The sequence below is a fragment of the Peromyscus eremicus genome, chromosome 11 (genome assembly GCF_949786415.1).
Source record: "Peromyscus eremicus chromosome 11, PerEre_H2_v1, whole genome shotgun sequence".
Taxonomy (NCBI): Eukaryota; Metazoa; Chordata; class Mammalia; order Rodentia; family Cricetidae; genus Peromyscus; species Peromyscus eremicus.
Window position 1 is genome coordinate 67,993,640 of NC_081427.1, and position 72,089 is coordinate 68,065,728.

The window sequence follows — 72,089 nt, forward strand, 5'->3', positions numbered from 1 at the left end:
CAGCCTGGAATACATAGTAAGACACTGTCTCTGAACAAACACATAAAACCAAATATGCAAACACTTTCCTTGACTGTTTAAAATCTGAATATTTAACATACATATTCTCAGATTTACTGTGGATAGCATATAGATGTTATCTATGCTTGATGATAACAGAAGTGCCGAGAATAAGCAGAAGTATTGTAAGAGAATTGAGCCCTGATTTCTCAACCATTCATTGTACAGGTTCTAGGAAGGGTTCTTAGAACTGCAGTATTTTATTCATGTTTTAGAAAATGGCCAGTCTTCCGTCTTCTGAAAAGAATATTACACTGGACAACACAAGTCCTGGGGTAACTCATAATTCTGTCACTAACTCTGCAACTGTGGGTAAGGCATATGACTCCCTTTTTTGGATTTCATTCTTGGCTATACAATGAGTCAGATGTTCTAGATAATCTTGACGTTTCCTTTTAGTGACAAAATACTCAATTTCAGCCCTAGTTAGAACCATTTGATTGATTCATGTTAGAATCCAAGTTCATCTTGGAAGCTTCCTGATAACAAGGCAAAGTGGGTCACATGCAGCTTTTCAGTGGAACAGGTTTCTTCTCCCATCACCATTTAATCATATGTAATAATTCAAATTTCATGAAAATGGTGATTGTCATATTGTGAGTATGATCTTAAGATCTCTAAAGCACTTTAAATTACTTGGAAACTGCATATCTGTATGCCCATGTACAAACACACACTTGCTCTTATAAATAACAAATAAAATCTCTCCCTCATACAGAAATCAAATTTAGCCTAGAGAAGCATCCTACATGCTCTCAATCATAGGATCTAGTGTCCAATAGCTAGGATCATTACCACAGTACAATTTTTTTCCTGTTTATTCTCATTCATCAAAATTTAATTGTAAAGAAAACCTTGAAGATGCATGGACCAATATTAAGACTCAATCTCAAAATTGCTTTGTTGTGCTATTGTATGGCCTTATGTTTGTCAGGGGACCACATTACATATTTTATCGTTACTGAAGGGTTTCTTGTCTGAGATTCACCATTGATTAGGCAATATTCTGAAAAGAAAAAGAATACCACACATTAAAAATAGGTCTTGTTCAAAAGTTGTTGACCGACCTATAATCCATAATTGTGAACATAAGTATCTTGAATATCAAGGAAATAAGATAAATCACTCCAGTATGGAGTTGATGCTTTTAAACTATGATCTGGAAGCCCTGGATTTTTCAGGAAGCTCTTGTGGTGACACTTCCCTTTGTACTCTGGGATACTCTGAGAAGCAAATGACAAGGTTGCCTTACAGAATGCCCTCAGCTCTCATTTGCTGATTTTTTTTTTAAAATCAGTTTTTCTGATTAATTGCAGTTGAATGATCTGACCCTCTGAAAACTGATGGAGAAAATACCAAAAAATTACCCCATTTCCCAGATTACAAATCCCAGGCTCTTGGTGTACTGTGCAAACATCTACCTTCTTTCTGTGTTAGGTGTTAGGGTCCTGGAGAAGTCCCACAAAAGACCACCACCTACATATGCAACCAGCAAGTGCATTTATTATCTCAAGAAAGATTCCAGCATGCTGGGGCCGGCCATCCTACACAAGGGCGAAATGGTAATGACCCCCAGTGAAGCTCTCAGGCTTATTTTAAGCACAGATAAAGGGAGTTCTTAGAGCAGTTAGGTCTTCTCAGATATGATTGGCTTAAGAAAGTGACAGTCTTATTAGTATGTTCTAATTGGCTAAGACTAGTCAGGGCCTGACTAGGGTTATTGTTTTTCCATTTTGTGGCAGGCCTGGACAAGTCCCAAGGTTTGTCCTTATATGGTTATTACCTTGAGCTTTTGTGGCTGAGGCTGGCTGGCCTAGTACTGCACATAACAGGCCTCTTCTTCCTTCCTGCTGAGGGTGTTGGAGATTGATTGTCCTTTATTTGTGGCTCTTCCTCAGAAGCTGCCTCCTCAGTTCCAAGGAGCAAGGACCGAGGCCTAGTTCTTAACTGAGTTATTAGGACAGGCTGTCACCCACAGGACCCAAGAAACAAAGCTTCAAAAAACTACTGAGAAACAGACAAGACAAGAGGCAAAAATTAATTAGAGAAATTAAGATTCCACAAATTATCTGAAGGGAACCACTGTTGGGGACATTTAAATGCTCATATTGTAATTGTAGAGTTACACTGTACCACCTATGTTGAGCTTGAATAAAGGGATCAGTATGCCAAATTAAAGTATTCTTCTTCCACAACCACCTTACCTCAGCTTTACTCCCATGCTCTGACAATTTTGGAAGTGATAGCAAATGGGCAAAAGCAAATGAAGTTGATCTCATGTTTGGTGCTGATTGTTGGAGTTTCTACCTCTGACAGCTTTGCTTCCCATCACAGGTCAGGTTTTCTGTGGATCTAAGAGACTACTGAAAAAGTCTCCTCATTCACTTTAATTGAAAGATAAAAATGATATTCACAAGACACTCAGATAGTTGGATATGTCTGTGGCACCAACACGTAGAAAAAGGATTGGTTTCCTTGTCAAGCATTCAGGTTAAGTTACGTTTCTATATAACCTCAAAGTTGCAAGTCATATCTTCAAAAACATTTCTTCATAAGGTTTTAAAGCAGCACACTGCAGAAAATAAAGCAGGGTGAAATACTGTTGTTTGATGGAAATGATCTAGTAAATCAATGTGATACAAAAACATAAGCTAATCTACTTTGAGCTGACCAGTTACACAAATAATTTTTAAACTATGAACAAGAGACTCATCAGTGATAGCTGTGGAAATATGGAAAATGTCTTTTGAAAATAAACTTCTCATGTATCTGATTGGAGATTCATTGAAGAGGAAGAGATTGGAGAAATTTCTCCCATGCATGAAGTGAGCTGATTGTTTCAACTGCTACTCTAAAGAGAAAAGTAGTGCCATAGCTCAGTAGCTCTTTTCTAAACCATGAAATATTGTACTGTAATTTGTAAGACATAAAATAATACAACTGTCCTCTAGATTGCCAGAGCATTGCTCATCAGCAATCAAGCAGCCAATGAGACAGTAGAACTAGTTAGCTTTTATCTATTTTTAAAAAGGACCCAGGGAAATCACTGATTTTATTATTGATAGGAATGTTCACTTGATGGTAAAATTAAATTTGAATTCCTATAGATGGGTTTCTTCTCCAGACCTAAACATTTCTTATATCCTTAAGAATAGTATAAAAATGTGATAAGAAATAGCTTCCTAGGCAAGAAGGAGACAAACAGAGAGGAAACCCCAGACAACTCTTCAGAGCTTTTCTGTGCATTGTGAGAGCCAAATTTTCCTTGCGATTGCGAGGGTAAAGGCTGAAAGATTTTCCTAAATCAACAGGCTTATAGAGTGTCTTACTGAGAATAATAGCACTTTTATTGCCTTTATTTTCTTTAGTCCTTTTACATTTTGTGGGAAATTTTAACTTCTTGGTATTTTCATTGGAATAAAAAGTAGGACTCTCAGATGCCTGTCATTTTTCTAAAATGCTTTGAAGTTTGCGTTTTCTATATATATCAAGAGTTAAGACCCTCTGAATAGCATGTACTAACAATAAATTTAAGACTTCAAAAAATCAACCTACATTATTGCTACAAAAACTATACCTGTTATTGACATCACACAGTCAGCTTTTGTGCAAGTTTCATTTGTGACAAGTATTTATTATACTTACCAAGTGGCAGGAAAAAGGCCCCAACACTGACACTTTAAAAACACTGGCAGGCACTGCATGTAGATAGCATTGAACCAATCAGATCATGTATAAGACAGCACTGAGAGGTGGACCAATCAGATCATGTATAAGATAGTGTTGAGAGGTCAAAGCATTTGTAGAAATTGAAAGGCAGTTAGGAAAGTGAATCTCAACCTCTTGTTCAGAGGAACCCAATATTCCAGTGGAAAGCCTGAGGAAAGAGGCTATGGTAGGCAGGATCCTGGGAGATCCACAAGATTCATCTCTCTTTGACTGTGCATGGGAACAGTGAGTATGATGATGTGAAACTATAGTAACCCGTATTGCACTTTGCAAGTCTCTAATTGTCTTGCACTGATGTAATGGAGAGAGAGGTAAATGTGAATGAATCTACCCCTGGTCAGGTGGGCTCCCAACAGCAAACTGTTATGTGATGAAAGTGTCTATGTCAAGGGCCACAGGGCAAGGACTCGAAGGTAGTCTCTGGAAGCTGAACACAGTTCCAAAGGTCTGCTTATAAAACTACAGTGATCAGCCGGGCAGTGGTGGAGCATGCCTTTAATCCCAGCACTCGGGAGGCAGAGCCAGGTGGATCTCTGTGAGTTCGAGGCCAGCCTGGGCTACCAAGTGAGTCCCAGGAAAGGCGCAAAGCTACACAGAGAAACCCTGTATCGAAAAACAAAAACAAAAAACAAAACAAAACAAAAAAAAAACTACAGTGATCAGATGCTACTGTCAACTAGTGAGTTAAAAGAGCACCCCAGAAAAGGACATGTAGTTTGTAATCCTTGCTAGAACTTGAGATAAGACATGGGTACCGTGGAACAGTCTTTGTACATTGCAAATATATATTACTCTCATTGGTTAGTAAAGAGCTGACTTGTCTATAGCTGGCCAGGAGTAGATTGGGCACTAAAGCCAGACTAGGAGGACACTGGGAAGAAGAAGGGTGGAGTCTTGGGAGTCACCAGTCAGATGCAGAGGAAGCAGGGCAATGCAAAATGAGGTAACAAGACATGAGCCACGTGGCAGCAAGTCATGGAATGGAAATGGATTAATTTAAAATGTAAGAGCTCATTAGTAACAAGTCTAAAACAAGCATTTATAATTAATTATAAGTCTCTGTGTGGTTATTTGGGAATTGGCTGGTGTGACAGAAGAGTCTGCCCATACCTGGGGCAGACTAACTTGGATTTGAACCCCAGAGCAAGGCAATTCTTAGTAAATTGTGTTGTTGTAAGTCACTTAGCTTTTGGCATGAAGTTCTGTGATGATGGAATACAAACATATGAGAAATTATTGCTTGTATGTGGACAGAACAGCTGTAAGGTCAAAGAAAAAACATAATCTAGAGTGTTTTCATTGGTAAAGTGATTGTGTTTTCCACGAGTGTTAAAAAAAAGGTGGGTGTGGAGAATGCTTGTGATCCCAGCACAAGGGAGGTGGAGATAGAGGAAGCCTTGTGGCTCACTGCCAGCCAGCTTCTGTGGCGAGCTCCAGGCAAGGATTCTGAGTGCCACGTACACACTACAGAAAAGCCGCAAAGTTAAAAATGACGGCTGATAGTTTGTGACAACAAGGCTGTGTGTGAAGCTTATGGTGAAAATATTAGACAAAATTTTACTTTTTCTGGTATACACACACAAACGCACACACACGCACACACATGTATGCACACACAAATATAATAGTGCTTCATCTGTTAGGGACCCAGAAGTCAAGTGACTTTCTCCTTCCCCCATACTTTCCTTTTTCTCATTCAATTTTTATGTGTCTGAAATAATATAAGCATTTCTCAATATGTACCATGGTTTTGTTAATGTGTATTATAAACTTTGTCTCTAGCTCTTTACCTACATTTGTATCCTTATCTTCATTACAGATCAAGATGGGGTAGATGTGTAGCTAGAGTTTTCCTGCCTGGCCCACAGTCAGGACAAATCTCTCTCACCTGTCAGTCCCACAGCCGCTCAGACCCAACCAAGTAAACACAGAGACTTATATTGCTTACAAACTGTATGGCTGTGGCAGGCTTCTTGCTAACTGTTCTTACAGCTTAAATTAATCCATTTCTATAAATCTATACCTTGCCATGTGGCTCATGGCTTACCGGCATCTTCACATGCTGTTTGTCATCGGGGCAGCTGGCAGTGCCTTCCACTTCCCAGGTTTATTCTCCTCCTTGTCCCGCCTATACTTCCTGCCTGGCCACTGGCCAATCAGTGATTTATTTATTGACCAATCAGCAACACACTTGTCATACAGACCATCCCACAGCAGTAGATAGTATAGGTCTTTCTTTCTATTAAATTACAATGGTCTCCAGAAGAGAAAGAATTGTATAGAACATTTCTGTGAATCAAAATTTGCATTGGATTGTATAAGAGCATGTATGTATGCTTTATCACTCATAGACCCTTTTCCTAAAAATAAAATTAGTCATGTTCATAAAAAATACTAATCAGGGATAAAAATTTAATTAATAAACAAAAATCAATTGAGTGGATATCAAGTTTTTACAATTAGCATTGAAAAGACTTGATTCTTTTCATACTGATGATGTAAAAGCTACAAACTTTATTTATTTAAAATCTGTCTTTGTTGAAAGGATACTTTAATGCCTGGAGATTGATATACTACAGTACCAATTTGTAACACTTTCTTGACAAAAAGTGACTTGGTATTTGATAGATATGTCTTGGATATGTGGGTAAACAGCACCACATTATATTTTTAAGGTCTATAGTTTAAAATTTAACATATAAAGTCTTTTATGCAAAAATGTATTTCTTGGTATTCTAAGAATATATATATATATATATATATATATATATATATATATATATATATATATATATAGCTTTAAGAATAAGTTTTAGAAAACAAAAACTATGCTCAGAAACTTTTCCCAAAGAAAATCATGTTTAAGAACTTTTGCCCTCTAAGAATAAATCCATGGTAATTTTATAACAGATCTAACAAAAGTTGTTGGATGGTTGAGACGCAGTAAAATACAACTATGTGTTTAGACTCACTACAGAGATATCAGACCAATAGTCCACAGGTCATGTACAATTGTAGCTATGTTTTGTACTGTTTTAAGAAAAATTAAAACAACCATTTAAAAACAAGAAAAATTCACACAATCAACTTTCCATCTTGTTTATTCACTTGAGATCTGCCTTATAAAGCTAATGTCTTAGATGGCAGCATGGCTGGGGTAGAAGTTTCATGTGGATGTGCAGTATTCCTTCCAATTCAACACAGACCCTTGACACTCACAGAGGATCACTGTTTGTGCTGGCCGGCTACTCTTGTACTAGGAAACCCTTTCTTTTGTTGTTATTTTCTACATCAATGCTAGAAAATAAAAGATGGAGCCCAGAGAGTTCTCTGTTCTCTGTTTCTCAAGCCCAGTGTGTTTTCTTCTTCTTCTTCTTCTTCTTCTTCTTCTTCTTCTTCTTCTTCTTCTTCTTCTTCTTCTTCTTCTTCTTCTCCTTCTTCTTCTTGTAGAAAAAAAATGATTAGAAGCACCTCTTTTAACCTGGGCTAAATGCTTAACAAATGCTAATTTCTTTCAAATACACCATTTTCCTGTAGTAAAACACTTAGGAGTGGAAAAAAAGTGATTAGAACATTCCCAGTAATTGAGTGTAACACAACAGCATATTGAAATCAAGCAGGAAAGGCCGAGTTGCGTGTTTAGTGAAAGAGAATATAAAGAGAGAAACTGATGTGCTAGCTAACTCCAGCTTTCTCCTTCTGTCTCTGTTGAAATCAGTGGGATATGTCGTCCAGACGAGAAAGGAGAAAACCCTCTCCTCCCACAGTGCTGGGTTTTGGCTGCCTTCATGTCCCTGGCCTCTGGGTGAGGTTAATTGTTTTGGAAAAACCACAGTTTCTGAACATCTCAATGCTTCCTTGCTAAATCACATTCAAGACACTAATTTCATTTCTTTTCTGGCTGTGTATAGGTGAATTAGCAAAACGCCACTCCTGTATTGTTTTCTAGTCTTCAAGTGAAGTCTAATTAAAGAAATATATAGTTTTTATTGAGCTGCAAGAAAAAGGGACATGGGGTACAATTAAGTTTGCATCAATAATTAATGACATAAAATTATTAATGTAGCAAATATTACACATTAATAAGAAATATATTTTGTCACCAACTGCTGCATAAAATCTTCCATAATCTATAATCCAAAAGGAAAAATGGAAAAGGAAAATAAAAAAGGCATATTACTGCCTGAGTTTATTGGTGCTAGAAATAAGATGTTTTCACATTTCTCCAGTAAAATTTCTAAGGGGGAATTGTTCTGAATCAGTTCTTAAAAGGTGAGTGATACAAGTATATTAATGATAAAAATTTATTTTCTGTAACATGATTTTTACTAGAGGGCTATAATACTTGTTAATCTGTCTAATAGTTTCTCTGATAGATGAGGACACATTAAAGAAAAGACAGGCCAGGGGTTCCCTTATGCCAATTTCCCATCTTCTCTGGCAGAACTTGAATTATTCTGTTCTTGCTTTTAGGAGAGGGGGGTTTGACATCAAAACCAGCTTTATGTTTCATGGATCCCTATTCAGAAAGTTTTCTTAGTCACTAAAAGTCCCTTGGGAAATTTAAAAAATGAGGCTGTGTCTCCTGGCCCTCAATCCCCAGTACTCTCTAGCCTATACTTCTTTCTTTTTTTCTATCACAACTCCACAACTGGCTAGTTCAATTGACTGTATACACTGTGTGATACATCTTAGGCACCAATAACTGAGGAATAAATCACAAAGAGGTTGTCAGCCCACTGGCACCAGTTTTGCCTTGGGAAGGATGTCAAAAGAAATTCTGAGCCAGGGTTCCATAGCCAAATGGAAAGGAACCCTATTGAGGGCTTCCATAAACCATGGACCCCAGAAGGCTTACTACCTTAAAACTATGGCCTCCATGAAGACAAAGGGTCAGTTCCCGTGGAGCTTGGGTACTAGGGGGAGAGGGACATCAAATGAGAGAACTAAGGTGCAGGCATTGTAGCACAGTTTATCAGGTGTCTGCATGTTTTCCAGAACATGTGGCTCATGTTCTTCCAGGGATTGAGATTTTTTGTGTCACAGTCCCAATGGGCTGTCAGGAGAAGTAGGCGGTGCTGTTTCTAATGACATGGACACTCCCTCCGTCTAGTTTCTGTGAGATCTGAGATGATGGCCACTTTTGCAGAAATGTGTATACTTTACACGTGGGTTTGAACTAGATGAGGGGGAATGGCCCATGCCTTCCATTTTAATGTTGTGTTGAGCTTATGTTTATTAGCTTTGTAAACCAAGCTCACTAGGAGAGGTGAGGTAAACACGAATTATATGCTTGCCGTAAATACATGTAGGTTCAGTGACCTCTGGCTCTTGATACTTCTCCTTCCCATTAAGGTGGCAAAGAGCTGTTTTGTCTGAATCAAGACAAAAGTGGACAATATGTAAACATTAGCAACCATACCTCTATTGATGAAATCAGTTTTTAAACAACAAATATCCACTTTGGGAAAATGACTGAAGACCTTATAAGTAAAAGACCCGAAACCTTCTGGTTGATAACTAGGAGAAAAACAGAATGGCTAGGTAGATTCTCTAGTTACTGGAGGAAAGAACTAATGAAATACAATGGAAACTAAATATGGACATTTCACAGTTTGACGAGTTTGAAAAGGCTTCATGGAAAATGTGACATTTAAGATTGTCATAATTGGTTGGCTGAGAGATGTAGCAGAGGGAGGAGCGAGGGAGGCTACATGCTTGGAGTGAAAAGGCGTATGAGCAGAGGAAGTCTGGCTTGTTAGGGAATAGTTTCAAAGAGCTGGAACAATTTCCCAGCAGGCCTATGGAGCAAGGACCGGAACGTTGCATAATTTTGAAGGTGCCTTAAAATGACAAGCAAGGGAAGCTCCTGAACCAGCTCTTGGAGGGACTGCTGGGCATGTCAGAGCTGAAGCACTGTCCTTGAGTGTTGTCTCCTTCGTTCATTTGCTGAGTTCCTGATGCTGAGGACTGAATGAAGAGTTTGACCTGTTCTTCCACTGAGCTGGATGCAAAGAGCCTCGTTTTGTGCCCCAGTGAAGTGTATTGCGGTCCCATTGAGCAGTAGCCCTTGAAGTTGGGTTCTCTAGTATTAGTTTGTTTTCTGTCTCTGTCTTTCATGGTTATTTGCTGATAATAAGTGTTGAGAATCAAATCAGCGCTGATCAACTTTTTGTGTGCTGTCTTTTTTAGCTTGTCACAAAGAGGAAGTATGAGGAAATACGAGACTTTTGGATCTTAGATGTTCTCCTAAAGCACAGGTGAAGGTGATGTTGTGTTTCCTGGTCTGTGGTAGAACAGTGAGGTAGCTGGAACTTAAAGAGGTTAGACCTAGTGAGACTAAGCTACGTCATCAGAGGTGGTTCCTAGGAGAAGACACTGGAATTCAAGCTCCTCCTTTGTCTCCTATCTTTAAAAAGATTTATTTTATTTTATTTATTTTTAATTTAAAATTTTACTTAAAATATTACATGACTAATGTACACATTTGTATATAATATAGTATGTAATATATATGTATATATGTGTATATGTATATATGTTTATCATGGTTGTCAATTCCACAACATCTGGAATCAACTAAATCACATGTATCTGGGCATACTTGTGAGGAATTTTTCTTGATTGAATCATTTTAGCTTAGAAGACCCATCTTAATTTGGGCAACACCTTCTGGTGGCAACCCACATAAAAGGACATGGAGGAAGGAAGCTTTTGCTTTTTACCTGCTTGCCCTCACTCTTGCGGGCAAGTTCATCTATTCTGATGCTGAAGTACTCCTTTGCTGGTGTTAGAACTTACTTCTTCAGGATTCCAGGGTAGACTGAAGACCAGCTGAGACATCCAGCCTGGTGGGATGAACAGCGTCAGATTCTTCACCTTTCTGTCAGGGGGAAGCCAATGTTAGACTAGCCGGACCACAGCCTGCAAGTCACTCTAGTACACACACACACACACACACACACACACACACACACACACACACACACTCATTTTGTCAATTCTTTTCCTCTAGAGAACCCTAATACAAACACACACATAAGCACTCAGAGTGTGTGTGTTGGCTCACCTCTGGGGAATACTGATTCTCCTTCTCCCAGCAGTTATTAATTGCCCAGAAACTGCTAGTCTACCTTCCGCTTTTATGGATTTTACTGCTTAGATTTCACATCTAAGAAAGATCATACAATGTTTACCTTCTTGTGCTCTGCTTTAGAAATCCAGTTATGGCTTCTTTTACTTGACTTATTCCTTCTGCTTCTCTCCAAGAACACTCCTATAGTGTCGGTTCTACTGTGGACTTACGAACCCATGATTTAAATAAAACTCTATTCCTGTAGCTCTCAGCATGAAGACACCTTGGAAATCAGTTCCATTTGTTGCTTATTTTCCAAGTGTGTCCATGCATCAAACCCTAGCCTAATTACTGAGACACTATTAGGGGATAACAGCAAAAGATAGGCTTTTAAATACTTTTTCTTGAGGGGCCTAAAACTTCAGTCATATGAAATATAAAGCAGTTAGAGAGGTAATATGTGTCATTGATAGCAAAATTTTATATCCTAAAAGGTTAGTAGAGTGGAAAAAGGAGAAAGAATATGACCTTGAAAATCAGGTAGAATTGAGTTTGGAAAAATAAACGGGCATTTGGTCCTGGGCGATGAAAAAGCCCCAGGAATGAAGACGGTGACTTGCAGGTGTTTTCTTTACCTGCGTGTGCCTGCCTCCTGTTGTAATTTAGTCTTGGCCCTTCCAAATAACCAGTTCCCATGAGGTTCAGAGTCTGAACATACGTTAATGTCTGATATCAAGCGAAGCACAGGTACAAGGTTAAAGACATCAGTTATGGGCAGTGCAAGGGAGAACTTGTGCAAGATGGTGATTCTAACCTCAGATACCCTTCTCCATCAGCTTTGGCTAATTTAATGTGTGGCTGGAGGTGCAAGATTGAAAATCTCTTGAAGCCAGTAGGGTAGTATTTAACTTCAAGAGGGTGCGATTGTTGTTGTATAACTTGAAAAAAAAAAGTGGTTGCACCACAAACCTTTATATCACTTACATTTGGAATCTGCTTGACGATAATAATGTTGGATTTTTAAACCAATGATATCGGGTAAATCTTCTGTGAGGTTATTGTTTGTTGTTTCTTCTCTTTCTCTTTGTTGATACAGGTCACTTTATGTAAGGCAGGGGACCATCTAGAGACAATTAATTGCTCTTTACAACTCCTGAAAGATCTCTGCCCTCTTGCTCTCTCCCTTTAGCTGCCCACAAGCTGTACCTGAAAGACTCTCCTGATAATAAGTCTTTCTCCACGTGTAGAGCAATGCCCTCAAGGTTACATTCAAATAACTTGAGGGAATGGCAGTGCCTAGTCCCTCTTCTCAGCTTCAGACTGAATTGAAACTATAGGGATATTTTCTGCAAGGAACTCTTGGTAACTCTACGATGCACGGAGAGTTGAGAGCCATTGATTTAAGTCTTCATATTTAGAAAGGTGGATGTAATGGGGTTTCGTCATGATATAAATATCATAATGGAAAAGGTTATCAAGTTGAGCCAGTATGAACCTTCTAAGGGATACTGAAAAATGTCCCAATAGGCTCCCGATTCCACGTTGAAAAGCAGAAGGCTTTCAAGTGCTTGCTTAAAGACGTAAAAAACAAAGAACCTGGGTCCTTTCTCTAAATTGGGGATATTTTCTGTTGGGTTTATTACATTTGATTTGCTAAAATAGAGCTTTAGGAAAGAGTTTCATTGGCTGTCCAACCCAAAGAGCCTGTTTCTATCACTTTATATTGTTCTATTTCATTTTTTTTCAAAATACACTCTCTAAAAATCCTCTTTCTTATTATTTATTTATTATCTTTTTCATACAAGGAATTAATTCAGCAAGAGTGGCACCTTTGCCCTCCTGTGCACTGTTGCATCCTTAGAATCTAGACTAGTGATTTGTGTGTAGTAGTTGAATACATGAATGAATCACTGAGGACTTAGCATTCTACAGATATGTCAGTTCCACCATATACTCCATGTCCAGATGACAGTGGAATGGGGACACTTTTAATAGGATAAAAGGTAGTTCAGAGCAGCAGCTGCATTTGAGACAGAAAATCAATTTACACCTTGGATGACATTTTCAAAAGAAGTGTATCTGGTAGCATGGAATCTTCTATTTGACAGGGCCTATGTCAAAATACTAGGCTGCCTGGATGAGTGGCCCACTTTCTGTAGAGAGGTCCTGCCATTCAAAAATGCCCTGAACTGTACATATAATTTAGTTCTTGTTTAAGTAGATTCCCTGCCTACACAAGTAAGAAAGAAGCAATGGCCTTGGGAGTCTACTTAGGTTCAGCAAAGAATTTGCATGTGAAAGCATGTGTGCACACAGTTCATAACTTAGTGGGAAAAGTAATGTGCAATGCAGATTCTTCAAGTTAGCTCCTATTTATAATAATATTTTGTGGTACTTGGGTGGAGGAGGCCTGTCTGGTATGTTCCCACATATTTGAAACACAACCAATTCACAATAAGATGGAGACAATATTTTTTTTAAAAAAATACACCACCAGTCACAACATCTGAAAGAGAGGTTAAGTGAATGAATGTTCTACAGATACCATTATATTACGGAATGCCTCTCCTCAGGCTATTTGTTATCTGGGAAAATCATTGTCAAAGCAGTTTAGCTAATTCATTTCCATGTTTGGAATTCAGCACTTTTAACAGTTATCTTCTTCCCCTTGTCTGTCTGAGACAACCCTTACTCTGTCAGTAAAGGGCTGGCTGCTGTCAAAATTGAGATAGGCCCGTCAGCCTCCTGCTGTTAACTGTGAAGATAAAGGAAGCCAGACCCTGCCTAGACCCAGAGGGAAGAGCCAAGGAGCCAAGGTTGGTTTTATTTTTGGGTGGAGCTAAAAACTATTTGTGTGAGTTTAATATCTTTAATTGTATACACATCTACTTCCCCTCTCCAAGTGGCCATCTGAACACACATCCACCAGCACCACACAGTTTCTTTCATGTGGAGGCCAAGGTATGCTTTATAACTGGAGAAGGTAGACTACTCTACATAGTTAAATTTTGATCAATGATTTCAGAGATTTGAAAACAACTGATAATAGATTCTTTCCTGAGATAGAAAAGTAAAGGAGCTAACAGAGTTTTGAATATGTGCCTGTTTCTGTATTATAATAAACATACTTCAACTTGTCATTTAATTTTAAACTTAGATTAGAGTTTCGTAGAAGATCTCAGATACCTGAAAGTAGATGGTAGTAGAAAACTCTGAAATGGAAGTCCAAGTTTTTTTTTTTTTTTTTTCAGGACAATTTGTCAACTTTAGAATTTTCTGTAAGGCTGGATTTTATTTATTTATTTATTTATTTTTATAAATTAACACAAGCTTTATGTATCTAGACTTTTATCCTTGAATACCCACGACTCTGAAATATAAAAATATTAATTAACTTAAATAGAAAAATCGGTACAACATAAGTTAAAGTCATATTAAAATACCGTTATTAATTATTGACTATTGCAATTATATGTTGCAATACAAGGTGGTCCCTTTTGACCTACCCCAGGCATTATGTCAATTGATTAAATGCTCCGAGACAATGAAATGCAAAAAGACAACTTTATTATAATGCTCCAGGCAGGGAATATTTTTATTTTGCTATTAGGAGCACATGCACATGTCAATGACCAATTCCATTTGGAAAAAAGACACTCCGGGGGATATGAATGATCAGGGAAAGCCTCCCAGGTGAAGCTTCGGTGTCAAGTACCCACCTCTGCTATTTTTAGCTGACATTAGGAGTCACAGGGACAGCATTCTTAGGCTTTTTTTTTTTCTGGTTCAGAGCTGAGTGTTGTTTGTCCTGTCTACTTCTAGAGGTCTGAGGCTGGTACAACCCTGCAGGGGTGGCATCTTTGGTAGACTTTGCTGGGAGTGTCTTCTGTTTGTACCTCTGCACTTTATGACATCAAGCAAAATAGGAAAAATGTCTGAGAAGTATCACATCCTCCTGTGCATTTTCCTGCTAGCCGTTCTGGGCATACTCAGGATACATTTCTTTGTAAGTGCTTTGGCAGTTAAGGGGCTGACTTCTGGTAGATCTGCTGGAGACTCCATCTTTCTGTCATGATGGGGACAGTCTGAAGGGAAAAGGGAACAATTTTCTTTCTTTCTTTTTTTTTTTTCACCAGAAAAGTATCTTCCTATAGAAAACAGTGAAATCCATCTTCATAACTTCCAGGTAAGAGATAAGAAACCTTGGGTGATAGAGAAATACATTTGATATTTGAGAACAGTTGGTGATAAAATCAGCTTGACCACATGGCTATAATTTGATCATCTCTACAAAAGCTGGTTGCCTGGAAGGCAGAACCAAATCCCTAATCACTTGAAAAATGTTCTGCTTAGTGGAACCATAGACACACAGTCTTCCTGGGCCAAACAGCTTTACATTGGCCCACAGATCTGTCTCTTCAAGGAATGAGCAGCAATTTGGGATGTCCCCAGAACTCTTGATTCACGTAATATTTTACGTATCTGCTTTGGGCTAAATAATCATATTTCTCTGAACTTTTCATCTGAATTTTTATTCCAACTCTATTTATCTTACTCCAAAATGTTCATTTTAAAATGTGAAAAACCTAAAATGAGCATAATGTTTAAAAGTATTTATAAAGTTGGCTATGAGAAAGAAATTGAACAATTCTTGACTTGTGAATAAATTTTCTATGCTTTAAAATAATACCAGTTCGCCATCGTTTTCCACAAGCAAATGTAATGGTGGGTCAAACTTCCCACGAGGATGATTTTATTATGCTTCCATTAACAGTCTTCAAAAGTGGAACACATCTATTGCTGCATACATAAGTTGGACTCTGCTGGTAACACAGAGGCCTTTTCTGTCTCGGAGTTCACAGTCAATCTGGATATGAATGGTAATCATGCAATTATAACCCAGTTGTGTGTGGATTCGAAGTAGGGAGAAGAATGTTGTTATTGAAGTCACGGGGATGAAAGTGATCAAGTCCACCTTCTTGGAGGAGGTGCTTTTGAATCTGAAGGCCTCACCAACTCCTGATGGAAAGGAATGAATGAATGAGCTACAGTGCAGTGATGGCCACAGATACCCAACTCTCGATGCTTCCCTATCCAAGGTGTGTTCTAGTTTCTCCCAGGTTTAAAACAGGGAGAGCAGTAGGACACCAACTGCTAGCACACAGTGGAATTCTTCCCTTTGAAAGATTTCTTTGGGACATTTGGTGCTTTATCTCACAATTTAGAGATGTATTTACCCTCCCCATTCATAGCTGATTATGCAGCTGCTGGCTCTTTAGGGGTAAGTCAGTTTCTTCTCAACAAATACTTAGGATGGTTAATAAACAATGTTGCTATTGTTTTTATTTTCATTTGTAGTAGGAATGAAGAGTCCTAGGAAATTTTTGAAAATTATGTTTGTCTAGAGACAATAATTTAGAAGAGCAAATTATTTGGCAAGTACTTTGAAGCAAATGGACACAGATATTAGTATTTATTGTGCTTATAAGTTTTGTTTTGACTGTAAAATATAAAGCATCACTAGTCAGTAAATCAAAGCTTGGAAACTGGCAATTGTGAATACAGTTGGCTGCAGTATTAAGAGAACAGAGATTAGAGTGTAAGTGAGATTCTTTTTATGATAAATTATCTAGCTCCTGGCTACCGTATATGAGCTCTATTAACTGCCTATAAATTGTTCATCATAAAATCTAGTTCATTCGTGTTAATTAGGCCAAGGCTTTTAGAAAGGCTTTTTTTCCTCTTCTCTGTGAAAGCCTAGGTTGACAGGAGAATAGCTGTATGAGAATATCAAGCAAAAAAGAGATCCTTTGCCAGCCTTGGTGTTGTGTTCCTTAAAAACCCATGATTAAAAAAAAAAAACTCTCAAATTAAAAATTACCTTAACTTTTTAATCAGTGAAAATGTAAATCACTCTACTGTAGTCGTCAAAGGTTCAAGAGAGCTGAAATAATTGTATCTCTTTGCTGTAAATTCTGCCAATCAATAATTTGCAATAAGGAAAAGGTGTGTATATAAAAGAAGTAGATCTGCCCACTAGAATGAGAGAGGAATATGTGAATTCCAGAAAGACAAATGGATATATCATCTTCTGCCAGAGTGGTCCTCTATGTCATTTTATCATGTATTTTGTCTGTGAAGCTGAATTTCTATGCAAAACGATCTTTGAAGAAGTCTTGCATTTGTTACTGATCACCTTTGTGTTTTTCGCCTCTGTTTTGCTTTCTGTGGTGCTCACATGAGTGATCAACCGGCAGGCAGTGAAAGTTATGTTTATATTATCTCATAGTTTGCATTGCTAACTGGCTCCCTTGATACCATTTAAGGTGCATCCCTAATCAGCTCCCACACTTCCCACTTCCCTTACAACCTCTGCATTTTATGAAGAGTAGACACGCCGTGCCCCAGTTCTGGACGCCAAAGTGGTTGTGACTTCAGCGAGTCCCAGTAGTCAGAGTCACAGGCTGAGTCAAGCTGTGTGATTGCTCCCCCGAGATGCAGTTAGCAAGCCTCCTTGACAGAGGCCAGAGGCAAGGAACAGTCAAAGGCTAGGAAACGGTGTGTTTGCACACATCCTCATGCTTAACACCCATTAAGGTGCAATTAAGAATGTCCAGAAACTTCATTGTATTTATGAACCCCAAACAATAGCACAAGTTGGGGGAAGGAAGAAAATTCAGTTCTAACCAAAGGGAAGTCCTGTGTGTTTAAAATAATGAGATTTTATTTTATGTTACTGCATATTTTCCATTGTAAGTGCTAATATTAGCAAACAGTTAAAGAAATTGTAAAACAATTAGGCAAATTGTGCTTAATTTCCACAATCATTTGGGCACATTAAGCTTGACTCCCTATTTCCAATTCATATCTTGACTCTAGACTACTCTCCAGTGCAGCTCCTGGGTGACCTTGCCACTTCAGGAGACTGCAGGACAGATGAGAGTGCACATATATTCACTCTAAATCAGACCTTCGGAAGACACTGCTGTTCACTGCACAGCAGCACGGGTACCATGGCAGGCTGACTTGGGTGGACGCTGCTTCATGCCAGTGAGTTTCAAACCAGGCTACACTAACGCCCTGGAGACCTTTACAAAGAACACCTTGGGGGCACAGATTGTAATAGGTTTTAAGAACCTTCATTTTCTGGCTGTAGAGAGATTTCCTGAATTTGGCTTAGCTCCGTATTGCTTGACTTATTCTTCCCTTTGGAAAGACTAAAACGAGAAGCTATTAAAACATGCTATTTCTTTAAAAAATTTCAAATGAAATGTTTTTTTTCTCCCTAAAAACAAACATTATCATCCTTTCCTACCAACACTACCATAATCACTGATATTAAAATCAAACCTTGGATTATTTCTCATGGTTAGTGGTCCCCGTTTTCACCAGATAATCACTTTTTTTTTTTTTTTTTTACTAGCCTTCCTGTTAAGAGTTGAATGGAGAAAAAGAAATGAACAAATGTGAGATTTGGAAAAGAAATATTGTCTTTGAGTGAAATCTCTTCCAACTTTGGTGATGGGTATGCAGCAGTGATTTAGGCATGTGAAGAGAAGCCTGGTTCACAGGAGCGGAGGCATCTTGGAGGTGAGCTTTTCTAGTCATTTCATCCCCAAATAGCCCACACTACTTAAGCTTTTTGTATGTATATACGTATATATGCATGCATGCATTTGAAATGGGATTTCACTCTACAGCCCTGGTTGGCCTTGAACTCAAAAAGACCCTCTTGTCTCTGCTGGGATAAAAGGTGGTGTGCCAATGTCAAGTTTAAACTCAGTTCTCTTTGACAAGGACTAGTCACATGGTATCATGTAAAAGCAAGGACAGGAAAGTGGAGTCTTGGGCTGACCATTCATCTTCCAGAAGCAGCCCTGCACTGTGCAGAGGAGCAACCATCTTTGTTGGAGCTGGTGGTCATCCACAAAGCTGTGTTACCTGTATTCTAGGAAATGGCTGTGGAGCTAGAACTCCTTGAATTCTGTTTACAACTGATGCTTGCTGGGAAGGGGAGAATTTAGTTTTCTCCTGTGGAGTGTCCCCGTTTTATCAGCCACACTCCAGGGCAGGCTCCATGCACAGGAGTAGTTCTCAACATAAAGAGAACTCCATTTTCTTGCATGCATTTTGTTTTGTTTTTGACATTTTTTTTTGTCTTATCGGGTTATGTTATATTGGTTTGCTTTGATTTCTTGTTTTATTTTTGGAAGAGAAACAGAGTGAGATCATTTTTAAGTTATGCACCAAGTTTCTGATTCTCAAGCATGCCCTCTGCCCAATCAAGTATTCACGTGGTTGAGGAGGAAGAGTCCATACAACAGGTTGGCGGACTGAATTAACAAGTGTTTGCTGAATGAAAATGGATGCCATGGCATAAGATATGCAATATTTCCATGTAGATAGCGCATTTCAGCTGGTACAAATTTTGTTATAGTTTATTATTTGTTTTTCTGTCATTTGTTTCCTGATTTGCTTTCTTTAATTATTTCTAGAATACTCCATTGTCCCTATTACTCAAGAAAACGCTTCATTTGGATTTTCACTGGGATTTTTTTTTTTACAGACTAGGCTTGTTTTCAGTATTTTCCAACTGGAAATTAGTGGGCATATTTTATTTTTACTGTCAGTCCTGATGGGATCAATCCTATAGATCAATTTTTTAAAACAATAACACAACTTGTATTTTAAGTTTTCATGTGTGTATGTATATATATATATATATATATATATATATATATATATATATATATATATATATGTTTGTCTGCAGGTGGGCACATATTGTGTGGGTGTGTGTTTGCATGTGTGAGCATGCATCTTGAGGGCCAGGTGGTATGTAGAACATATGTAGTATTAAAGTAGAAGGAAAGAATACCGGGGGTAGAAAGAATAGAGATAGTTGGGGGCTGGAGAGTGCCAAAACTCTATTCCAATTTGTTTGCTCACTTTTCCTGACAAAGTAGCTGAATTAGCTTCTTATCATCACCAGGAAAAATCTAGTTCCCAATGTTTAGTTAATTTCATTAGAAAATGCTAACTTATTATGAAATATGACCATTTTTCGTATTACATTTAATGTTTTAATGTAAAAACAACAAGTTATTACAACAGCAATTATGCTTCAGAAAGAGTATAAATGTACAAAGAGTAGAAAGATAGGAAAAACAGCCAAAGTTCACATTAAGTATGAGTTAACAAAATTGATCTGGGCATTGTTTAAGCCTCTGTGAGTTTCCTGAAAGCCACTGGCCAGTAGTGCAGCAATCCAACACTCTTATCTGAAAAGAGAAAGCTCTGACATTGGCGTTAAAGGACATAGCTCCTTTCTCTCAATTCCTGATCAAATTTAAGCTTGAGAGTTTGGAGCTTACTCATCACAGGAGAAATATCATGAGTTATTTGCTCGCTCTGCTGTAACAGCCCTGGCAAGCCTGGAAGTTATGTTGAGATCGTCAAATCTATGGTCCAGGATCATCTTTGTGAATCATGAAACCATATGCCACTGGTTGTCTGAGTTGAAGGAGAAGGAAAAAAAAAAAAAAAAAAAAAAAAAAGAACCCTCCCCCTTCAAAACGCCCTCAACTCTAAACCAGCAAAGCCCAAGATATGATCAGATTGTGCCAAGGGCCATTTGACCATCTTATACCTTTTCCATCTATGCATTAGAAAAAACATCTTTGCTACTGCTTGAACCATGTAAAATACCAGAACTCTTGTAGTGCTAACAAGGAATAAAGATCTTGCACCAGATGGTGCCTCTTGTCTCCATCTATCTCTAGCCCAAACAATCTGCCAGAGTTTTGAAGAAAAATGTGATGCGATCGTGTTGCAAAGTGTATGAAGAAACAGTATGAGAAGTAATCTGGCTGAAGCAATGGGACCCAGAAGGAAAGGGCTTATTATCAGCCTTTGAGCCTGTGGATGAGGGCAATGCTATCTACATTTTCTTCTATAAAACAAACGACACACTGAGGTATCGGCATCTTGCTGAGATTTCTTTTTGTGCCTTGGCAACACACTAACAACAGTAAATATGGTAAAATTTTAGGAATTCATCTGGGTATTCTGTTGATACAGCATGAAATATTCCAATGGTATGAAGAAGTATCAGCAAAGAAGGAAAGTACTCAAACTTTATACCTACATTCCTTTCGATACTAATTGGTGGTCTTAATGATAAAAACATAGGTAGAGCTATGATCCTTTTGCAGAACATTTTAAGTATTTTCTGAAACCTCCTGGATGAGGTGTGTATATGTGTATGTGCACATATGTGTGTGTATTTGTGGTATGTGTGTGTGTTACTGTGTGGAACTTCTTCTCTATAGGAGATTTTGCTACAGTGTTGTCAAATATCCTGCAGTCATGTGCTTTGATCAAGGTATCAATATTTTGCTATCGATTTTATCAAGTACTATAGGATATTGAAGTGTTTTAAGGTGAAAAAATTTAACAGTAGAGAAAACAGGTCTTTTTTTAAAAAAAATATGAGAGTGTCTCAATAGAAATTATGTCAATAGTAAGCCTGGAAAATAAGCCTGAGCAGATAGGCAGCAGCTGATTGGTGTTCCTAGGGGGTGTGGTCTGATCAGATAGACAGCAGCTGATTGGTGCTTCTAGGGGTGTGGTCTGGAGACCTGTGGTGATCAGAAAACTGGCAGAGATTGGGGATGAGACAATACCAACACTGAGCAACAGAATTTGGAAATGTTCACAGCAGCTGTGACAGACAAGCATGTGATCGTTTACCCAGCACTTCATTGTGTTTAGTTTACAAAATATCAGCCCAGAGTGAACTGTGTGAAATAAAACCCTGTTCACTTTTGCAGAGAACTAGTTGAGACACGGAGTCTACAAATTCATCATTTCATTGAAGCTGAACTAAAATAGAGACAATGAACCCACCCAGGAAGAGAAGGGTCTCGCCACCACCTACTTCTGTGTTAACCATGATCAGGAGCTTTAGTGGTGGTTGTGGGGAGGAAAGAATACATCTTGGCAACACGGTGATGCTGAAGGAACAGGGTGAAGTCACACACTGAATGGGCTGCATGACAAGAAGGCACATATTGTCCCACACCCAAGACCTGCTTGGGTGATGGAATCAGACAGAAACTTCAGTGGCAAGGAGTTTCAAAAGCACAGGGCCAGGAAAAGAATTCTGGCTTTTTAGCTTTGCGTTAGCAATGGAAAAACATCTATTTACAAATTCACAGTGAACCATGAAAGACTGTGGGCCTCAACCGAAGAGTTCAATATTAGAAATTTAGAACAGATGGGAAACTCTTCCCTATACTTTTACCAAGAAAGAGAAATTATCCTCTTCATATTTTCCAATGCTTGAGACAGCACTACTTGTAACTTTTCCTTTTTCTCTACCAGGCTGATTCTATGTGGGAATGGATGAAGGACAACTGCCTGGCTGATCCTGTTTTTGTGGGTCATGTGGTCACTTTTCAAAGCTTTGAGGAACTGTCCTAGTTAGAGTTTGCAGAAAATAAACCTAGTGAACTCGCTATGATAATCAGGATGATAAGGTATTACTAAGTGATTTTACTAAATAAAATTATAAGTAAAATTTAAATTCCTCCTCTGCTACTAACATTAGAAACTAGTGGTTAACACTCCAGATATCTCTCATAAAATCTGCTTTTCTTCATTAACCTCTTAGAAGAGTTTTAATAATATTCGTAGGGCTAACTATGTTATTATTACAGCTTATAATTACACTGTTGGTTAATTTTACATCAATCATTTGTGGACATATAGGATTTTTATGGGCTATGATGATGCCCATTATGTATAGCTGTGTGTATTGTTGCCTTGCGCACACACACACACACACACACACACACACACGCGCGCGCGCGAAACAAATGAACAAACAAACAAACAAACAAACACAAAACATGAAAAACAAAACAAAACAAAAAAATCAGACTAAACACACAACTCTTCCAGATGATCTCTTTTGGATTCTTAGTACAGGTGGCAAAAGAAATGCTTCACTCAAGTTCGAAATCCTTATTTTTAGATTCAGGAGACACCGAATCTTATATCCAAAATATGGGAGGAACTGTTTACTTTAAAAGGTATTTATCATAGGTTTTTGGATTTCACAGTTGAAAGAAGGCCTTGTCATTTAATTTTCTTTTGTCAAGTACTTAAGCCATTCCTGGCTGTCCAATGAAGAAGGCCCATTCTCTTTATTATTGGACAAAGAGCAGAGAATAACGATGTATTTCCCTGAACTACAGAAACCCTGCTGCTTACTGAATGTGAACCTGCCATTGAGTAAATAGCTGTGGCCAATAATGCCTGATAAATAAGTCCACCTTTTAGCTCATTAACATGTGCAAAAAGTATAGACCAAGTTTCAACTGCCATTGTTAGTCCCCTTCCTTTCTTGACCATTCTTCTAAAGTTCCACTTTGCCTATCTGTCTCATATCACCGAATTCTTCTCCAGGCATGGGTATCTTTTGGTGGGCAGAGTGTTTTCTTTCATGTTGCAAGCCATTTAGCCTGTCGTATGGTGTTCTGGGTGTTTCCACGGGTTGCATCCCTATTCATGTCAGAGACGGCAATGCTGCAGACAGGGGTGTTTGTTATTGAAACAAACAAAGCGTGTGGCGTTATAGATTTGTATGCAAAACCTTCACAACAGAACTAAGTAGCTATTTGCTTTAAATATGTCAATTAAGTGTTACTAATGTACGGTGCACTTGTGGGTTAAGGATGATTGATCGTTCCACGCAGTGAAGTGTTCTTACACTACAGTCAGGAAATGTAAATGTACAAAGAGGAAAGCGCCAGCCGCAGACAGCACTATTACAGGTTTCAAAACAACACTTCCAAATCGTTCCTTTATTGTTCTTTCATCCCCCTGCAGTCTGGTAGCCAACAACACACTCAAAAAGTTTGGGAAGAGAGACATTGTTTTAAGATGAAGCAAACATCATGGGCCTAATCTTATTGGCTTCACACTGGCAGAACTCTTAGGAAGCACAGTGGGGTTTTTGCCTGAGTGGAGAGAACAGGCTTGTCTCTTTTAAAGGTCTGTCATTGGATCTGTTGCAATTGAAAAACTAATTAAAGGGAGTGATGGCTTCTCCCTGAGTTTCAGTGGTCTGTCTCAGCAGACAGTTACTTTGTCATTTGCTCAGACCCACACTGTCCAGTGGAGAGACACAGAGTCAAGGGTTAGACACCCAAGGCTCTATTGATATATATTTGTGCACACACATTTACATGTAAGACAATAGTAAAATAAAAAGAGGCCATGAACTTGAGAGTGGGAGGGCATGGGAGAATAGCTGGGAAGGGCTGGATGGAGAGGGAAGGGGAAAGTGACAGAATTCTATTTTGATAAAAATGTATTAAATTTATTTTTGTTGGAAGCTAAAGTTACAGAAAGTAAGAGGAAATTAACATTTTATTTAATTGTATATATACAAATATCCATCATCTTAATAAATGATCAATATAAAAATAGGAACAAGGTGTCTTGAATTTCTGTCTTATAATTCATGCTCACAGCATATGCCGATACAGATGCACCATGCCTCAGGAGTTTGGTCACTCTCTGTGGCTAGTGTGGGACAGCAGAGATCTCCATCTGAAGCTTGGTACAGTGTCAGGCACAATACTTACTTTGGACACTCAGGGAAAGCAGGATATGCATCTTGAATCAGCACAATGGCCTGATTGCTGTTCAGTTTTGGCAATTACTGTTAAAACCTGCCATTTTGTTGAGATTAGTTAAATCCATGGACTCAGCCAGCTGACATGATTTAGCAAAGCTACCGGCTGCTAAATGTAAAAATGTTTGTGCCAGAGACACTATATAAACATTCGTTTAGTCAAATATCAAAAGGAAGAAGAACTTTCTCTAAAAATTCAAATTTAATATTAAAGTGCACATGATAGGCATCATTTAAATGTGCACTTGTACATTTTGTAATTCATTTCTTGTTCCTCTCAATCAAAATTGAGTGCATGTGGTTCAAAGACAGACAAAAAAATGAGTCAAATTAACTCCCTATAAAAGAAGCTAGATTTTTATACTCCAACTAACTGTTAGCACCAACTGTCAGCTAAAGATCATAATGGAAATATTACTAAGCAAAAACTAGACACTAAACAAAGGAGGATTAATAATTTTTTTAAAAAATGAAACAAATCATTGTAATTCAGTATCTCTTGTGTGTGACAGGTGGGTAAATTCACAACAATAATGTTAAATAGAGGTAAATAACAGCAGCAACAAAATGTGGTTCTATGTTCATTCATACTTGGAGAAGACTTAGACTCAAAGCAACTTCTGCAACAAAAACAAAAAACATAATGAGGTATCTGAAGTACTCAATGTGTTTGTAGACTTGATGACTTGTAGAAAACTGTGAAAATGCACACATAGCTCTCTCTCTCTGGTTCTATCTTGTCTCTATGGGCTTCATTTCCAGGCTTCTGAGCCATGGAGCCTACCCGTGGGGACAGCCAGTGGAAAAGCAAGATGGCTGAGCGAGAATAAAGAGCTAGAAGAAGAGGAAATGTGGTGATATTGTGTCCCCCAATGTATTGTGCACTCTAATAAACTTATCTGGGGTCAGAGAACAGAACAGACACTAGATAGACATAGAGGCCAGAAAATGGTGGCACACACACCTTTAATCCTATCATTTGGGAGGCAGAGATCTATCCGGATCTCAGTGAGTTCAAGGCCACACTGGAAACTGCCAGGCATGGTGACACACGCCTTTAATCCCAGGAAGTGATGGCAGGAAGCAGAAAGGTATATAAGGCTTGAGAACCAGGAACTAAGTTTTGTTAAGCTTTTAGGCTTTTGAGCGGCAGTTCAGCTGAGATCCATTGGATAAGGACACAGAGGCTTCCAGTCTGAAGAAATAGGATCAGCTGAGGAGTTGGCAAGGTGAGGTTGGCTGTGGTTTGTTCTGTTTCTCTGATCTTTCAGCATTCACCCTAATATCTGGCTCCCATGTTTTTTATTTAATAAGACCTTTTAAGATTTGTGTTACAAGGAAATCTCTGTTGCTCTTTAATCTCTCAATGCACAGGTGCTTTCTCGAAGTGCCTCCAGTGGTAGTCCCTCTAGCTAAGACTCTTGTTCCCTATACATGTCAAAATTTCAGACTCTTTTTGGTGACCTTGACTTTTGTCCTTTCCAGGCTCAGCAGTGCTACTGGGTTGCTACTGTTCCCTCTGGGCCCTGTTGTGTAGGTTCTGTCTCTGAGTAATTCGATCCTTGGGTTAGTGTCCCCCAAATTTTAAGTACTGAAGTGGGATGTTTCCCCCTCTGGTTTAGCTGTGACTGACACACAGAGAAAGATTGATTTTTGAAACAAAATGAGCACAGTTCCTATTGAATTATTAAACAGATTGTTATGTGCACACGGAAATAGGCAGTGAGTTCTAAGAGCCAACAAGACTTTCTTAGGAACGATCATGACCAATTCTCCTTTATTAAATTGGTAGTTGAAGAAATGTTGGCATTCATACATGAGTGAGGCCTTTGATGTGATCTCTCATGATGTCCTTGTGGTTAATAGACACATGTGGGCTGTATGATACAGATTTAGTCAGGTTTATAGGTTGTAGGAAAATACCTAGAGGGAACCGTGGCTGCTTTTCAATATTTGAAGAGGGATTAGATTAAATCTTTGAAACACTGGAGGCTGTAGCCAGGATCAATGTTTGAAGTTCAGGGAATCTGATTTTGGCTCGATAAATGGAAGTGCCTTCTAAGAATTAGATGTCCTGTGAAACAGAAGCAGCTCTCTGTGAGGAAGATGCTTTCTGCCCCTGGTTGTGTTCAGGGGCTCATTAGGAAGGAAGGATACGACTTCTTGGAGACAGGGGAAATTGAAATACATTATTTCCAAAGTTGCTCCCAATCCTAGAAGCCCATGAGCCCATGGATGTAGCCATTCATGTTTCATATCACATGGCATCAAACATAATTCTCCACATAAGGGAGTTCAGAATGAACACATGCAGTAAAATAGATCATTGTCTTCACAGGGAAAATCAAGGTTCTTCCTCCACCTGAGGACAAATGCCCCATTTACATGAGAAGGTTAATATATTCTTGTGTCTTTAGAGACATTATGAAAGGCACAAAATAAGTACAAAATAATGGTATAGAATGATAATTGATGGATATGTATTAAAAGTAAGATATGAAGACAAGAAATTTGAAGGTTTCACCAGATACACTAAACCTGTTAGAAGAGAAAGTGGTTGAATAGTCTTGAAGGCATTGATGCAGGAGACAACTTTCTGAACAGAACACCATTAACTCAAGTACTAAGATCACAATTAATAAATGGGACCTTATGAAACTGAAAAGCTTCTGTATGACAAAGGACATTGTCAATAGGACAAAACAGCAGCCTACAGAATAAGGAAAAGAATTTTACCATGACGTCATGCAATTTTCAGGTAAATGGATGGAACTAGAAAAAAAAATCATCCTGAGCAAGAGAACCCAGACCCAGAAAGATAAATATGGTATTATGCTTCTATGTGGATATTAGTCATTAGGTAAATTACACCCAATCTACAATCCATTGACCCAGAGGTTAGATATGAGGAAGGGTCTGGAGGGAGGGAAACATGCATCCTTCTGGGGGGGGGGAATAGAATAGAATTTATGAGTGGACTAGTGAGGGTGGGAATGGCAATGGGAGGATAAGGGAGGGAGGCAGAGGGGAGATGTGGTAGAAGGAGAGAATTCAGGGAGGGACAGATGCAATTGAGGGCATTTGAGTGGTGATGTGGAAACCTAGTACAGTGGAGACTTCCTAAAGTATACGAAGGTGATTCTAATCAGGTATCGTAATAATGGAAGATACAGAGTCCCAACCAGCTATCTTCTGTCACCAAAGGAGGCTTCCAGTAGTGGAACTGGATCATATTCCATTGAGTTATTGACCAAGGGAGTCCTGTAGAAATCCCCAAACAATCTAGGCTGTTGCTCTCTGCAAACTGATAGTAGGGCCCTATTGCTGAGGACAACACCCACACAACTCTCTGGACATGGAGAAGTTGAGCTGTTGCCCACATGGAGACTTTGCCTATCTTGGAGTATCTTTGGTGCAGGAACATACTCTGCAGGCTACCAAAAGAGAAATGTAAATACCAACCCAGTCACAAAACCTTTGACTTATAATCTGCCCTGCTTGCAAAATATGCTAGGGCAATGGTGGCACAGAACCTGTGGGAGTAGCCAACCAATGTCTGATTTGACTTTAGGCCCACTTCACGAGAAGGAACCCATACCTGTCACTGCCTGAGTAACAAAGAACCATAGAATAAATAGCCCAGAGACCCAGAGAAAAAACAAACACTACTTGTCTAAAAAAAAAAAAATACCAATAAAATGACTCCTAAGGACCTTCTGCTGTACTTATAGTTAGTGCCTTCTTCAGTCGTTATCAGAGAAGTTTCCTTTGGCAGCAGATGGGAACAGATCCAGAGATCCACAGACATTACATGGAGAGAGTCTAAATGGGATGTCTCCATCAATTCCCTTTCCTCAGAGCTCATGGGATCCCACAGAAGAGGGGGCAGAAAGAGTGTAAGAGCCAGAGGGGATGGAGGGCATCAGGAGAACAAGGCCCCTGAATCAGCTAAGCAAGGCACATATAGAGCTCACAGAGAATGAAGAAGCAAGCACAGGACCTGTCCAGGTCCACCTCAGGTCCTCTGTGTATATGTGATAGCTATTAGCATCACAATCTTATAAGACTTTTGAGTGTGAGAACAAGCAGGTCTCTGACTCTTATGCCCGCTTTTGGGACTCTTCCTCCTTTTGGGTTGCTACCTCCAACTTAGACATGATGGTTTTTGCTTTGTTTTCTTACATTTTATTTTGTCATCTTTGGTTGTTGTCTCTTAGAAGCCTGTTTTTTTCCAATGAGAGACAGGAAGGGAGTGGATCCAGAGGAGAGAAGAGGTGGAGAGGAACTGGGAGGAGTAGGGGGAGGGGAAACGATAACCAGGGTATATTGTAGAAGAAAACAATCTATTTTCAATAAAAGGAAAATTAAAAAAAAAGAAATTTGAAGGTTTTACAGAGGAACATTGGATTTCTGTGGGTTAGTTATGTGTTTAAGATAAAACTTTTCTTCAGAAGAAATTTATAGGAGGCCTTACCTTGTTGGAGGAGGCAATGGGGGTGGGTTGTGGGGGAAGGTTGAGGGTGGGAGGAGGGAAGAGAGGGGGATCTGTGGTTGGTGTGTAAAACGAATAAAACATTTCTCAATAAAAAAATTCAAAAGAGAAAAAAAACTTCATTTTTTTCTTTTGGTCTTTGAGTTTAATATAAGAACATCCTTTTCCCTTCTCTTCCTTCCTCCAGTGCCTCCCATATGCCTCTCTTTGCTCTTTTTCAAATTAGTGGCCTCTTTTAAATTAATTGTTGTTGTATGCCTATGTGTATATGATATACGCATATAAGCATATATGTATATAAATGTATAAATACATGTAAATATATAAGTATACATACAAATATATAAATCTATAAGTGTATGTATTTATAAATATATAAGCATAACTTGCTCAAGGCTGTATAAAGTTACCTGTATGTAAGAAATTTTTATTGAAGATTATGAAATTTTACTAGATTCTTTAATTATCTATTAATTAATTATTAATTATAATTAATAAATAATAAATAAATTAATTTCTGAGGAAAATAATTCCACCAATTTAATCAACCACATGGCATAAAAAACAGCTATAGGCAAAAATTTTAAGCAGGAGAATTTTGTTTTTTTTATTGCATAGTATCATGCATTTGAAACATTTCAAATAATTTTTAAGTTACCTTCTACCAATAAGATTAGAATATATACTACATATTACTACTTTAATTCAGATATATATGAGTGAATTAATAAGGCTTGGACAATGAATACACAGGCAAAGTTTTAGTAAGAGAATATTATTCATTTATTTCAGAAGAATTTTTTTTGTGTTCATATATAAACAAAACACTGAAGAAATGGCACATTATGGTCACTTTGAAGTTTTCCGGGGGCATGGTTATAGATCCCTGTGCCAAGACTTAATTGTCATAAGACACGACAGCATAGGTTTTCACACAGTGCTATGGAAACACAGAGGGGCACATGGTGAGTTTATTATTCTGGGCGTGGAGGCTGGGTGAATGGAAAGAGTTGATGGGGGAAAACTTCAGAGAGACATGACATTGAAACTGAGACAAAAAGAAAAAAAATTTTCCCTCAGAAAAAAATGGAAGAGGAAGAATCTGATAAGCAGAAGAAACAAAGTGTGTGGTGGCATGAGGTGCCAGGCTGTCACCACACTAACCATCAGTTAAATGGTTACAATGGAAATCCTAGAGACATGCTATATGCTCTGATAGACGTTGCATAGACAATGGCTTATTCTTACTGTCCCACAGATTCATCATGCTGTGTGTGTGTGTGTGTGTGTGTGTGTGTGTGTGTGTGTAGTTTAAGCCTTAGAAAATAATTCTACCAAGAAAATTATTCATTTCTTTTAGATTTTCCAATTTCGTGGAGTACAGATTTTTAAAGTATGACCTAATGATTCTTTGGATTTCCTCAGTGTCTTTTATTATGTCTCTCTTTTGTTCAATTAATTTGGATATTCTCTCTCCATCTTTTAGTTCGTGTGGATAAGGGTTTGTCTATCTTGTTGATTTTCTCAAAGAACTAACTCTTTGTTTCATTGATTCTTTGTATTGTTCTCTTTGTTTTTATTTTATTGATTTCAGTCTCAGGTTGATTGTTTCCTGCCCTCTATTCCTCTTGGATGTGGTTGCTTCCTTTTGTTTCAGAGCTTTCAGGTGTGTTGTTAAGTTGCTAGTGTGAGATCTCTCCAATTTCTTTACGAAGGCATTTAGTGCTGTGAACTTTCCCCATGCACAGCTTTTGTTGTGTCCCATAAGTTTGGGTGTGTTGTTCATTCATTTTCATTGAATTCTTTATTAATTTTTGCCTTGACCCAGTCATAACTCAGTAGAGAGTTGCTCAGTTTCCATGAGTTTATAAGCTTTCTGTTGTTGAAATCCAGCTTTTAATCTGTGGTGGTCTGATAGGATACAAGGGATTACTCCATTTTTTTTTTTTGTATCTGTTGAGAGTTGCTTTGTGACCAACTATGTGGTTAATTTTGGGGAAAATTCTGTGAGGTTCTGAGAAGAAGGTGTATTTTCTTGTGTTTGGGTGAAACGTTCTGTGGATATTTGTTAAGTCCATGCTCAAGGGGAGAAGCATAGGTCTTCCTGGGAGGGGGAAATAGAATAGATTTTGTAGGTGGACTGCAGGTGGGTTGGGATGGGAACAGCAGCAATCAGGCACAAGGACAGGGATGGATGGAGAGAGAGAGTACTGGGAGAAACAACTGGAATTGAAGGGCATTTTGGGAGAGGGTGACTGGCCACCTAGTCTAGTGGAAACTCCCTAGAGTCTATGAGGATGATCCTAGCGAAGACCCCTAGTAATGAGGGATATGGAGCCCGAACCAGCTCTATTCTGTAACCAGACAAGGCTTCTAGTGGTGGAACTGGGACACCAACCCAGCCATAAAACCTTCAACCTACAAGTTGTTCTCCTTGTAAGATATGCTGGGGTAATGGTGGTGCAGAACTTGTGGGAGTGGCCAACCAATGACTGGTCCAACTTGAGGCCCGTGCCTCCAGAGAAGAAACCCATACCTGATACTGCCTGGACGTCCAGGAACCAGAGGATCAATAGTCCAGAGACCTAGGATAAAACCAAACATGACTGGACAAAAAAAGTCAATGAAATGATTCCTAATGATTTTCTGCTGTGCTCATAGATCGGTGCCCCGCCCACTTGTCAGCAGAGAGGCTTCTTCCTGCAGCACATGGGAGCAGATGCAGAGACCCACAGCCAAAAATTAGGTGGATCTCAGGGAATCCTGCAGAAGAGGGGGAGGAAGGGTTGTAGGAATCAGAGGAGTCAAGGACACCACAAGAAAACAGCCCACAGGATTAACTAACCTGGACTCTTAGGGGCTCATTGAAACTGAACCAACAATCATGGAGCCTGTATGGGTCTGAGCTAGGTCCTCTGCATATGCTACAGTTGTGTGACCTGGTGTCCTTTGGGACTCCTAACAGTGGGAGTGGGGCTGTCTGTGGCTCTTTTGCCTGCTCTTGGGACCCTTTTCTTCCTACTTGGTTGCCTCTTCCAGCTTTGATCTGAGGGTTCATGCCTAGTCTTGTTGCATCTTGTTGGTTGATGTCTCTGGAAGGCCTGCTCTTTTCTGAAAGGATAGGCAGGAGCAGGATCTGAGGGAGAGAGGAGGCACAAGGGGAATGGGAGGAGTAGAAACTGCACTCTGGATGTAATGTATGGGGAAGAATAAATAAAAAATAGTAATTCTTCCTTTCCAAAGCGAACTACACTGGGACTTTTATTTTTTCCACCAAAGAGTTCCTATTGTACATGGAAAAGCACATATAGTACAGGACATGATAATACTAATATAGTGTTATCAGGATGTTTTTCTTGAGATATATGTCTCATAACTCCAACATCTGGATCTTTTAGCATGAGTCAACTTTCACGACAACCAATAGAGCAAATGGACCTTCCCCTTGTCCAGCCTTGCTGTTTCTATCTTGGACAGTTTTAGACAGAAGCATTGAAAAGAAATTCTCACTTAGAACCAAGGGGAAGGAACCAGATGTTCATATCTAGGTGGATTTGCTCTCCTAAACCTACAGGAGGATTTGCTTACCAATTTCAACAGTGATAGCTTGAAGAGTTTTTTTCATAATCTAGAAATAATTAGTTAAAAAAATACTAAGAAAAGTTTGTGGCTAGAAATATAGCCTAGTGGTATGAATTTTGTGACAGGCAAGGCCCTGGGTTTAATCCTTGGTACCACCATCAATAAAATAAAATAAAATAAAGTAAAATAAAAACACCGAGAAAAAGAGATTTTGGCTAGGAAGACATTATGTTCAGAATTTCGCAGGATTTTAATATTTGCACATAATATACACCAAATTTTAACTTTGCTTTCATTTTTACTGTTGAAACGTTCTTCTTTGGATCTACTGATTTTTCCATTACAGAGTCAATGTCCCTTTTTCAGGGTAGTTTAAAACCAATAATTTAATCCACATTCTACTAAAAAATTTAATGTAAGTGCTTTACCCAGATGTCTTTTTCCTGCTTTAAAAATCTGACTTTAATTGCTAACCTCATTTTAAAAAGAATCAATTCAATGAAAAAATGCTATGTTTTTCCTCCCCCTCCCTTTAAACTCAAGGGAAAACGTGGATGAACAACAAAAACATGCTCTGTGTAGTCTTTTTTAATGCCTCACTTTTGTGCTGTATGAAATCAAAACCAAATTGTTTGAAGCAGCTCAGAGGTCTATGTTTGAATTATGCAGAGTGCGTGTGTTTTGCAGTCATCTCTTGTGATGATTTTATTTTCTTCTTCTGGTCTGCACCATCATATTAACACATGCTAAGTAAGGGGCAGTTTTTAAATAGACATACTTTTGCTGCTAAATCTGCCTCTAGTTTTGTCTAGGCCAAACATTATTCTGGAGTTCCTAGTAAGAACAGACAGATGAAGTGGACAAAGCCCTCAGAGAGGATTTCATGAGACACACTGGATCTTATTTTATACACAAAGGTCATCTTCTGTTACTCTGCCTGTTTGAGTGGGTATGTAGTATTGTTCTCTCTTAGCTAGCTCTACAATGTAAAGCTATTTAGACAATAGTCATATTGGAGAACCTTGTTGTCAACTGGCTTGCCTTTGACTTTGATAGCCAGGTGGAATTATCTGTCACACATTTATTTTAAGTAAGTGATCACATAAAATGGAACGATGCAGGATTACTTGTTAGAAGTAGTTTTTAAATGAAATTTCTTTCCAACATTAGAACTGTATTATTTACTTAACACCTTTTGGCTGTAATAGCACAAATCTATACCAGACCAGGTAAATTAAAACATGAAAATTTATTGTGAAGATACTGTGCAATGTAAAAGAGAAGGAAGATGTGTTTCCTGGGCCTTGGCAGGGGTTATAACTAAAGCTCCAGAAAGTTTAGGAGGTCCCCCACCCCTCTCATGCATTCATGAGTACATGCATGTGCGGGCATGCCTGCCTCTGTGTGTGTTTCGGGTGGGTGAGTGGGTGGGTACTGTTCTCTGGGTTTACCTATACATCATTTCAATGTTTTCTCTCGAATGATTCTATATCACTTCTTCTCCAGAGCATAACTCACAGGTTCTCTTTTTAATAAGCTCTCAGTTCACAGTTTCAAGCAAGACAACCAGACTGATCCTTGGCTAAGGCAGGGTGTTTGCTCTTAGTTAGCCAGGATATTACTAGGTTTTCATTTCCAGAGGAAAGAGTGTTGGTTTCAGAGACAGAGAATAAATGGGATGGGGTATCAACCCATCAAAAAGTAGCTCAGTTAAACATGTTGCAGTTCAATTTATTTATATGCACACAGATACAACTAATTTTTCTACAACTGCCATATATGTACTGAAATGTTGTTATGTAGAACATTTAAAAACATTTGACAACATGCTTTAGGAAATTTTGTATATATTTTTGACCCTCACCTTTGTAAGTTTTGGGGCTATAGGTCATCACTCCTCACTTCACACCCTAAGTTCTAGGACCTGAAAACTGGGGATATTGATATCTACCTCACAGGAACTGTGCTAGTTAACAAAAGCACATGTGTAGCTATTGAATTCAGTAGTCTATCCTTCATGCTAATAGTAAAAGTAGCTATTATTAGTATCCTTATATTTAGAATGATTTAGAGTCACATAATCAGCATTTAAAAATCAAATGAAGTCATATATATTGTTAGCTCAAGTGGAGCTACTTTGAGGCATTCCCTGAAGAACTTGAATATATAGACACGAATGCTACTTTCTCAAAATTTAACTATAAAGCCACCTCATAATGAAACAAAAGGAAATGCAAAGTCAGTCTCAAGTCATCTTTCCCAAACTCCCACCACTGAGGAAATCGTTTCAGTTTTTGGTGGTGCCTGTGTAGTAACTAAATGTTATCTTTCTTTCTTTCTTTTTTCTCTTTTTGAGACACGGTTGCTCTGTGTAAATGCCCTGGCTGTCCTGGAACTAGCTCTGTAGACCAGGTTGGCTTTGAATTCCCAGAGATCCACCTGGTATTGAAGTCATGCACCACCATGCCTGGCACTAATGATATCTTAATATCTTTCATTTATTTCACTTTATATCAAATCACCATTTAAAATTATTTGACATCATGTTTAGAGTATTAGTTTTGAAAATATAGTGTGTGTGCTCCCCCTCTGTGTGTGTGTGTGTGCTGCATATGTGTGGACATATTCCTGTGTATGTATGTATGTATGTATGTATGTATGTATGTATTATGCATGCACATATGTATGTGTGCATGTGAACACCACAGGCTGGTGGTGACTATCTCCCTGAATCACTTTCTGCCTTATTTGAATCTGGTCTCTTACAAAGTGCATGTACCCAGTATCCAGCTTTTTTAATGGTGCTGGAAGTCCTTATTTAAGTCCTCATGCTTGTGTGGCAAACACTGCAAACTGAGCCATCTCTCTTTAGCTCCTGAAATTATTATTTAACATGCCCTTTACATAACTTTTCTAACAAATAGAAACCCAAGTGTGCAACATAGTGCTCATCATTTGACTGCATAAAGTGATCTGGTGGAAACACTCTCTTCCCAAGACGAAATGACTCCACAGACTCCCGATAAAAACATACAAAATCTTAATGAAGGCATACCACATTTAAGGAAGTAGATATTCCATTAGACAAAGGGAATCAGTCTGTCAAGGACCAGGGTAGAAGTGAGTCTCTGTGGTGACTCTCAGTTGCCATCCTCAGCACTCTATGGGTGCTCTGGCGCCCATGAGATCTGCTCTCTTATGGAGTGTGCTGGTTTGAATGGGACTGTTCCTCATAGGCTCATATATTCGAACACTTTGTCCTCAGTTGGTGGAATTGTTTGGGGAAGGATTAGGAGGTGTGACCTTGTTGGAGGAGGGGTATCACTGGGAGTGGGCTTTGAGATTTCTTCAGGTCTTTTCAGTATCTCTCTGTCTGTCTCCTTCTTGTTGACCAAGACGGAAATTCTTAGCTACTGTTCCAGTGCCATGTCTGCCTGCCTGCCTGCTGCCATGCTCCTCTCCGTGAAGGTCATGGATGCACTATTAGGACATGGCAAGTTCATCAAGGTAAATGCTGTTCTGGACTCCCGGTAGCTAACTGACTTTCTGTAGGTATTAAATATAAGTGCTTCTAAGTCTTGCACTATATAGAATAAAAATAATTAATTTGTAGAATTCTAGCTATAAATATGGCATTGCCTATTGGAAAACTAGTAAATTAATGTGTTTGAGAGTTTCTCATCTAACTAGTGAACTCAAAAGGCACATGCATGGTATTTGTTTTAATACTTATGAGTACTTATCTACATAGTTCTTCACAATAATCCAGTATGATGACTGAAAGGGCTGAGATGCAGAAATAAAATGACTATTTAAAAGTCTATGATGAATTAATATTCAGTGTTGGAACTAAGAACAGACTTCGACATTCTGAATTCTTTGTCCTATGAATCAGGACCACAGGACTGTCTCTTTAAGTGTGGAGATACTCAGTCTTCTCCCACAGATACAATTTCAAGAAAGGACTCAAGAGTTTGAATTTTACATTACAACTTTTAAAAATGTTGTTACTATTATTTATTATATATGTACATGTGTGTGCCTACATGAGTTTATGCACACCATGTATGTGTTCAGGGAGGCCAGACAAGTGTGTTACATTCTTTGGAACTGGAGCTACAGGAGGTTGCAATCTGCTTAATGTAATTTCTAAGACTTGAACCTAAATCCTCTCCTAGAACAGTACACATTATTAATTGCAGAGTCCTATCTCCAGCTCTAGAATCTGTATTTGAATAGAAACCCCAGGTGGGTCAGGTGCAGACTTTCTGCTTTGTTACACATTGCATTAGATTATGCTGTGTTCCAGTGGAGTAACCCCAGAATTTCAAAATAATATGCCAAGTATGTTTAAGATGATGAAGTACTGAATTGTGTTGGGAGGCAGGAGGTGAGGATGAGAGTCAGGGAAAGGGATACAGTCCTTTGGGCAGACCTGTGCCGACCAGGCTTAGAGAGGTAACATTTGCCTTATGTTCCTTTAGTAATTTAGACAATGAGCAGTCATTACTGTGTTAAGCTCACATACAAAAAATAAATCCCAGGAGGATTTTACCCTGGAATTCTTTTGAGTCTTTTTTTCAAAATAAAAACTGGACACAAAATGTCTTAAATTAGGGAAGAATTCGGCATCAAATGTTTCTCTTTGCCCTTATATGGATTTTTTAAAGGCACTGTCTAAAATACCACGTTCTTTCTATGCTGTCTTCGTTGTGAATGCAGGCAGCAGTTCCAGCCCTTGGATGCCTTTCAAGCGAAGACATAGCACATAACAACAACACACTCTATATTTCTTTTCAGTGACACAGATTTTTATCATGTGAGGGTCAGGGTTGGGATCAAAATGTTGCTCATTTAGGAGAGAAGAATTTCTGTTTCTCAGATGATAAAAAACACCACAGAGTAAATGAAGTATAGGGAAACACTGATATCTACTTTGCAATGATTGTGAACTGAAAACTGTAGAGATTACATTATATCTGACTGGACATTTAAGCATGAATGGTTATCTTTAATTCATCTCTCAACCTTCAAGTAGATGACTATGACTCTGGCAGCCAGGCATCTATTCAGAGCCTGGCTTTCAACATAGCCACTACTGTGTGTTAGGAACCAGTATGGGATTTCCCCTGAGGGGCATGGGAAGTGGCAGGAAGTGACCTCTCAATTGGACCATTGTCTAAGAAAAAATTTCAACCATCTTTCCCTTGGCCTGGTAAAAGACACAGAATCAACATATTTGTTCCATACAGAGGGAGTCCCCAAAAGCCTGAGGACTTCCCCAAGCAGCCTTCTTCATTTATTTTTCCTCTTCTTCAACCTTCATTTTGCTTTGGAAAATCGCTGCACATAATTTTTTACCTCAAATAAGTTTTTTCACCATTTTGGGAATCTTTCTTATTTGTGACTGATTGCATTCTAGAAAACAGACAAGGTGATTTCTGTTCAATGTAACTTAAGGGCATTTGCTGGGCAAAGCCTACTCCACTTCTTACACAGTTTTCATAAGCATCCATCTTTCTCCCAAGCAAAGCATAGAATGTGGACTGATGTATCTCAACTATATAATTTTGATTTTCTCTAGTTCCAGAGCTTCATAATGAATGAGCTTTGCATAAACAGATTAGTCAAGAGACACAATTATACCTCTTTCTCCCTCTGCCTTGTATTCATGAGCTCACCAATTCCACAAGTGTAGCTAGCCCAGTTGTCATAGGAACCTCTGTCTCTGCCTCCTGCACACTGGACTTGCAGTCAGATCTCCTCACTCACCTGCCTGCTGTACTTGGGCACTAAGATTTGAGTTCTGGACTTCATGATCATGTGGCAAGTTCTTAACCACAGAGCCAATGAGTTAGTTCCCTTTCTATATATTTAACCAAGATATCCAGTCGTTCAAGTTATTCCAACTGTTCCTTATCTCTCATCTGTCAGAGATCACCTATATTCTATTTCAAATCCCTCCACACTGCACTCTGTAAGGGGCATGGTTGAGATAAACTCATCATTGCTAATGCATGTGCTAGTCACTATAGTACCTTTTTAAGAGTCAAAACACCTTAGCTCATTTTAAAGACTTTCCAGAAGCTATTTATGCTAAGAACATTGATTTGTTCTTACAGTCTTTTAAGTTTATTTCTCCTTTCATGTTTGCTTTGTGAATGTACTGTTTCTGGCAAAGTCCTCCAGAGCACCTTTCTTGATTCTCTTTTAGAAACCTATCTTGTGATCTGTTACCAAATTAATCTTAGAAAAACATCCTTTTTTATCATGTCATTCTTTACTAAAATTGTCCTCCTTGACCTCCATTGTTTATATCACCTGAGTGGTGGACAGAGACATATATGCCACCCCTTCCTCCTGGAAGACACTAATAATCAATCGTGTTTGTCTTCCTAAGAGTCAAGCACCCCAGGATGCTCAGTATTATTATATTCAATGAAATGCTTTTCATTAGGCAGAGGTAGTTGTCTAGATGTCTTAGTTTGGGTTTCTATTGCTGTGAAGAGACACCATAACCACAGCAACTCTTATAAGGAAAACATTTAATTGTGGTGGCTCATTTATACTTTCAGAGGTTCAGTCCATTATCATCATGATGGGGAGTGTGGCCACATGGAGGCAGACATGATGCTGGAGACATAGCTGCGAGTCTTACATCTTGCAAGCAACAGAAAGTCAACAGAATATCCTGAGCAGAGGATACTTCAAAGCTCACTCCTCCCCCAACACACACACACACACACAAAAGTGTGGACACACTCCCTCCAACAAGGCTGTACCCACTCCAACAAAACCACACCTCCTAACAGTGCCACTCCCTGTGAGATTATGGGAGCCAATTACATTCAAACTACCACACGAGGGGAAGCTACCTTTTCACATTCAGATCACAGGGGAAATTCAAAGACCTGCAACCAGTGAACACAGCCGAAGCTGGTCCTGCTGTTTCCTTCATGGGTTTTCAGTACAAAACCTCCCTGCTCTGTTTAAGCATGTTTGAGAATCAACGCCCTGCATCTGCTCTGTGCTCTCTAGACTCTTGGCCACGGTTTCTAAACGTTTTCTTCAAGATGTCCTTACCCAGTTCTCGCTCTGTGCTAAGCCTTCCCCAGAGTGTCAAGGTCTAGATGTGGTGCTCCTGGCCCTCTGAGAGCTTCCTGTGCCATGCCAGGCAGGAGTTGTTTCAACACTCAAAAAGGTAATTGAGTCACCCATTTCCTCAATGAGCAGTAGTCTCACCAGCAGGCTGTCGTGTAGCTGTTAGTTTCTTTGGGATTGGTGTTCTTCAAGTAGATTTCAGAAAGCACAGATTTTGACCGGGCGGTGGTGGCGGCGGCGCACGTCTTTAATCCCAGCACTCGGGAGGCAGAGGCAGGCAGATCTTTGTGAGTTCAAGGCCAGACTGGGCTACAGAGTGAGATCCAGGAAAGGCGCAAAGCTACACAGAGAAACTTTGTTTCGGAAAAACCAAAAAAAAAAAAAAAAAAAAAGAGCAGAAAGCACAGATTTTATTCTTACTTATTTTTTTAATAGTGTTTACTGCTGAGACCTTATAAAATGCAGATAGTTTTGTTTAAGTTCACAAATGGAGGCAAGCGAGTAGATACACACACACACACACACACACACACACACACACACTGTGTTCCTTGGATTCTAGCATAAAATGTAGTTTTCTTTAGTTTTTTTGAGACGGGGTCTCACTATTAGCTCTGGTTGACCAGGAGCTCACATGTATCTACCTGCTTCTGCCTCCCAAGTGCTGAGATTAAAGTTATGCACTACCACATTCAGCAATATTCTTAAAATGTAGAATAGTAAAGCAGTGTGGTAATTCTTAAACTTCAGCTGAGACTAGGGAAGCAATTTTAGTTAAAATCATTAAGGTACTACTAATATTCTATGAAATGAATACAGCAATAAAATGACTCGTGATGGCACATTGCTGTACTCATGGATCAATGCATTACTCGGCCACTATCAGAGAAGCTTCTTCATGTAGTAGGTGGCAGTTAACACAGAGACCCACAACTAGACAATTTGCAGACTTCATGTAATTTTTTAGAAACCTTGCACACTCAGTCAGCTTTAAAGAGAAAATCTATCACATTCTTCCCTTAAAATTCAGGGATTTATACAGAAGGAGAGGAAGAAGGACTTTAAGGGCCCGGGGTGGTTGATGACTCTAAGCAAACACCGTTCCCAAGACACAACAGGGCTGATGCATGCACATAGGAACTCACGGAGATTGTGCCAGCATGCACAAGGCATGAACAAGTTCAAACCAGACAAAATCCCAGCCTGAGAAGGGGAAGGAGACTCAGAGTCCCTCCCCTAGCTAAGAAGCTGTTTGCAATCAATACCTGCTAAGTGAGAGAAACATTAATCTATTTTTTAGATCTAGAAATATTAAGAATCTAAGGATTTATGTGGAAGAGGCCTTTTATTTGTCACAGGTGGCCTGTAATGTTGATACTGTCTTGTCTTCAGCTTACAGATGGGAAAAAATGGAGGCACAGAGTGCTTATATAATGTGCCCAAGGCTACACATACATAGGTGACCTGTGATTTCTACCCTCTGTCAGCCTGGCCATCAGACCTTTACTTTTAAATGCAGCAGACACACTCTTTTAATGTGAGAGTCCCCTAATTTTAATTTTTATTTTTCATCTCACCCATTTCAAAGGCTGGTGTGGTGATGGCTTTTATTGGGTAACATTAAAACTTGAGGGACAGTGATACCTGTCAGGATGATGATATAGAACAACTATCATTGGCTTGTCGTAAGTGAGCAAATGGTTTTCAGAGGTTGATGTGAAATGATGGAAGCTAAGGAAGGGGAGCAATAAGGAATGGAGAGAGGACTGTAGAGATGGCAGTATAGTCTAAGAAAAATAAAAAGAAAGCTCCCAATACCTTTAGAGGAGGCTGTGACAGAGAGAGAATGGAGAAAGAATACTGAAATTTTAAATGAAAACATGCTAAATGCAGAACACTGGAAGACAATGGGTGACAGGGAATGGCTTTCTCCGTTGCATCAACTGAGAACAGTTTATACCCTCATATGTCACGCCAATGAAATTATGGTTGCTAAACTATTAATATGCTTGCTCAATGTCAATGTCTAGGACGCCAGAGTTGGGGAAAGGCTGTAAACTGTGAATATCCACTCTGGTGAGAGAGCTTCCGGTTTTAGTCATCAGTCATTTGTATTTCTGAGGTTAATGAGGCTAATGCCAGTGCTGAAGGAGTGAGTTTGGGGCAAGCCTTCCATGGTTTGTCTTCTACAAGCCCACGAGAGTACTCCTATGTAAGATTGGTCTTGGAAGCAGCCCTTACTAGGGAGGAGGGAGGAGTAAGGCCTCCTGTTCTTGTGCCTGGTAGCTTTAATTGAGTCTCAAGAGAATTCCCTGGAAGTCAATGGCTGCTGCACCTCTCAGAAGGGAGGGAAGCATTCGAAAGGAGAGGTGGGACTATTATTCCCAGCTCTCTTCTGACTCCTTTCAGAAACTAAGGATGGAGCAGTTTGTTGTAACAAAATACCCAGTACCAGGAGGTTGAAACAGAGGTTGAACTAAAACAAATCAAAAACAAAAAAGCTAAAAGAGAATTTAACCCATTCAAAATCCAAGGTTTTTGAGGAGTGGGTAGGTGGGTAGAGTTGGCTAGTCTTAACATTTTATGATTAATGGGTTGCAATTAATGAATAAATTTAACTCATTACGTAGCAGCACTATAATGTAGTTTTGAAGTTATTTAGACGTACAGAGAATTCAAAGTGTCCTTGGGAATGTTTTGCTCCTTGCATTTGGCGTAATGATTATGGACTTCTCTACTGAAAGCACTTTGTAGACAGACAAGGAGTGGGTCTAAAGTCCTGCCTAAGAGTTACCCATTTCACTTGGCATAGAGGTGCATCTTGTCAAAATATATTGAGTGCTGAAGACTATAGTTATTATAGCTTAAAAGCTTTTTCAGATATTGATCTAGACACTGGAGTGTCCTTCCTTATATAGACAGAATACTCCTGGAGTCTTGAAGGAAGTGTACCAGGAAAAGGCAGATAAACATTGAGACTGCTTTTTGTTTGTTTGTTTTTTTCTTTTCTCTTTGACTAATATGGAGGTTTTTTTTTTTCTGCCCAGGAGTAAGTTGATAGGAATGTTACAAAGTTTTGGTATGGACAAGGACTGGTTGGGATGTCTGTGTATAAAGGTCCTGCCTCCCACGGCTTCTCTGTGCAGGAGGTGGGCAGATGGCAGGCCAGCTTGGGGGGATAATTGGAGAACAGAATGAGAGGACAGAGCGTGTGTATAATGCTAAGCTGAGATAACACATGCAGAAATCTCCAGCTCAGTGTCTGGCACAAAATAAGGACTAAAATGTTCATTTGGTGTTTCTATTGTTGTCGTCATATATATTCATTTGAGTTCAGTTCGCAGAGTTCTTAGACTGCTGCACCACGGAATCTTGACTTAGCCTTCTAACTAGTAATTGATGTATCTGGAAAATGATACTGCTCACACAGATACACAACCAACACTGACCCTGACAGATTTCTCTTGATTTCAGAAGAGTGGTAGACACCTGTCTTTGCAAACTCCCTTCTGAGGCATAAATCTGAGTTTCCTTGAGGCTCATCACCATACCTTCCATCAGCACAAAGTTAGCAGCTGGTCTTCAAAGGGGCAGATGAGAGAACACATTCTCTTCACAGAATCTTTACAGATGGAATGAGCCACAGGCATCCTCTGGATTAACTGTGTGTGAAGACAGTTTTCCACAAAGCTCAAAACTAGTTAGTGTCAGAGAAGGAATTAGAGGCCCGCTCTCTGATTTTGGAGTGAACATTTGCTTCTCTCAACATAAGGTAACAGATGCTTTTCCCTTGTCTATCTTCTGGATAGCTTTCTCAGGTCATGTAAGCTCTAAGGTGATCAAAACACAGACTGCCCTCAAAGGAAATCTTCTCTTTCAGGGTGTTTGGAAGAGGTCAGTATGGTCGAATGCATCTTTTTTTTTGTTATTTTTCCAGATTTTTTTACTAGTATTCACGGTACTAGTTCAAAGGGCTTGTCTCTGGTCTCTCCTGGGAACAGAAAACATTGGTCATATGCCAACAGGTGTGGTTCTTCTTATACTGCCTATCAGCTCAGAGTGGATACAGTGTACCCCTGGGGAGGCAAGGAAGACAGGGTGGACAGGGCAGCTTAACATCCCCAGAGTTCTCTAAGAACAAGTTTGGAAATTTTCTTTCTTTCCTTATCTTCAGTCTGCTTTAGCTTCCATGTATGCCAAATTCAGGCCCCAGAAGGCACAAGATTGCCCCATTCTGTGAATGTTTGCAAGTTCATGGAGGAGAGAGAGAGAAGGTGATGAAATTCTTTTCATTAATTTTAAGCAATCATTGGAAGGTTTTACTGGGGAAAGAAATGAAGAATACATAAATTGAGAAGTAAAAAAGTAAATAAAAACTAGAGCTAAAAATAATTTCAGGTTCATAATCATCGCAAAGCTGATTAATTCTTCGAAAGAATAAAGCAGTGGGATCACGGGTAGCTACATCACCATAGCTTTTCAAGACCACAGTGTCTAGTCACTGGATTTTACCAGGAGAGTTAATTAGCCCAAACTGTAGCTGCTCGTTGTTTTAGCTGTCTTCAACTTGAGTTTTATTTTTTATTTTTTATTTTTTTTGTAAATACATTTAAAAGCTAATTATGATACACCTGGGGCTCAGGCCTAATGCCTATGTAGATTTCCCCCAGGGAATTATTTTCGCATACACCAAAAATTTTTAACAGCAAGAACGTCAGAGGAAAATATTAATCTATAGACTCAGGAATGAGGGACACATAACCATTTCAACGCAGTAGACAAGAAGGCAAAACAAGCTTTGGCTGGAATTGAATGCTTAGTGCTTCTGTTGAGAGCGTTGGGTGGCGGGCTTGCTTCCCAATGTGTTGGAGGTTGCCCTGCCCCGTGGTCCTCGGCAGCTCTAACACAGGATGTGATGCTGGCTGGTAACCCAGAGATGGCCTGTTTGCTTTTACAGATCCGCAGGAAAGGTTCAGCAGTTGCAAAAGATGGAAGAGTATAAAGCATCTCCGACTCACCACAAAGAAGTAAGGGGAAGGAAATGACCGTGGGGTCTGCTCCTTGAGTCTGCTGGGTGAGCTATTCCCTAAGTTTAAAGCAAAACCAGTTCTCTGCTCCCCGTCTTCCAGCTTATGTCCCTACAAATTCCAGAGGCTTCATGAATGTTTCAGATCCTCTCTAGTACTAGCCCTGGTTCCTTTGTGGGTTTCGTGAAGAAAAGTAGCTTCCCCTAGAGCTGGTGTTCTATGGCTACTGGCTTTTCTGGGTAACTTTTGTCAGGTTAAAACTGTCTGGTAACTGGGTTAATGTCGCTTGTCAGCCAGTTCCTTATCCTGCTAAAAAGTCGTTCTAACTTTAACGATTTTTTTTTTCCACAGAAGAGATGTGCCCAGGGTAGGTGTGAACACTCATAGAGATATGTCTGCTCTTTGGAGGAGGCCAAAGCTGATTCCCTTTGCATTCCAGTGAGGACAGAATCTTACTTGCCGCAGACTAATGTTTTGCAGCAGAATCATGGGATGAGGAGATTTGGAAGACAAACTTTGTATTTGTCCCAGCATCAGGAAATCAATAAACAAGTCCCACTGTCCAACACCCAGAAAAATACACAGTGAGGAATGATAATGGGTATGGAAGGCTAGAAATGTGAGTAAATGAATGACAGAAGTAAAGTCCTCTTCCTTTTAGTTTCGTGATCTTCCCATTACCCCGGAGAGGTCACATCGCTACACTGTAGCAAGGAAGGAAAAACCCAAGACGGTGTTAGACAACGACATCCTGTTGAAAAGCTCTGCCTTACATAAGCAGGACTACTTATACGTAGTTGACTTTCCCCCAGTGGGAGTTTGGGAAGGCCAGGGTGTATTTATCAGATCTATCTTTCTCTCCCCTGTCTGCCTTACCCCCTAAGAGGGTATGTGGTTGATCTCAGTCCGGGAGAATGCTTGGCGGTGGAGGACCACCCAGGCTGTTTAGTCTGTGACCACTGTAGAGTCACCACAGGAGCATTGGGAGAAGCAGGGAGAACGGGGCAGACTTTGAAGTGCAGGGGTGAGAAGACCAAAGCTATTTGGGGGTTGACCTGAGATAGTTTATACTTAGTACAACCTCTGCCCCAGTATGGCAATACTGGGCACATCAGACTACCTTGACTGCATCAAAAAAGAAATAAAAAATTATAAATCAAAGAAGGGCTTGTAGCATGGGTGTGCAATCATACTCATTTTTTTTTTCTTGCTGCTCTTTGATGTGGTGATGGCGGAGTGGGAGGTTTGGTCACTGGCTCCATGCTTGTGAACACTGAGCCTCTGGTCTGAAGGTGAGCAGGAAATCCCAGCTACTCTTCACATTTGCGCGGATAAGAAGCTTCCTAAAAACCCCAAACTGTCAATCCTGACTTGTCCAGTCTCAAGGAATGGCCGTGAACCCTGTAGTTCTGTAGCACTCAGAAGGTCACTGACTGACTCCGAAGCCCCTGCTTACTACTTCTGTCAACTTGGAAAATCTGTAAAATGGAACTGATGTTTCTTCCCCAAGGAGATTTAGTGACTTATTGTGCACAGAGGTCTAAACATGTGAGAAACTCCTAGGAATGCTCAGTGGACTTTGACACTTCGTCCTTGTTAGAGATGTAATTATGATGCTTAGTGTCCATTGTCAATTAGGGTAGGTTTCTAGTCATCTAGGATACATATCACTGGGTGCAGTTGTTTCCGGAGACCTCTAACTAAGGAAGGAAATCCACCCTGACATGTCCAGTCGGCTGTGTGTCCAGGTAAAACAGAAGCAGGAAACAGACAAGTCTGACGAGCCCCTGCTTCATCTCGCTCTGCTTTCTGACTGTGGACACTCTCCGACCAGCTGCTTGCATCTCTGTCCCACTGCGTTGTCCGCCATAGTGGACGGCACCCTCTCAAGCCGTTAACCCAAATCAGTCGTCCTTCCCTTCACTTGTGCTTTGTCAGATATTTGCTCAAAGCTGGAGAAAAGTGACTTCTATACCAGCTTTATTATTCTATTTGGCCCTTTTAGAGAATAACTCTTAGTATGTGGAAGTCACTGAAAGTCCAGCCAAGCTCAAGTCTAAGCAAGGGGATCTGGTTTGGCTCTGTTTTCTAAGCTCAGAGCCAGGCCATCAAAAAGGATTGAACACATATTAGGAGAAAAAAATATATTAAGTAATGAGGTGGGTGTGGCTGAGACCATGAAAAATCAATGCCACAATATTATTATTGGTTTGGCTCTTCCTCATTTATAAACATTAAGCCAGCTTGAGTAGTTCAGTTTCAGTCCCACTGACAGGTTCTTCATTTTCCTTCAAAATCTTGGGTATATGAGAAATTTTACACACTCTGGAGCAGTGTTTGCCATCATGGGTGAGTCAGGCGCACTCTGTGTTTTTGCCTTGCACTGTTGGAGTAAGTCTAGGTCTTTGATGGGAGAATGAACTAGACAATGAATACTAAAATGGCTTGACCCTATGGTATCAAAACTTAAAGAACATCAGCTTTGTCCTGCCCTTTCTTCTCTCTTTTTTTAGGCTTGTGTCCCTTGGAATTAGTGCTAGGTATCACTAGATGCCCCTGGGTTCTTCTGGGAAATCACAGTATATCAAAGAAAGAAACTAATGTACTCCTTAGATAAGAAGCACTTGGCTTGTGTTATCTTTGACTTGAACCTCTTCTAGAGACGTGATCTTCTTTAGATCAATAGCTAAAAGGATAGTTATGGAAAAGAGAAGCAACAGTGACCCTGACCTTGTAGGAAAATGAGACAACATCTCTAACCAGTGAAATAATCAAAGAGGAGAGGAAAGCGTGAGAAGGGAATCTCACACTGAGAAACTGGAACAGGTCATGTTTTTCTGTGATACTAAACTTTCTTCTATCATCAAATTTCTATAGTTTGTTTTTTCACTTTTCCTCTGTTAGCCAGAGGATTAACACCCAGAATCTGTGGCTAGATGTGTACATGTGTGTGTATGTGTGTGTGTGTGTGTGTGTGTGTGTGTGTGTGTGTGTGTGTGCATGTGTGACTAACAGCATTAGCTTGTCTTTGTTCTGCTTAGTGCCCTGTTTGGTACTTGGTATTTACTGAACTACAGTAGTGAATAAAGAAAACCTTGCTCACTGATGACAAACACACACTAGGAAATTATTATATGAGTTTATCCATTCCGACTGGTCTTCAAATTACCAAAAATTGAAGCATTTAAAGTATATGATGTTATATCTTAGTTCTGTCTATATACTGTTCACATCATGTTTTAAAATAACTCTTGACAAGGGGAAGAACCTTACCATCTTACCAAGAGTCCCTTCTGTAAGATCCACAGCTTAGCTCAAATCTTTTTTCTTATTTAGAGATATCGTTTACACATTAAGTAATTTGTTAACAACCCAAATTATTTATTTTGTTCCAGTTTCAAAACTGCCATCACCAAATTCTCTTGCTGTATGGATAGCGAGGGTGCTATACTGTTCCCTGGTCATAACTACCAAAGGGAGATCACTCACACAATTGCCAAGACTCCACTGGGCCTCCTGACAAAGGACTTTTATTATGCTCAGTTCAAAATGGTTGCAATGAAATTCTTGCCAAGATCAAAACAGTAGCCACTTATCCTTGAGAATTGCTATGTGGCCAGGGAGGGAGGGATTTCTTCTGAACATTGTCTGGGTCATACCTTCCTGTGCAACTGATGTGGGCTGATTCCATGTGTCAAGGTGAAGCCACTTGCCTTTCATGCAGGGAAATTACTGTCCCATGAAAGCAATGCAGAAAAACAAGGACTTTCCCAAATTTTAGACAACCCTTCCCCCTTTCACGTTTCAATACACTTGACTTGGAGTATTACATTCCCAGGTTGTGTACGCTAACTACCAGGTAGTCAGAAGTTGAAAGTCAAAGATTTTTTGGTGCTGCGTGAAATTACATATTATATTCAAGTTTCCTGAAGGAACTCAACCTGTTGAGATGTTACGCAGCTCTGGTATGTGTTTAAAGTTTCCAATCCAAGTTAGGAGTAAATAATTTCTTTAAATCTAGTCACCTCTTATACAAAATGTACAAAATCATTTTAGTAAGGATCCTAACTAATGCTATTAATTCAATGTATATTTAATGTTCCTGAAAATCTAGAAGCATCCTAAAGATACTGATAATGTCCTTGTAGAGATGGTAGAAACTTCATATTTGAGCTCCCTATGTGTGATGCAGAGTCACAAACTCAAAGGTCTTTGATTCCAATTTCAGTGAAGTAGCTACTGTATATATAGACTTATTGACTGAGAATAGACTAAAGGCAGAAAGCACTACACATAAGAATTATAAAAGAACATTACAGTATATAGAGTAACTGGCTAATAACTCAGAATCTTGAGTCAAACTCATCAACACCAATGTGTAAAGCATAAACATAGTACTGGCAGAACTTTTAGTTTGGTAATTTAAAACTTGTATAGTTAGATGTTAAACACCTCCTTTGTAGGGAACAAGGTATTCTCATTGTCCTTATGACCAATGCCTTCATATTTTGGTGCTTTGAATTTACAAGGACAAGAAAATCATAATTATCAGTTAGAATGAGCTACCCAGAGATTTCTTTTGCTATGAACACTATCTTGCATCTTCTCTTGATTGTGATAAAGTTTATCACTATGATTTTACATGTATTATATTTTTATGTGAATAGATGTCATGTAAAGGTCTGTTTAATTTTGCAGAGTAACAGGAACATGTGAATTGTTAATGGAAAGGAGACTTTGCAGAAGCAAATGATGGGCATAGATAACTATAGCTTACTGCATCTAAAATTTACTGAAATAGGAGCATCCTTCCCACAATGCCTTTGAGTGGACTTTTTACATACATTGCAGCCTGTGCAGTAGGTAGCTGCTGGTGTTTTAAGATATGATGTGTATTTAACTGTAGAACTCATGTTGTTTTAATAATAATATTCATTACAGGAAACTTAGCTTCTTTACAGAAAGAACCAAAGTGAGGATATGCTCATTGGTGTGGTTCTGTCTGACATATGCTAAAACCTACTTCATGAAAGCAGGTGTAACATTTGCCAAGAGATCTAGTCCTATATTTATACAAATTGAGCATTGAATGAGAAGAATCTTAAAACCAGAAATGGCGGCACTTGTAAGGCTGAGACTAATTCAGAGTTGTGAAGAGAGTTCCAATTCCCTCTATTTTATTTTAACTGCTGCTTTCAACTATATTCTTTAGGATATGTCTATTTCTGTCATAACTTCTATTATCGGTAACTTCTATGATCAGCCCCGAATGTTGTATAGTTGTTCAGTTCAGAATTAGAATCCAAGCACCATATCTACAGGATCAATTCAACCACTATCAACTAAGATTACCTTTGATTATATTGGAATATGGTGACTTAGTTGTAGCCAAACTCACTTTTTGCCCTGCCCCTTATTTTAGTGACTGTGGGTCTCAGGTTTATCCAAAATTAGAATTCTGAGCTATTATCACAACTTTAGAAAATAACTCTGAGGGATGGAAGTCCATTTGTACTTAACTATTGCCAGGAAAACAGACAACAGTGTTAAAGGGCAACTTTTTCACATTACAGGTGTTGGTCACTCAAGTTAGCCCTGCTGTACCTAAGTCTTAGTGCAATTAAGATGTTCAGTGGCTATTTGAATTAAATGCACAGAAATAGTTATATTTCCTTAAGTGATGGCTATTGAGAGACAGATGGTGGTGTTTTTAGAGGTTAGGGATCTTGCTCACATATGGGAGTTCTTTCAATGCCCTGGATGCAATTCACTGAAAATGAGGAAGGATATGCTATATGTAGGTGTGATCTGTTGAACTGGCTTTGCATATATGTATGTAAGAATCTAGGATGGATGTAAGAGAGTTTTATCTTGAGTCACACTCAGGAGGTAGGGGAGTTTATCGTGTATATCTTTTGAGAACATATCCAGGTAGTATTGGGACAAAAATGACTTCATTACATGCCATTTTTAAATTGGAAGACAATAAAACAGATTTTGAGAGTATGAGTATAGTCAATTTACTCCACTTCAGTTGTAAAATTTGTATGAAAATGTAATCAAGTATTACTTAGGTGTTCATAATAGCTGAATTAAAGGTTTTTAATACGCTCTGGATCAGATTTGAATTGGTAACTCAGTTGCAAAACCTCCTGTTCCATGCCATGGAACATACCATTGCATTTAAATTTCTACTACTTCCAAGCACAAAATAAATCACATTTCATATTTTAAGGAATTGTTTTAATCTTTTATAACAGTATGCATGTTTCAAGATCTCAAGAATAAATAGAAGAAAAAGATTTACATTTTGAATGTCAGATGTGAGCATTTTCAATCTTTTATATATTTTTCTTTCTCACCCAACTGTACTTAGAGACAAGCTGGGAAAGTGTACAAGTACCTATTTATATTGAAATTGTGCACAACTTTTTTCTATTTTATTGATTAATTTTGTTGTTTGAGAATTTCATGCATGTGAATGATGTATTTTGGTCACTGACTCCAGCCCCAACATGTACTTTCTTATCTCCTTCCCTTTCCTAGCAACATCTCATCATCACTACCAACCGTCTTCCCTCTTCATGACTTTCGGTTTTGACTTTTGACCCATTCATTCATCTCAACCAAGGCCATCAGTATGACCATGGGATTAGAACCAAGAAGTAAAATAATTGTGTCTATTAGAAAAAGAATTGAGAAATTTCTGTCTTATGTGATTTCATTACTTAGATTGGAAAAAGTGAAATCCTTGTGTTTACTTCCGCCTCATAAATGAAACATCACTACTCTTTCACAAACACCCATAAATGGAAAGATGGTGAAGGAGAAAATAACTACAAGACATAGAAAATAAAGAGAGGAGAGGATGCATTAAATGTCATTGGAATTCACATAAGGGCTTCTGGTTTTATTTTATTGCAGGTCTCTGTGCCCAGCGATGACAAGATATTCTTTCAGTCATTCCAGATTCAACATGCTGGCAATCCTGCACACTTAACTTACCTTCTGTAAGGTAGTGAGTTGATTACAAGAGTGATGAACACTTACCTTCTGTAAGGTAGTGAGCCAGGTACAAGAGTGGTTCTTCTTGGACTTTAGGGGAATACATCAAATCAAATCATATCTGTTGCTGGTGTATCACAGCAGCTCAGAAGTGAAGGTAGCATCTGGTAATGCTAAGTAGTTTCTCAAGTGTAGCAGGAAGAACACAGACAAAGTAGGGGATGCTGAACTAACAGTGAGAAATGATCAGTATCGGAACAGTCTTTTGATTTTAAATTTCTCCTAATATATTTGGTATCTTTAGCTTTTGAACTAAAGGATAAATGCAGACTTTAAAATAAGATGTGTTTTTCTCTATTAATATTCAATACTTCATTCTGAATATGGAGTTATCATTCATTAATTCTGGAGTAGGTCACATATTGTCCTATAAATTCTGAAACTGTCCAAATTACTCAAGACTATTTATTACCAGTTAGAGTGTGCACTAAATTTTTTCTGTCCTTAGCCCAGGGTGATTGGAAATAAGCTTTTCTATGAGAATTTCACACCTTAGTTTTAAATAATTTGCTTAGTTAGTTGAGAATGTTTTACCAATATCCATAACATACAATATAAACTATAAATATTCTAAAAGATTAAGAGAAAACCATCTATGTTATTAGCATTTGTATTTTCCTAGAGATTCTGATTTTTTTAACTTTAGGCTTGAGCTTTGAACTATATCTGGTGGGTTATTTTTATCTGTTTGGCCTTCAATGATCACATCCATGTTTGTGTTTTCTGAAGTCTTCAGCAAAATGATTCACAGATACTCTGTACTCAAGCCTAATATCAGGGTTGCCTTTTTTTAAACATTGCAAGTTTTGCCTCAAGTGCTACACCATAAATTTACAAGGAAAATTTTTTATTAAATTATAACTGAGAGGAGCTGATTTTTTAACATAGCAAACAAAAAAATCCTTCATGTAAGGCTATAAAACCCATATTATTTACCAAAGAGACCTTTCCTGTCTCCCAGGTAAACACTCACAGTGTGTAGACTTGTGTAAATACATATTTAGGAGTGGCTAAATATGGCAGGTATTTTTAAAGGCATATTTACAAAGCTGAATACATATACTGGCATTTTGGTCTGTGGAAGCACACTGCTTTGCTGTCTATTCAAAATCCCAGCAGGACTGTGGTAGCATACGCTGGAAACAGGAATTGGATTTAAAACATTAATTTTTAAGCAAATTGCTAAGGACAGGTCCTTAATTGTTTCAAAAGTGCGAAAAGTTTCAACTACGGAAGATCAGGGTTTTTATTTTTTTCCAGTGTGACTAGAGGAAGATTGCCCAGAAACTCAGGAGTCATCCATGGAAGTCAAGCTGCTTTTTGAGCATCTTTTGTATAAAATAACTATCATTTCAGTTCAGCTCAGATACCACATTACGGATGCTTAGAAAACACTGTTAAGACATTAGAGTAACTGCTAACATGTGAAGATATAGGTTGCTACTGCAGCCTAGACGGGATGCTGCCTAAGACAATGTAACGAAACTGTCAGGAAGATTCACTGAGTCTCTATGTATCTTCTCATCGGAAGTTTTTTCTCTAAGAGAAAAAGGTTGTGGATGTATGGAAGAGTTATACTTGTGTTCCCTGCCTTCTTCTTGTCCCTCAGAACGAATGAGGATCCAGGCACGGAGGTGCACCTTCCAGATGGGGACGATGAGTGTCTAAGCAATCTCTAGAGCTTCAGGTGCCTCAGGAGCCTGTGGATTGGGAATCGAAATGGGGCCTTTATTTCCATTCTTATGCTGTGTGCCACTATTTCTAAAGCTTCTCAATATCCTGCAATGGGATAATTTAAACATCTTTTTATGGCAAGCCATATGGGGACAAAGAATATTTATTCAGTAAAGTGGTTTCTCCATTAAAAGCTACACGGAGCTGAATCTTTTGACTTTACAAAACGTTCATCGTAGGAATCGATTTTTTTTTTCCCAATGATATGAGCACCACAAATTTTGCTTAAATATTTTAGGTTCTAAAAATAGAACTGTCTTATTAACTTAAAAATTCATTGTGTGAGAGTTGTAATGACTCTGGACTGCAGGGATGTCGAAGACCAGAGCTGACTCCATGCTCTTTAACTCTGCACGGAGCACCCTACTTGTAACAATGCTTGAGCACTGGAAAACACGCTTTCCCAGCAAAAGACAGCCGTCTTCATCCTCCCTCTCCCAAGGACTGAGCAGGTATAGCATTTATATTGGTGTCTTCCACCCTTGACGTTATTCTGTGGGCTAAGTATCTCATTTCCATGTAAACTTCCACTGGGAACACAAATCGCTGACGCCACATCTACCGACAGCAAAGCCACACCATAAATTACCCTGAGAAAATGCCACTTTGGCTGGGTGGGGGCGTGACAGAGGGAACTGAGCTAGATAAAAAGCCACTGTGCCGCTGCCCAGGCTGCAACCCTGTCCCGCTGACCACTGATAAAATTTATCACTGGGCCACATACGGCAAGGCAGCTGAAAGAGGAGTCGCCTGTGGTAAAACGTGTAACAGCAAAACAGCTAATAGAGCCCTGCCACTTCACTGGAAAGCAGCATCCGAGGCTTTGCTTTTCTGGCCCCAGTGAGAGAGCCGGCTCCTGTGCATGCAGCTGAATAGCAGCGATGGGCATCTTCAGAGCTCACCAGTGCACCTCATCTGTCCAGCGCCGCTGACCACAGGAGACGTGAATGAACTCTGTTGCACAGTAACATCCGATCCGAGTCGCCATTCCTAGAACACAAGATCTGCTGGCATATAACGCCAAAGCGAGTTTTGTAGAGAACAGTCCTGTACATTTCCAGATTATTATTATTTTTTGTCGTGATTCTGGTCTGGTTTATGGAAAAAATAAAAATACTTGAGTTGTACAAAGGAAATCTCATTCCCAAGACATTTAAAATCTTTGTTGTTGGATGAGACTTACTTATTCTTTCAGGTTTGAAAGAAGTTGGGGAAGTTTACACGGGCTTTGCTTTCAGTCACTGTTTAGAATGGCTTTTCAATAAAAGTGGTCAGCATCACAGGATTTTGCTCGTTTTATCACCTCTGCTGCCTGCAACTCATACCCCAAGATACTTACAGGTGCACATGGCTGCTCTCAAACAACATGTCCCTGTGTGACGTCCATTTCTATGTGTGCACTGAAGAGGTCACATGCTCCCAGAATGCCTTCAGCTGACGTTAGAGAAAGCGTGTTGTTGAAGGTCACTTCATGACAAACACAAAAGCATCAAACAATGCTAGGAGAGCCCAGTTTTAACTTCCTACCATCAACCTCAGTCTCTAGGACGTTCACAGAAATCTCCTATGTCCAAGTCACATTGTATCACCCTTTCTCAAGGCTACTTGTATACTTTGCCTTTTTAAAAATCACTTATTCAGTGTTTTCTATATGTAGCCCAACTTGGCATTTTGCTTTCTGAATACACCTTGTTCATAAAGAAAAATATTTGATTACCTAATTCCTCAGAGTTTGGCAAATCAGAATACCATCATTTGTTCAATGCCTAGAACATACTGGCTATTACTTATGGAGTTTATATTAGTTAACTAATGTGACCTTAAAAATTCTGTGAAATGGATTTTATTTTATTTTACAAAGTTGAAGTTTCAGATTTATATTGCCTTCATTGTAATGTAACATTATAAAGTATGTATGAAGAAGGTAGTTATTTTTCAAGATTTCAAACTTATGGGAAGCACAAAAATGCCTTCAATTTTGACCTTCACTGACAGAATGAAATAATATAGATGTGGTGTGAAGCTGTGGCAATGCATGTTTCCCTTCGTGATTAACCAAGAGGTGTTCAGAAGTCATTTAACTCCTTTGGATCCCAGTTGCTTCAAGTGTAAACATGGTGTTTTAACAGTGAGGGAAAAGTGATGGGTCAGCTTGTCTTTATGAACTCCTTAAACTTTTTTAAAATGCTTCTTATAAAAGGACAAAAAAAATCACATTTGTGTTAAGACACAGAGCCGAGTCACCAAAGTCCCCTTCAGTCTCTGGCATTGATTTTGCTACTGTAGTCAAGAGTACAATGCAATTGAAAAATAGTTTCTTTATATAAATTGACAAAGCAACCCAGGAAAGAAAAAGAAAAATAGGTAATGAATCTGCAGAGAATGCCCATTATGATCGAGTCAGCATCAGCTGACTCTGAGGCCATGATCAATGTGCTCACCGCGTGTCTTTGAGAGTCTCTGTTTTGAAAATGGAAGATGAAGCTGATGATGGAACACTTAGGGGCTGTGAGCCAAAAAGGATTATTAATCGTCTATAAGGAGTGAGTAATGTAGACTTTGGGGTACCTACTTTCTGATTGCATGGGTCATTTTTAGAAAAACAAAGTCTTTGTGCCAACTTTTATTGTAAGAAGTAAAGCCAATTTATGGTCTTGAAGGAAAGAGTCTGATGGACAAGATTGATGGTTATTGCTGAAAAGGTTGCAAGGGGGTTGCCCTTTCACTAACAGCAAAGGCAAATGAAGGCCAGGTAACGGGAGAGCTGACTACCAAGTCTCTCTCTAAAGCTAGCATCCAAACAGAAACTGCCTCCATCCCACATTCACATGTTCATGCTTTCCATTCTTCAGCAGCTTGTCAAAAATCTCAGCATTTTAATCTTTTCTGACAGAGAACAAAATAAGCATGTGTGTTCAGGGAGGATCTTCAATCAAGAATGCAGTGCTCTAGGTGATCATTTTTACAGAGCCCCTAATAAATACGGTATCAGGGATTGGTGGTACTATGCAGTAAGGTCCTGTATAGGGTAGCTGTCTACTGGGTCACTACAGTGGGGTCGAGCTGAGGGATTTAGGTAAAGATATCACTTGATCACACAAAAACACTAACAAAGTATTTGGATTTAAGGGGACGTAGTTTAAGGCAAATAGAAAGGAAGACAGAAATGATAAATAAAGAGAAAAATACTAAAAACGAAAAAAAAATCTCTGCTTGGAAACATTAGTAGAAAAATATGCACAGACACAAGTATTTCCAGGTTTGTTATTATGAGCATTGCAATAATAATCTATTGCTTTAATTCCTTCACTTAAGAATATCCTAGTAAAAACACATTCTGGAAATAAAAATAGGAAAAGTGTCCTCCTCACCTACTTCTCCTGCCCCCACGTTTTAAATAAACTATGATTTTGATCCATTACCACCTGGAGGTTTGCCTCTTACGGAGAAACTTGAAACATCTGATGTAAGCACAGAGAGTGAGCCCAGAGGAACCCTCACATGAGCTGTCTTGTTCTCCTTTAATTTGGGAAAGATAACCTTTGAAAATCAGATATCCAATACTAAAATAAGGCCTGCAGCCAAGCGTAGTTGCTGCTCATGCATCTCTTGACAGTGGTGGAGAACTACAGCCCCCTTCTGAGGTGACAAGACAGACTTCACAGTCAGAAGAGTGAGTTTTGGAGAGGTGCCCTGAAGCAACCTCAGGCCTGTCCCAGGACAATATCACCTCCTTTTGTCATAGCCCCTGTAACATATCAGAATATTGGAAACAAACTTATTTTCTTCTAAAAGTTTGGCTTCACTGACTATTATTATGACTTCTGTGGTTAAAAACAAGTCATTGTATTTCCTAATTCCTTGTCAGTTGTATACAGGCTCACTGAAATAATTCTTTGCCTAAAAAGAGAATAGCATGTCTTTGGCCCTACTATAATGTTCATGGTACCGTCACTGGGAATTTTAATTATGGAAAAAAGTGCAATTGTGGCTTAAGAAAGAATATTGAGACAACTGAAATGGAATTGGTTTTTCCTTTTGGAAGTAAACCTTTTGCAAATTTTAGTTTTTTTGCTGTGTTAGGAATCAAATCCAGGGAACTACACATATTAGTTGGCCATACCCCAACTCTGCACTTAAATGAAGAGACAGAAAGCCGACCTCCAAATTGGAATTGGAATGAAATTGGCAACTGAATAGATAGTCTTCCAAACTTTTTCCAGTTTTTAGAACTTTTATCACAATTTTGCAATTTTATTTTAGTGTTTATTTTATTTCAGAGATCATTCTGTTAATAAACTGATTTTAAAATAAGATTTCTAGCTACTACTGTTATCCCGTTATTCCTTATAGATGCTAGTGTGGTAGGGCATGCATGAACATCTACTTTCATCTAGTAGTAACTTGCTCTCAAGTACCAGTAGGTAATTCCTGTGGCTACACAGTATTACCCAAGTACTGGGAAAGGAAAAGAAAATAATGGATCATTTCCTCTTTCATATCATATCAACCAGGAATGTTTCACAGATGTTCTGAAAAACTCAACTTACTAGGCAATTTACTCTCTAACCACCTTCTCATGGTGGAACAGAGTGTCTATCTATCAAGCTTTTGTAAAGGCATTTCTGGATGGGTGTTGTCGTAAGCAGACAAAGACATGCAATTAGGACTTCTTAAAGGCAATAAAAATTGAAGATGTGTGTCCGTTACTCCAGTTACTTCAGTGGATACATTGGGAGAATCAAGTTGGAATGCTTCTTGAAATATCTATAATCAGAGTTACACTTGAGTTTTAGGCTTAATAGGCAACAATAAATACCATGTTATCTTCAGAACTCAACATGTGATCACACGAAAGAGCCTTTCCGTGTTGTAGTCATGGCCACTTGAATTCCACAATGGAGTTGATGACACTCTAAGCCACTCATCTCTCCTGAGACTTGGTGTAGTTAACACCACAGAAGTTGCACTTCATAAGCAGACAATCTTTTCAGGCAAAGCTCTCTGAGGGATCCAAGATGCACTGTTGGAAAGAGCTCCACTTACTCCATTCTTTTTTAAAAATATTTTTATTTTATAATTAATTTAATTTTACATATCAGCCACGGATTCCCCTGTCCTCCCTCCCCCTCCCAACCTCCCCCCTCAATTCACCCCCCATTCCCACCTCCTCCAAGGCAAGGTCTCCCCTGGGGAGTCAGCCCAGCCTGGTAGATTCAGTTGAGGCAAGTCCAGTCCCCTCCTCCCTACTAGTGGAAACACATGAACTGTGAATCAATAGCTGAGGAGCCCCCATGGAACTGGACCAGGCCCTCTGGATAAGTGAGACAGTCGATTAGCTTACTCCATTCTTAATTCTTATCTCCCTTCAAAGACCTCAGCCTGTCTCAATTTTAGGCTTTTGTTGTTGTTTATGACTTTTTTTTATTTGTTGAGATTGTAATGTAATTACATCATTTCCTCCTTCATAACCTCCCTTATATCCTCCCCTATATCCTTCTTCACTGTCTTTCAAATTCATGGCCTCTTTTTTTATTGATTGTTCCTACAGGCATATATGTATATGCATATACATACATATTTCTAAATACATAAATGTAACTTACTCGTCTGCTTAATGTTACTTGTATATATGCATATTTTCAGGGCTGACATTTGGCTTTAAATGTGCTCTTCCCTGGGGAAGCCTATTTCTCCTACTCTCAGCATTCTCTAGTGTCCTGTAGTTCTTTGTGTGGGGTGAGGCCTCGTGGTCTTTCTCATCCACTTTGGTATGTTTATTGATGTTGTCCTTGTTCAGCTCATGATTAGGCAGTCTTGTTGATGAAACTTTATGGATGTAGCTTCTACAACCCTAGGAGACACTATCCCATAGCAAACTCCCTGATCCTCTGGTTCTAACAATCTTTCTGTTCCCTCTTCCAGAATGTTCCCTGAGCCTTAAGTAGGGGAGTTTCATAACCTGCTGTTCAGATCCAAGAGCCTATGGAGAACATTTCTCATTCAAAGGAGCACATTCTTCTCTCCTCTGAACACAAGACTTCATCATTGTTTTTCACCTCAGTCCTAACTTTAGTTCTGTACAGAGAAGATATACAATAGTTCTTCAAAGTAACTGTAACCACATTCTTTCCCAGATTCAGAATAGACAGTTCCCTTCATAGTCTTTTATAAGGATTTGCCTGATCTGATTACTGTCTTTCTTTACAAGGTCACTCTCCATAGAAGTTATGCATTCTTGCCCTTGACATTGTGCACAAATGGTTTGCTTTGCCTCCAAACCTTCTATAATGACCCACACTTCTCTCTGGCTCAGTTGATACTCATGTGTTAGTGTTTAGCCTGAACGTCAGTGCCCATAGGAATCACAGGAATTTACTCTTTCTAGACATATCTTGACATATCTCATAACAATTTAATTTTTCCATTACTGGAGATTATATTTCTTTGTATTATATCTCTTTGAAAATATTCCTCTGTCCACATTAGACGGTAAATGCCAATAAGGTAAGGATTCTGGTTGCATTTTTCAGTTTCCTACAAAGAATTTAGCTTCATATTCACAACTTAAAGTGCATAGAATGAGCTGGGCATTGGTGGTGCACGCCTTTAGTGCCAGCACTTGGGAAACAGAAGCAGATGGATCTCTGTGAGTTAGAGGCCAGCCTGGTCTACAAAGAGAGATCCAGGACAGCCAGGACTGTTACACAGAGAAACCCTGCCTTGAAAAAAAAATAAAAAAAATAAATAAAGTGTGTAGAATGAAAGCATATTGATGCCTGTATATTAAGCTGTGAAACTTTCAATCAAAATTAACTTAAGAATGGATCTAGGCTCATTCTCTACATTTGTTTTGGCTTTTTTCTTGTTTTGTTTTGTTTTAAATAAGAAATTTGGGATTCTATTAAAATTCTAGCACAAAGGGAGATCCTAGAGTACAATATAAGGAATGAGATGCTGAGTAGTAGAGTCATGTGGTCTGGGGTGAGACCCAGTTAAGAATATCAGAGCTGTACACTGGACTTACTCCAGCCCAATGTTGAGACTTTGAGAAGCAACTCAAGCCTTCACTGCCACAGCCACATGTGTCGTGTTTTAGTTAACCAGCTCATCTTAGTGACATACATCTCAAAGGTGTCACGTCTTTATATCTGAAGGGAAAGTATTTCTCAAGCCTCTCTTCCTTATTCTTACAAATGTTTTAAGTTGTGTGGCATTGTTTTCTTTCTGTTCCTTGAGCCTCTGTTTTACACTAAAACACCATTTACTTCTATTCTTCCACAAAACTAAAACTGTTTAAATAGTGATTGACTGAAATTCCACTATGGTTAATTGTCGTTTAGAACAAGGGTCCCCACACAGCATAGATTTAAACTAGTGACACTTCTCTGTTTAGTTGGCTTACCACTTCAACTGGTTTTATTTTGACTCTTTTCATTTTTAACCACTCATATGAACCTGGTTCATTACTCTGGTTTTGTAAAAGAATATGTTCCCAAGAGATCCTCTACCTTACTACTCACTTCCTTTCCTTTTCTGTTGAACCAAGTCCCATAAGGAGACAGATTTTAAACATTAAATATTTTGAAGAGAATTATTTAAGGAAATACAAGGTATTTTTCTTACTTCTACAAGTAGTTTCACACTAAAAGCCTTCCATTAGTTTTCATTTCCAGTATCTTTGTCAAGATTTTTTTGTCATGTCCCTCTAATAGGGAGTATGAGACTTGGTTATTTTTAGATTTTCTATAATTTAAGAAAACCATATTACATTTGTAAAGATACAATGTAGATATCATCCTTCGCTGTGGTCTCTGTGTGTGTGTGTGTGTGTGCATGCACATGCATATACCTGAAAATGTACATGTATAGAAATATTGTAATTATAAATTTGTATATTTCCATATGTTAACGTATACCATATATAATAATACTGTAAATTTTGTGTTTATATATGTGCATATATATTGCAGTAATGAGAACTGAACTTAGGCCCTCACACATGCTATGGAAGTTTTCAATGTAATGCTATGTATTCCCAGATATATATATATATATATATATATATATATATATATAATATACTACACACACACATACACACACACACATATATATATATATATACATATATAGTCCCAATCATTTATAAATTCTTTTTTGTATATTAACACTCTAAATTGATATCTATATCTATATCTATATCTATATCTATATACATAGTAATCTTTGGAAATCTAGCAAGAAAATAAAGTTTGAAAAGATATCAATTATATTTCATATTGTAAGTCAACGATAACCAAGCTACAATCAGTAGAACCACAGTAGAGGTCAGGTATAGATTAAGGAACTACGAAAGCAGGGCAGATAGATCTCCCTAGGAAAGGGAAATAGAATAGATAGTTATGGATAGGTGGAGGGGCTGGAATGGGAGGAATAGTGGGGTGGGGAAGGGAAGAGGAGGACAAAAGGGGAAATATGGGCAGAGATAGCTACAATTAAAGGCTATTCAAGGGGTAATAAAGAAACCTAATGCAGTAGAAACTTTCTATTATATGTCAACGTGATCTAAATAAAATTTCCAAATAATGGGGAAGACAGAGCCCCAAACTGGCCATCTCTTATCACCAAATGAAGCTTCCTGTATTGGAACTGTGTTACATTCAATTGAGCTATTGGCCAAAGGAATCCCAATGAAATCCCCAAACAACACAGGCTATTGCCAAGACCTTAGTTTGCTCTCCACAAACTGACAGCAAGTTTGTGGTTCCAATGCCGAAGACAACACCCACACAACTCACTGAATATGGAAAAGTCAAACTAGTGCATACATAGAGCATTCACCCCATATGCTGGTATCTTTGGTACAGGAAGGTACTTGAACACTATCAAAGGAGAAGTGTAAACACTAAGGCAGTCACAAACTGATCTACGATGGTGTCCTGCCTGCAAGGTATGGTAGGACAATGTTGGCACCAAACTTGTGGGAATAACCAATCGATGTCTGACTTGACTTAAGGCCTACTCCATCACATGGTATCCATACCAGCTGCTGCTTGGTTAACCAAGAACCTGAGACTTGATAGCCCAGGGACCTAGTGCAAAACCAAATACTACTGTTCTAAAACAACAACAACAAGAACAGAATCTCCCAAAACACAGGAATAAAAATTATTCCTATTGACATTCTGCTACGCTCATACATTAGTTAGTACCATGCTCAGCCATCATCAGAGAAGCTTCCTCCTGCATTTGATGGAACACATGCAGAGACCCACAGCCAGATACTATGCAGAGAATGAGAGACCTTGGAAGACTCAGGCACAACTGGGATGTCTCCATCAAATCCTTCCCTTCAGGTCTCAGGAAACTCTGCTGAAGAGGGGATAGCAAGAGTGTAAATGCCAGAGAGTACAGAGAACCCCATGGAGTCAAGGCCTTCTAAAGCAACAAGACCAATCTCACCTCACATATGAACCTATGGGGACTGAGGCAGCATGCACAGGGACTGCACTGAATCAGGTCCTCGACCTGAAAGGAGAAGTGGACAGAAGCCCTTATCCCCAACCCAGAAGCAATCTCCAGTGGATAACAACCTGTAAGTGAAAATTCAGTTTTCTTCATGGGAGTCTAACTAGAGAAACAAGCTACTCTTAAGGGTAGGCAACATGCCAAGTAGTAGATGGCTGACAGGCAATGAACTCATCAGTGTCTTTGGAGGTTTCTTGTCTTGTAACGTCATGTCTGGGACTTTCCTTTTTTAAAATAAAATTATATTTTTATTTTGTTAATATATGTTCTCTTTATCTCTCCCTTTATCCTGCAGGTCCTTTGCATATGTATATTGTGACTTTCAATTTAGTGCTCTTCTGGGATTCCTGAGTGTGTGAACAGTTGGGTCTCTGTGTCTACGTCTGGTTCTTGGTCCCCTTTTCCTTCTGTTTCATTGCTTTGTTCTATTCTGATGTGTTTGATTTTGACTTATCTGATTTTATTTTATTATTATACCTTAAAAGCTTATTTGTTTTCTAATGAGAGACAGAGAGGGTATGCATCTGGATGGAAAGAGAGTAGCAGAGGGAAGGAAAACTGTAATCAGGTTATAGTGTGAGAGAAAAAAATATTTTCAACAGAAGGAAAGTTATTTATTATAGATATGATTTATTCTTCTCTCATATATTACATACCAACCACAGTTTCCCCTCCCTCAACTCCTCTAAGGCCCTATCCCCCCCCCACTACCTTCTTCCCCAGATCCACTCTTGCTCCATTTCTCTTCAGAAAAGAGCAAGCCTCCCAGGAATGTCAACCAAATACTGCTTAACAAGTTATAAGACTAGGCACAAACCCTCATATCAAGGCTGGACAAGGCAACCCAGTAGGAGGAAAAGAGTCCCAAAAGCAGGCAAAAGAGTCAGAGACACCCTCCATTCCCATTGTTAAAAGTCTCACAAGCACACCAAGCCTCACAATCATAACATATATGTAGATGACCTAGCTCAGACCCATACAGGCTTCCTGATTGTCACTTTAGTCTCTGTGAGCCCCTATGAGACCTGCTTAGCTGATTCTGTGGGCCATGTTCATGTGGTGTCCTCTACCTCTCTGGCTCCTACAATCCTTCCTCCCCTTCTTTTATGGGGTTTCCTGAGCTGCACCTAATGTTTGGTGGGTATCTGCATCTGCTCCCATCAGCTGCTGGATGACAAGTGGACTAAGTTCTGATTTTTCACCACCCCTGATTTCAAGCTGTACTACAGAGCTATAGTAATAAAAACAGCATGAATTTGGCATAAAAACAGACAAGTTGATCAATGGAATTGAGTCACAGACCCAGACATAAATCCTTTTAGATAAAAAAGCCAGAAATATTCAATGGAATAAAGAAAACATCTTCAACAAATGGTGCTGGTCTAACTAGATATCAGCATGTAGAAGAATGTAAATCGGTGTGTATCTATCACCCTGCACAAAACTCAATTCCAAGTGGACCCAAGATCTCAACATTAAACCAGACACTCTGAACCTGTTAGGAGGGAAAGTAGGGAACAGCCTTGAACTCGTCGGTACAAGAGACAACTTCCTGAACAGAACACTGATAACTGATAATGAAGGTACTAAGATTTAAAAAAAATTATGAACCAGACCTCATGAAACTGAAAAGCTTCTGTAAGGTAAAGGACACTGTCAATAGGACAAAGCAGCAGCCTAAAGAATGGGAAGATATTTTCACCAACTCCACATCTGATAGAGGCCTAGTATCCAAAATATATAAAGAACTCAAGAAACTAGACATCAACAAAGCAAATAATCCAGTTAAAAATGGGATATGGATTTATTATTATATTTCAAGAAAATCTAATACGTTATGTTCCAAATAACTCAGAGAGTGAATTTTCAGCACAATACATTTCAAGGGTTCTTTCAGATAAAGGAGTACACCTAAAATTGAAAGGCATTGACTTGCATGGCGTATGTCTTGTCTTTTATTATGCTGTCCAAATCAGTATTCTAAGCCACAGAATTTACTTACTCTTTCTTGGACATTCATACACTTTGATTACTCAGTGACTTGTAAACAACTGTTTTATTATGTAGAGAGGGCCTGTGTATATCCCAGGTGGGTTTTTTTATTTTTTTGGACTTCAAATTCTCGTTGTACTGACATCCTTCGACTCCCGCGGTTGCTTGAGGAGTCTCTGCATTACTCATTTACCACACAGTATCACGTTCCCACTCTATTTTTATAATTGTAGTTTATTGCTTTATAGAATGAGAATGTGTATATGGAGGGTATGGTTAGAGGACAAATTTCAAGAGTTGGTTCTCTCTTCCTCATGGGTTTCGGGATTTGAGCTCAGGTTTAGATGGCAAAACTTTTACCTCCTAAGCACCCCACCCCATGCTACTTTTTTTTTTTTTTATTTCTCACTAAAGTCTAAATGTACTGTTAAGTAGAGAACCAAATATCTGGATTGTGAAATATGTGCACATATATAAGTGCTATGAATCACAAAAACCTATATCAAAATTAATATTAACATTCCTATAACATACTTTAAGGGAACTGTTACTCAAACTGTATGCATGCATGTGAATTTTAACACTGGACAAGTGCAAGTTTATTCAAACATTATATATTCCATTATGCAGCTATGCAGAACTCTAAATGACTAGGGCCTTGATGGTCTTAACCTCCCTTTGTGATCCTACTACATTTTAGAAGTTAGAATTCTGTTTGGATCATTTTTATAATTTAAAATTTTTAATATTTCTTTTTTTTTTAATTTTTATTTTGCAATACAATTCAGTTCTACATATCAGCCACAGATTCCCTTGTTCTCCCCCCTCCCGCCCCTCTCACCTTCCCCCCAGCCCGCCCCCCATTCCAATCTCCTCCAGGGCAAAGCCTTCCCCACAGACTGAGATCAACCTGGTGGACTCAGTCCAGGTAGGTCCAGTCCCCTCCTCCCAGGCCGAGCCAAGCAATCCTGCATAGACCCCAGGTTTCAAACAGCCGACTCATGCAATGAGCACAGGACCCGGTCCCACTGCCTGGATGTCTCCCAAACAGATCAGGCCAATCAACTGTCTCACCCACTCAGAGGTCCTGATCCAGTTGGTGACCCCTCAGCCATTGGTTCATATTTCATGTGTTTCCGTTCGTTTGGCTATTTGTCTCTGTGCTTTATCCGACCTTGGTCTCAACAATTCTCGCTCATATAAACCCTCCTCATTCTCGCTAATTGGACTCCCAGAGATCCACTTGGGGCCTAGTCATGGATCTCTGCATCCAGATCCCTCAGTAGTTGGATGAGGTTTCTAGCACGACAATTAGGGTGTTTGGCCATCCCATCACCAGAGTAGGTCAGTTCGGACTGTCTCTCGACCATTGCCAGCAGTCTGTTGTGGGGGTATCTTTGTGGATTTCTGTGGGCCTCTCTAGCACTTTGTTTCTTCCTATTCTCATGTGGTCTTCATTTACCATGCTAAAATTTTTAATATTTCTATATAACAAGTATGTGAATATTGGTAACAAAATGTGTAGACATTATAAACAATCAATAAGTTGCATGGGGTTGAGAAAGAGCTTATATTAAATATGTAGCCTGGAAGGCAATTTTTTAGCTGTTTAGATTGTGGCTTTAAGGCTCCAAACCTGGTTGTGAATTGTGGTTTCCTTCTTAGAGGGGTGATTTTCAGTGAGCTGTAGATCTCTCGAAGCAGATAATACCAACCCACGGGTAACAATAGCAATGAATTTCTAGGAGGTTAAGTGGAGATACAGTACGGTGATCTTTTTGTCATGTTACGTGATGTGAAGACTGTTTCAGGAAAATATGGGCTGTGTTATTATCATTACCAAAAATTAGAAAAAGGAAACTTTAACAAAGAGAATTCCACCTAAAACATTAACTCCTTAAATAGCATTTAGTCATCCTAGCTAAATTTGAGAAGATCTGAGATAAGAGGTCATGATGTACAACTTTCTGTGAATTTTCAATTCTTACCAGCAACAGATTGTGAAAAACATGTTGAAAAAGTCAGATTTTGAGGCTGTATGTAAATTTTGGAAAAAGAGATGGTGATAAAAGCTTCCTTCTTCCTAAGATAACATGCACAAAAACATTGTGCGACTCAGGATAGCAATACAGGCGTGTCTGTTAGCTAAGCAGCTCTTTGTGACACATTGTCCTTGCTCTCCAAAGTAGGCCTCATCTCACTTCTAATGTGTGAAAGGGGAGATTATTCAACACCGTGGTAGACACAGTTTTGTTCTCAAGAACACTGCGATATCATTAATCTTCTGGCATGCCGGCACAGACGGGTTATGTGAATGCTAGTCTTTTGCAAGGCTATAAATAAAGTTTAGAGAGAGAAAGAGACAGAAAGAAAAGATGTTTTCCCGGAGCTTCTATTGCCACAGTACGGTCCACATTAAGGGTGCAATAACTTACCAGTAATAACACTTTTAAAATCCTCTTTATGGGTTTTCAACATGTGTCTAGAAAAAAACCCTGCCTAAAAATAGAATCTGATCTTAAGGCACTGTTTTCTCAAACTGTGTCATCCTTAACATGTCCTCACTGGATGGCCACACATGACTGTTCAGTTGCTTTCTACAACGGCCATGCTTTATCATCTATTTTACATGCAAGGAGTTGCCACCATAAACATTTGAATACTGGGACACGTGTGATGTGTATGCATATTTGTGTGGACTTATGGATGTGTACATGTGTAGGAAGTCATTTAGGATAGGTGGGGAAGCTTCTGAGCTGGGTATCACAATGTATTTCTCATTTTTTTAATATCAGGATTTTCTACTTGGTAGCTGAATTGACCTAAGTTTCATAGTTATCCATGTTTGGAAATACTCTTATAAATAATGCTTGCAGGCAAAATGCTGTTAGAACATGCCTATGGACTATATTACTATACAGCATATAGACTTTATTTCCTCATTTGGTTGGAATAGCAAGCAGCTTTCTCTTTGGTTACAGCAAAGCCTTTTGTCCGATGGCACAGCAGCAGTCCAAATCCAACCGACCTTGTGGAAAGATCCAGCACCTCAAAATGAGTATGACTGTTGTCTAGAGCTAGCTTGACAAACAAATAGAACTAAAAATAAAGATAAATGAAAATTTAAAATTCCAACTAGCACAGACTCTAATTCTATATTGCCTTGGTAACTTCTTTTTCCAGAATATTTGGAATATGGAATTCCGAAGAGTTTATATGCCTGGAGTAAAAGACACTCCAATAGAGACTCTTGCTTTTGTGTTGTGAGGGGCAGGTATTGCTAAATGAGAAGCACATTTCTAGCAGTTTTTCAGGTTGAAAACACCTTTAATTTGGGACAATTTGCCAATAAATCACTTCACATGCTTTTCCATACTCATAGTTTTAGAGTCTTCATTGAGGGCCTTGTGATGTCATTTCTTCACTGATCTTTGAGTGTGGTTCCAGTATCACATAGGCCAGATGTGGGAACTCATGACATTTAAAAATAGATTAGGACAGAACAGCCAATTTGAATGCCTCATTTAAGAAACATCATCCGCCGGGCGGTGGTGACGCATGCCTTTAGTCCCAGCACTCGGGAGGCAGAGCTAGGCGGATCTCTGTGAGTTCGAGGCCAGCCTGGTCTCCAAAGCGAGTTCCAGGAAAGGTGCAACGCTACACAGAGAAACCCTGTCTCGAAAAACCAAAAAAAAAAAAAAAAAAAAGAAAAGAAACATCATCCAAGTGGAGTCTCCAGGTCACTTGTCCAAAAATCTGAAGCAGAGGTTCAACTCTTCTCATCAAGGAAGAAACTAGAATCCTCAAAAACCCATAGAGAACAACTCTTGACCTCCATGAGGCACAAGGTAATAGATACTTTAAAAACCATACTGCAAGTATCAGTGTAGGAAATGCAGTGTAACCTTATTTTATGGATTAAAACACAAAGCAAAGGAAAATTAAAAAAAAAAGTAGTTAACACTTATAAAACTTTGTAGATGGTTATCTCTTTTAGTACTTAAAATATTTTCATGAAATATATAATACTTTACCTGTGGCCAAAGAAGGCAATATACTGTTGAGACAAGGAAGGCACTTCTTTATTACCTGATGTTTACAGAACGTGGAGCCTGATTCTAAAGGTACTCAATCAGGACCGACAGTATTGACCCCAAATCAGATGTTGGTTAAAGCAAACTTTGCTTGTTGGGTTCTTTCCTTCTTGGTCAGTGGCTTCCTTCACTCTTTGCTGCCCTGTTCTAGCGACAGCCTCATTTTCAGGGGTCTAATTGTACCACGCCCTTGTCCACGCTCAGTGAAGCTGGTGCTCGCCGTTTTTATTTATATGGTTGGTTCTTACATTTTTGTCAATGGATACACTAAAATGATTATATCACCCAAATCCTTAAAGCGACATGACATTAAAGAATGTTGATAGACATATAAAAGAAATTGTGTCTTCTTAGAAGAGAACTTCAGGCTTTGGAAAACAGTGTTTGCCGTTAAACATTTTTTAAACATATTGTTCTTCAAATGCTTAAATGAACCTTAGAAGCATATTTAAGTCATAAAAGGTCCTAGTTTGACATGCTCATTTTCTAGGCTACTAATTATTCTTCACTGGTTATACTGAGGTATTATTTTGGAGAAAGGATGGGGATAGCACAGATATTTTATATAACATTTAAACACACGGATTATCTGTAACCATCCTTATATTCAATTCATAAATGGAAATTCAGTCCAGCCACAGATTTAAACTATTTCTCAGATTGTATAGAGACAGCTTTGTGACACTCAGGATATTTTTACTTTAATCACATTTTTAAAAAATCACTATCTTCCCACTTGGTCAGACTTAAACAATTAGTTTGTTAAATATAATGCTTAGAAAGAACAGAGCAAATAAACTCAACAAGAAAATTTAATAAATGATCATTGTTTTCCTTTCTTAATAGTTGCTTAGATCGCTACTGTATGTACTTCATAAGAATTTTTTCCACACTGAAGAATGTCTTTGGGCTCTTTGCAGCTGTTGTAACATAGCCTTGCCCTATTTGAGGCAATCTGTGGGAAGGGAAGGAGACAAATTGTGACACTCTCCCTTATCAAAGGACCACACAGTTGTTCGCCACTTTGACTCCATGATGGATTGTTATCTTGGGGTTTGACTGATGTAAGGCTAAAAGTTCAGAGAAAACCAGTGCAGAAGCCCAGTAGCTCAGTGTCATTGACACTTAGGTGATAGTGTGGGGGTCAATCAATCTTTCTCGATTGTTTTTACCTTCAGTTTTGTTTTCTGTTCAAGCGTCGTTTTCCCCACCTCATCAGATTGACAGGAAAAAAAAAAGTTGAGAGGAAGAAAAAAGCAAGACCCTGGGAAGCACTGATACCCAAAGATTCAGCTGCTGTGAATGTGTATGCTGGAGACAGACACCCACCCACAGACACACATTGTCTGTGGGACATATGAGCATAGATGCTTGTTTTCAAGTTTAACCAGTACATGGTAGCGGGGGAAAAAAACTGAATTTTATTATCACAAGTCAGATAACATTTAACTTGGGAAAGATATGGTTCTTAATTATTTTGTTTGGTTTTTGAGAAGCAGAACATTGGTATATATTACACATATGGGATCATTCCACATTACATTTTCTTCCCTGTACATTTGCTTTAGTTTAGTTTACTATTTAGTTTGTAGGATATTTACATTGACACAGTCGTTTTGGGGTCTAAATGTTCTGAGGTCTCTCACCTGATTGCTAGGGACTGACAAGTTAATAGAAAGCCTGCTGCTTCTGCCATGTTTGAAACTCTTAAAGTGCAAGCAGCACAGGGACAGTCCCCGTGCCTCCTGTGGGGAGACAAGAACCTGAATTCTAACAGTGAAGCCATTCTAGAATTTGCAGATGTTTTCATCCGGTTATCTGAAATGTAACTAATATAAAATTCACTAGCTTTAAACATGCGATTTGAGCAACTCAGACTAGTGTATCCTTATATTACCAACAGTAATATCAAGACATCAAACCTTACCATTACCACCTCAAAATGTCCTTTTTGTCTGTTGTAGTGTTTCTTTGATGTACACCACAGCCCCTAACACCACTTGAAAGTGTGAGTAACCTCCCACGTTTATATATTATACATGTGCAGAGGCCATGCTAATCTTCTCTGTACTGTTACCATAGCAGCATGATGATTGCTGAAGTGAGCACAGTTTTCAGAAGTAAGGCATGACTGTGTATTAGTGTATGAAGGTTTTTTAAAACATTCTTTTATTAGACCTCCTAAGATAGTATTGTTTGTTGTATTGAACTTATAAAGGCTTCACTTTATAATTCAGGCTGGTCTGGAACTCAGCATGCAGCCCCGACTGGTCTCAAACTCCCGTCAGTTTTCTGGTCTGCACTTTCTGTGGAATCACAGGTGTGACATTTATTTCCATAATGCATGAAGACCTTCTAAGTGTTAAGTATACTGTCATTGTAGATAATTACACAGCCTTCTTGCTGCTGGGTATTATTGGTTTGTACATACTATGTGAATAATTCTAGCTTCAATTGATATACTATTTCAACTATAGGTTGACTTTGTTTTTTTAAACTATGAATACTTACACAAACGTGAAGATAAAATACATGTGCGTGTCCAAGTAGATAGACATGCTGTAAATGTTAATTGTACTCATAACTTACAGTCTGATTATGCTGATTGATTTGTCACTTGTAACTTATAGTTTCAAAGCGATTTTCTATTATAATAATAAAAAATATTAAAGCATCAATATGAAAGAATAAAGCATCAGCATTTTGCTAATATGTTAGGTTTCTTATCATTCTAAGCTGCAATTTCCAGCATGGTTTCACAACAAAAATTCTCGACTCAAGTTCCTTCCTTAAGGATGGGGGTAAAGTGGAAAGAGTCAGTTCTGAATCATGATCAACCATCCTTGTTTTGTGTTTACCTATGCACTCTCTATATACATAAGCCACATGTTCCAAAGAATTC

At 38.9% G+C, this 72,089-nt stretch overlaps 1 pseudogene; it reads right to left on the minus strand.

Annotated features, from left to right (window-relative positions):
* Positions 1 to 71,189: 71,189 nt before the first annotated feature.
* LOC131922084 (U6 spliceosomal RNA) lies at positions 71,190 to 71,286 on the minus strand (annotated as a pseudogene).
* Positions 71,287 to 72,089: the final 803 nt, after the last annotated feature.